Source organism: Pipistrellus kuhlii, unplaced genomic scaffold (genome assembly GCF_014108245.1).
Source record: "Pipistrellus kuhlii isolate mPipKuh1 unplaced genomic scaffold, mPipKuh1.p scaffold_m20_p_1, whole genome shotgun sequence".
Taxonomy (NCBI): domain Eukaryota; kingdom Metazoa; phylum Chordata; class Mammalia; order Chiroptera; family Vespertilionidae; genus Pipistrellus; species Pipistrellus kuhlii.
The window spans coordinates 143,045,833-143,117,921 of NW_023425404.1; positions in this window are offsets into that span (position 1 = coordinate 143,045,833).

The following is a 72,089-nucleotide window of genomic DNA, read 5'->3' on the forward strand; positions in this document are numbered from 1 at the left end:
AGGATTACACTAAATCTATTAAGTCAATATAAGTAAAATTGATTGTTTAACATTAATATATTAATGCCACCTTTTTATTCACGTAGTTAAATCTTCTTTATTTAATTCCATCAGCAATGTTTTATCAATTTTAGTGTATAGGATGTTCAGAATATTTGTCATATTCATCCTTAATTATTTTTAAATTATCACAGTATTTTAAAAAGTATTGTTTTCATTTTTAACTTTTGACTTTTTGTTAGCATATAGAAAATTGCTATAATTGTGTTTGTATATTAATAATGTATCTTGCAAACTTTCTAACTGCAATTATTATTTATAATATTTTTGTTAGAGTCCATATAATTCTCTATAAAGATGATTATGACATTTCCAAATAAAAAGAGTTTATTTCTTCTTTTCCAAAATTTATGGATAGTTCCTAGCTTTCCTTTATCGGGTTGAAGAAATGCCCATATATCTGATCATTTTTATTAGAATGATGCTTATGTTTTGTTAAATGAACTATCAATTAATATTTAAATGAGATATGTTCTACAAATAACCAAAATGCTTTGAATGTCACAAGTCATGCTCCCAGAATAAGCTAGTTGGGTACTGTATTGAATCACATGGACAATGTTTGTAGGACTTCGAATGAGATAATGTCTTGAGCATAAGCATTAACAATCTTCTCTTTATGTGCCTCAAGTATTACCAGAGCTTCATAGAAGAGAAAATGTCAACATAAATGGCAAAGAGAACTTTGAAAATAAGATGTGATCCTTTTTGGTAATATCTATCAAAATATATTACAAAGATAATAAAGATAAATACTATTATTTTTCTATTAAGTTTATAAATAATTTTACTTGCAATGCACATTCATGTTGATATTGTTATAGTTAATGAAGCAGTTTTAGAAACAGGAATAAAAATTAGTTTTCTTTTGGGGAATTGATCACCATAAAGTATTTAGCAAAAATCCAGGTGATTGTATTTTTGTGGAATAGGTTACTATAAAAACACCACAGAAAAAGTATAAGATATATGTGATTTAATTTATTGTCTAATGAATTATACAAATAATTTTCCTTCCTTTTCTATAACTATATGCTGTTGAAAGTTTTATACAACAGCCTTTGCAGAATGTGTTTCTCAGGAGCAGACAGTGAAGAGAGATTAGTGTGCAAGATATTTACTAAAGAATGTTCTAGAGGTTAATGCTTTTAAAGGAAGGAGAGCGCATACATGCTTGTACTTTCACCTTTAGTCATGAAAATGTACAACTACTGAAGCGTTACGGTTATAATTGGGATAAGAAGCTTTTAGTAAAAAGCCTAGTTTGACAGTTCTTGGTGTTACTTTGTTATTAAATCAACATGATATAACTGCTGTGTTCTAAATATTTTATTGGGAGCACACTGAAATACCTATTTCCATCCTGTCTCCAGTTCTGCAAGGTCAAGGAGGAACATATCTTGATAAATTGAAGCCAGTTTATTATTTTCCTAGAAGCTGATATTATTCCAATAATGGTCATGTGATGATCTGACTCAATAAACTTGAATGAAAGCATGCACAATTTATTTTGGAAAGCTCTTTTCTCTCCATAATTCCCATTAGGTATAAAAAGAAAAACAAAACTCTTTCACAAGCATTCATCTTGCTACCAAAGGGGTTACCAAAATTGTGATAACAGAGGGAACAGAACAGCAGAGCTAAGAAAGAAACAAAGGTTTTCAATGACATTATTGGCTAAGGCCTAGCTTTCCAGTTAGTTGAGATAAACATTTTTTTTTCTTTTTGTTAAGCCATTTGAAATAGTTTTAATATTTGAGATAATGTCATTGTTTACATTCAACTATGCAGACTTATAAATAATATGTATGCATTAAATTCATTTTTCTACCTTTTAGAAAATGTTATTGCCATTAAATATCTCAAGAAAAAAATATCAACATTTGTTTATTCTTCTTTCAGTGCTTATCTAATCAACATTGCATCTAAATTTATGAAAATATCACTTTCTTAATGCAACCATATTTATGGTAGGTTGACAAAACTTTGGAGAAATCAATGCATGGTAAATTAATATTAATATGTTCAATAATGCTTAAGAGTAATAAAATAAAATTGTACATGTTTTCTAAGTATTAATGTATTAAGGTATATTTTAATTTATTTTATTTATTTATTTTTAAATATATCTTATTGATTTTTCACAGAGTGGAAGAGAGAGGGATAGAGTGTTAGAAACATCGATGAGAGAGAATCATCCATCAGCTGCTTCCTGCACACCCCCCACGTGGGATGTGCCCGCAACCAAGGTACATGCCCTTGCCCAGAATCGAACCCGGGACCCTTCAGTCCGCAGGCTGATGCTCTATCGACTGAGCCAAACCGGTCCCGGTTTAAGGTATATTTAATTACACAAGAAGTCAATCATAGTAAAATTATCAATTGTTTAAATTATAAGATTCTCATTAATAAGAATTTAGGAACAATCTAATATTAGATACCTGTTTTATTCTCCTCTTTGGGGATTTCTTGTTGAATACTTATGTGCTTATTAATAAAAGGATAAAGGTATTTCACTATTAAAAATCCTTGGGAACATTACTAGGTTTTCCCCAAATTTTATATGCCATAGAGTCAATGAAAACCAGATAGGTACTTAATAACTTGATCACACTGTGAACATGGATGGCACCTACTTTGGTAAGAAAACAATAGTCCCTCAAACCAGGAAAAACATTTTGCTTGGTGAAAATAAAAATATCACCAATTAATTTAGTTGCATCCATTCAAATGATACCTTTATTATTTTCTAAAAAACATTTTGTTATTTTTTAAAAAAAATGATGCATAAGCAAAATACATAGATTTGGAAATTAGGATATCTATAATTAACTTAGACAAGGAGTTTCCTTAATAAGAGATGAATAAAACACTAATATTAGACAGTAATCTCTACTTTTAAGGAACTATTTTACTAAGATGTTCATTCTTTCAGTATACCATTATACTAATATTTACAGAACTTCCTGTGGGCTAGAGACAGGGACCCAGAAGCAAACAAAATAGTTTTGTTCTGTGCTATTAATTCCTGGAGTTTAGATTTTAGTCATTGGCTCTATTCTCAATATCACTGAGGTTGAAATGTTAGTAACTATATAGTGCAGTGGTACTTATTCATGTGAAACTATGAATGAAATAGTAATATCTTCAATAACATGCAAAGCAAATATTATGAGTTAGAAAAGAAAGTGAATCCAAAATTTATGTAGGGCCAGTGAGGAGACTGTAGAACTTTGCACTTTTATGTTAAGTTTGATGGAAAGCTATTGAAGGAGTGTAAGCTCAGGACTGAGAAGAGGTATTATGATTTTTTTTTTAATTCTCCTGTATGAGAAATGAATAGAAGAGGGTAAAACTGAACTAAAAAGATTATTTAAAAGGTTTTGGCAGTAGGCCTGAAGACGTTGGAGGCTTGGACTTAGGTTTTACCAGAGAAGGTGATGATTAGATCAAGTCTTTTTAGTCAGAAAACTACTTCACAGATTGATTTTCTATGTCATATTTACTAAGAAAAATGCATACATATTAAATTGCACACAGACACAGTCACATAGATATAGATGTATCTATAGATATAGATAATGCAAAACAGTTTATTCTTGTATTATTATTTCCTTATTTGATATTGTACAGGATAGGGCAAAAGTAACTTTATAGTTGTTTGTATTGAAAATAAAATAATAAACAATAATACAAGAATAAACTCTTTTTTTGCTTACTCACTATTGTACACTTACTTTTGCCTCATCCTGTATTATTCATTTGTATTATTATTACTACTATTTCTATTATTTGGTAGCTCCTAGGTAATGATGGCTGGTAATTTAACCTACTGTGCCTACCCCTGTATGTGTGTATTCACAAACATACATAAATAGACAAATTTGACACTAATAAATGAATTTCTGATTATTTGGTCAATAAATTATTTGAACTATGTGGAATATATAAAATAAATAGATGCACTATTCATTCACCCTAAAATCAAATTTGTTAAAAAAAAAAATAGAAACATGACTTACATTTACACAATTCTAAAACAAAATATTTTATTGCAGAACCTTAATAACAAGAATTTTGCTAACAACTAATATCTCTTTGGAGTCATACAAAATATCTGCAATTAAGTATTTCAAATTATTCTTAATTTATTGAGCAAAATTCATTAAAACTCCAAGTATAAAAATAGGTGACATACACTAACACAATCTTACTTGCAAGCAGTGGATTCATTATTAATACATTTATGAAATGTTTAATGGGAAAAATACTTACTTGCTGCATATAAAAATAAAACACCCTTTCAAGTGTTACTACATCTTCTTTGGAATGGGTGGAGCTGAAATCATTTTATAGAATTGTGAGAAATGAGTAGGAGGTTAAAACTGAAGTCAGATAACTGTATGGTTTCTTTTATCATCTACTGAGCAACCACACACACTGTTCCTCAGAGTCTGATGGGTTCGATGTCAGACAACTTGGTCTCAGCCCTCTCTGTAGCATCGAGCAAGCTAATTAACCTTATAAAACTGCCTCAGTTTATTCGTTTGCAAATGTGAAGAATAAGAATTACTTCTCACGATTTTTAAATAATTAAGTAAATAATGTATCTAAAATAAATATAATTAACTGGCCCCATGTACTCTGGATGCTTGTTGCAGACATGTTTAGCACAAACAGGGTTAGCAAAAGCAAATAGAAATGATGTGCTGACATTCAAGCAGTAGGAAGTCTGATATAAAAATTCTGATGACATATATTTTCAAACTAGCATGAAATCTGGCAATATCAGCATTCCTGCATGAACTGGAAAAATAACTCTACATTAGAAGAGACATTAGTTTTTTAAGTTACCAGATTCAACACTGGATCACTACTTTGTTAATATTTCCTTATACTTTTAACAAAATATTGAGACTCCTAGACAACAAGGTAGCAGAATTTTTTTTTTAATTTAAGATGCTGTCCATAGCATAAGGATTTATTTACTTTCACTCTCACTAAGCGCCACTTAATTAATAGCAAACAATTTTAAAAGAAATGGAACCTCACATTTTTTAAGAGAAAAAGAAGATTAAGGAAGCTGCAGATTTATATATATCAGGGAATGGTAACTGTTTTCAAAAAGGCAGAAAATAAGGACAGTAAAAGTATACATGGAAGGTCCTGGGAGGTAAGGCTCATTCCTGAGCCACCAAAGGGTCATGGGTTTGATGCCTGGTCAAGGGCATGTACCTGGGTTGCAGGTTCCATCCCAGGCCCTGTCAGAATGTATTCAGGAGGCAACCATTGCCGGTGACAGTTCTTAATACCATAAAGTTGAAGAATTTCTTAAAATGAAGTCTTTTAATTGTTTTCAGTGTGTTTAGTTATTACAAGTACAATCATTCTCTACAGCATGAAGAATTAAATATATATGTACGTGAAGACTATTATCAGACTAATAAATCACAAAACTTGATTTATTGAGAAAATGATTAAATTAGTAATATTTGTAAAGCTATGTGCAATGGGTTGTATTTCACCCTGCAGGTAAGTTCTCTGTGATGATTTTACTTCTAGTTGAAATAAATTTGGGATTATGATATTTTTTACTAAGGACCAAGCGATGTTAAAGATGTTAACTCTTGCTATTTGATTAGCTGAGTTTTGATAAGCTTCTTTAGATATAAGCTTATTTAGATTAGAAAAAATCTAAATAAGCTTTTGGTTGAAAAATATACAAGGAAATGAGGAGAAAGCAATTTTCCTTGTTATAAGTAGGCCTTGTGGGAATTCAGAAACAGTAGATAGACCAGGCCATACCAAGAGAATTTAGAACTGCAGTACAGTTGTGCCTCTTGTAACCTAGATGATAGGAACCAGGAGGTAATTTACGATACACTCTTGCTCTAGGAACCAGGACACCCTGTGATACTCTCCTGCTAAGCAATCTACAGTAAGAATTTCTTCTTCATTTTAGTCCCTCATCATTTGCGTGATTCACTTGCTCCCTCTACATTCCTGTTGCTATTCATTAGTAATTATGTGTTATTATTAGTAGTAGTGCTAGTAGTGCAGTATCTATTATCCCTCTTCTCCTGTGTCAGTTTTGGCAACTGCTAGTAAAAACTGGCTTTGCATTACATAACATTTTCAAATTTCTCACTGAAGAGTCTTACAGCTTTAATTTAATCACCTCTCCTCTGTCAGCTAAAACATTTATTGCTAAGAAATTCCTCCCCTTGAGACTACTACTCTCCCTTCTTCCAATTGGCTGGGGACACAGTGTCAAAGTCACGTGTTGGGAGCTTGGCCACCAATATATAAAGAAATGACTGGAGCCCTGAGGACAAAGAGACAGAACACCTTAGAGGGGCTTTAAAAATGGGAGACACGAAGAAGCTAGCCCTGTTCATTCTCTCTCTGCCAGGTAGATTATCTGGCTTGACATTTAATAGTTTTGAAAATACTAATGATTTTCCCCAAAAGCCTCAAATATTAAATTAGGCTTCCACAGAATTCTGACACATTGCAAATAAAATTGAAATAATTTTACACATGCTAGCAATTCCAAAATACATTTTTACCTGGCTGGTGTTGCTCTGTGGTGAAGTGTTAACCATGAACCATTCCCAGATAGGGGACATGGCTGGATTTCGAGCTCAATCCCCAGTAGGGGATGTGCAGGAGGCAGCCAATTGGTGTTTCTATCTCTCTATCCCTCTCTCTTCCTCTCTCTCTAAATATCAGTAAAAACATATATTTTAAAAAATACATTTTTGACAGATAAGATACCTTTGAAAATAATTTTAATTTTTCTTTTGCTTATTTTGTAAAGCCAGTCTTTGATAAATTCCTAGAGAAGACTTTTTTATTATTATTTTTGATGTTGTTGTATAGATATTACATATTTTTTATTGAGTTTATATAATACTGAATTTCAAAAATTCAATGTAAATGATTTAATAAAATATATTTAAACCATTTAATTGTGGGTATCATTTATACATTGAGTTGATATCATCATGATAAAAATCTAAAGCAACAAATCTGCATGTCTATCAAGTATATGAAAATATGTAATTACTATACAGTACTTTCTTGTGTTGGGACATTTTGGATTGATATCAGCAAAATATTTTGACTAATGATAAAAAGGCAGTATATAAAGTAATGTGAATATTTTAAAGAAAGTAGATGTAAATAAATTAAGTTTCCAAGACTTCACTAGTTGGAAAGAAATGAAAGGATGAGGACAAGTACAGAAATAAGTTCAAGTTATATTTCTATAAATTGGCTTTTTAAAAAAATATTATTAGGAGATACAGGATTTGACCAAAGTAATATTTTGAGACAATAAAGAGATGTTTTTAAACAAATTATTTATTTAATGCCAATCTGATAACATTTTGTTCCAAATACAGATATCCTATATAAATATAATAAAGAGCTACTATGCTTAGTTAGACTGAACAGTTGAATGACCTTCCAGATGTCCTTCTGGATGAAGCCAGGGCTGTGAAGGCTGAGCCTCTTGCATAAATGTTGTGCACCGGGCCTCTAGTTATAAATAATACTAGAGGCCCGGTGCACAAAATTTGTGTGTGGGTACAGTTTCTAGGCTTGGCCTGCGACCAGGGCCATCTTCCTTGCTGCCTGTAGGTGGCCTGCACCCTCACTGCAACCCACCACTGGTTCCCTGTTCTCTCTCAGGCCATTGGAGCCTGCTGGCTGGGGAAAGGACCAAGAGGTGGTCAGTGCACCTCACAGTGACTGGTTGAGCAGTCATTCTGGTCATTCCACCATTAGGGTTAATTTGCATATTACCCTTTTATTATGTAGGATAAGAGTTATAATTCCTTTTCAATTAAAGAAACTTCAAAATTATAATAGATCTGATTGTCATTTTCATTCCAGGAAACAGTGTAGCCCGATGTAAAACCAAAGGGGAGGAAGTAAAACAAAGATGTAGAGAAAAAAATAATAGCAAGAATTCTTTGGAGAACTTGACAATATATAGGGTAGGGCAAAAGGTTTACAGCTGTGAGTGTGCATAACACAGAGTTTATTCTTGTATCATTATTTATTTTAATTATTGTATAATTTGCCATATGAACAACTATAAACCTACTTTTGCCACATTCTATATTGTGGCTAGTGTTGCAATTTCATTCTATTCTTCATAAATAAACTAGCATAGTTGATTCTAAAAGTACATGATAATGTCAAAACTCTAGTAATTTTATTCAGTAAAAGAGAAAATAATGTTAGAATATTTTTCATGATTGTTAGCAGTGACATAAAAAAATGAACTTTGTAAAATCTGCTTATACTATAAAAAAAAAAAAGCCAAAACTGACTTTCTGGCTCTGAGTAGCTTAAATGCAATAGAAAACCAGGAGGTAAAAGCATCCTTTATTATAGAAGCAAAAGAACAAATGTTGGAAGGTGGGGTTTGGTCACATAAATGAGAGTTAAAATTGTAGATATTATTTATGGACCAAGAGGTGTACAAGTTGGGTCTAGTGAGTTCTTCATATTCAAGTGTACATACACGTCCTTTGATCAACCATGTAACTATGTAAAGGTCAGGCATTTATTTAGCCCTCTAAATATTGTTACACAGATGTTGTAAAGATAAAAAACTACCGAAAAATATCACTATTAAACTGACCACTTCAGCAAACCCCCTTTCTATTTTCCATACCACATTCCAGTTTTCAGCTATATACATACTTTTTGCACGATAGCTAGCAATCACTGGAGAGAAAAGTACTACCTTTTTAGATTTCTCTTTATCAAAAGCATTTTTCAAGGGGATGCCAAGAGTTTTATAACTATTAATTTTAGCGGCTGTATACAATTGTTCATTAAGTTGATGTAACATCATATAATTACTGTCCCCCACTGTTTCACATTTAATTTGCTTAACAGAGCGGTGAAATTCATGTTGCACATGCTTTTATATTTCTCTTGTATTATCTCCATAGGACACAAAACCTTCTGGAAAGGGAATCTGGCTTTGGTAGTGGGAACTCAGAGGAAGAAAAAAAATGGGGTAATGAATTTTTAAAAATCTGATCCTCTATTTTAAATCAAGCCCATTATTCACTCCATACTTTAATTAACATGGATGAGTTTTTAGCTGAACCATAAGTTCAAAGTAGAAAACACTTCAGATTAAATATTGCACAAATGATTAAAAGCTAAGTGTCTTAATTTGATTCTAAAATTATTTATCAAAAACTCAATCTGCACTTGTAAGTGCTGTGGGATTGGTGGTAAAATAAAAACATCAAAATATATGAGACATGGAGTTTACCAGTAAGAAGTCTTTGAAAGGGGAAAAACAAACAAAAAAACAAAACAAAACAAAACAAAACACCCACCTAAATAAAAAGCAGGCATATAATCCACAAAGGAACATACAGGCAGTAAAACCAAAATAGACCATTTATCTAAGCAGAAGCCTGATGTAAGGTGACATAGTGCTTATTAAGATCAGGTTGGAATGCCTGTTCACCCCCAGCCTCATTTGCCTAGATTTGTGGTTGGCAAACTGCGGCTCGCGAGCCACATGCGGCTCTTTGGCCCCTTGACTGTGGCTCTTCCACAAAATCCCACAGCCTGGGTGAGTCTATTCTGAAGAAGTGGCATTATAAGAAGTTTAAATTTAAAAAATTTGGCTCTCAAAAGAAATTTTGATTGTTGTACTGTTAATATTTGGCTCTGTTGACTAATGAGTTTGCCGACCACTGGTCTAGGTGATTCCTATTCATCTGTCCTTATCAGCCTCTTGACAGCTTCCTGCTTCCTCAGCTAACCCAGGTTCTCCACTATGTGTTGTTATTTTATGGTGTCCTTTTCCTTCTGAGCCCTTAGTTTGTAATAACACACTCGTTTGTGAGTGAAGTCTGACCCCCCAGCATTTGACACAGTGCCAGAGACCTAGTTGGTACTCATTAACTGTGTGTCAGCCAGCTATTGTAATTCCCTGATGAAAGGAAGGAGCAATCTATTTACCTGAAGTGACAGAAAAAGAGTTGTGAAAAGGTATAACATGGAATAGGCCTTAAGAAATTAATAAATTGAATAGAAGGAAAGGCTCTCAAGCAGGGAAATGACAATAATAAATTGACAAGGATGGTACTATGTGTTTGTGATAGCTGGGTCTGGAGTTTGTATCAAGCTATAATTTTATGATGCTAAGGAATGCTGAAAATTTTGGTGAATTGAAGGAACATATTATCAGTGTCAATTCTAAGGACTTAGTCTAAAAGCTGTAATGATTTTAGAAGATGAGATAGGAACTTTTAAAGGGAGAGAGGTTGGAACAAATTCAGTCTTAGAGGTGAGATATGCTTTGTGTTTCTAGGATTTTGATTATGGCCAGGAGGGAATGCCACATAAATATCAGTGGAGTAAAATGAGTTAGGAATCTTTGATGTTTAACTATTGACTAGGTGATTTAAATGATTGTTGTAGTGACCAATAGTGGCAGCAGGTAACGCAGTAAAAGAAATATATAACCTGAGACTGAAGTGATCTAGAAAGTAGAACAAATAGATTTCCTAGTCAATAGATTATGGCATTTGATTATATGGATATGGATACAAAATAAAATGGAAATGCTGGTCCTTTTTCATCCTTGCCATCCCACCCATCCCCAGGGTTTTCTGTTCTCAGCATAGCAAACAAAGTGGTGCTTCCAAATGTAATTCAGATCTTAAGCTGTTCTGCTCACAACCCTCCCATAATTCCACCTTTCCTCTTTGTGAAAGCAACGTAGGATATGACCTTCATGGCCACTGAGTTTATATAAGATCTGGCAACGGTTATGTCTCTAACCGCCCCTCCAACTACTCCACTCTATTCTAGATGCAATAGCTTCCTTGCTGCTTATTAAAAACCCTTGGCTTTTAGCCCTGGCTGGTGTGCTGGTGCTGCTAAGTGATTAGAGCTTCCAAGGGTCATGGGTTTGATTCCTGATCAAGGGCATGTACCTGGTTTGAAGGTTCATACCTGGCCCAGGTCAGGGTCCATGCAGGAGGCAACCAATCAGAGTGTCTCTCTCACGTTAATCTCTCTCTCTTTTCTCTATCTCTCCTTTCCACTCTCTAAAAATAAATGGAGAAAAAAATATCCTTGGATGAAGATTATAAATACTCACACACACATGCGCGCGCATGCACACACACACACCCCAAAACAAACACACACACACATACACACACACACACACACACACACACACACAACAAACAAAAAAACCTCTTAGCTTTTAAACTGGCTTCCTCTTTTACATAAAATATTTTCCACTTAAATATCCAGGAGATTAATGCCTTTATGTTCTTCAACCTCCCTTTGCTCAGTGAGCCCTGCTCTGATCATCCTATTTCAAACTGAGAACTCCTTCCCTGTCTATCTCAGTTTGGGCTGCTATAACAAAATACCACAGACTGAGTGATTCACAAACAACAGCTTTTTTTTGTTATTTATTTATTTATTTATTTATTTATTTATTTACATTCTGAATGCTTAAGTCAGATCAAGGTGTATGATGGGACTTCGTAAGAGACCTATTCTCAATTGTAGACTTCTTAATGCACCTGCTCAGGGCATAAAAAGGATGAGAGCTCTCTGGGGCCCCTTTTAGAAAGATAAATGAGAACAAGAATAAAAATGAGGTTGCTGATAGTAAAACATAGTCACAGGGCATTAAGAAAAAGGGAGAAAAAGGGTTTAGTATGGGGTAAAGGGGGTGGTTGATTAAGTGGATGTGAGTGTTCAGTAGGGGACTATATGTGTGCTAGATGTTGTAGTAGCCCACTCAAAAACACACTAAAGATAAGAAGATCTGAATTATTTATTTTCCCCAAATATATGATTTTGTGTCTTAAAAGAGTAAATTTTATTAAATAGTTGTTTATATTTGTAGCAGTGTCCTTACTGAGTTTCTACCAGGTACCAGATACATCACAAACCACTTTTCAGACTTCACCTCATCTAATCCTCAGGACAGCCCAACACAAATTTAAGGGATAATTCACTACATGTTCACAGCTGATTATCTTGATTTCTACTTTCACAAACTGAAATCCCACCATGTTCACTGAGTACACAAAATGCAATCTGGGTTTAGTCTCAAGTGTTCAGTGTTTGAAATTACTTGCTTGTATTATTGAACAATTTCTAAAGCCAATTAAAAGGGAAAGCAAGCAATTAAGAGAACATGTTTTTGCCACATATCAGTCTCATTATTGGGACAACACATTTCTTCCTAATTAAAGTGGTACCTAGAGGACTCTGTAAGTTGCCATTTATTTCTTAGCTAAACTCATATCTCTTCTTCTTTTCTTTGGAAATTTACATCTTAAAATATCTCTTGTTCAGATCTCATTTTTAATTATTATTTGCATAATTATAACACTATTGGCATCACTTCTCTGAAACATACATGAAGGCACTATGTGTTTTTACCTTGTTTGTAAAAGAATATGATTCATTCATATAAAATAAGTATAAAATATTCCCTAGGTAAAAAGTTCACTCTAAAATGAATAAACTAAAGGTCTTACAGTGTAAAATATTTGTCAAGACATTGTGTATTTTTTAAAATAAAGTAATTTGGTATCAAGCAGTGATAGCAACTGAAGGTCAAATTATTTCACATTTCAATAAAAGATACCTATGAAACTAAATCTCAGTAGATATCACCATAGAGTTAATAAATACATTTAAAGGTTTCAATATTTGACCTTCAGATGGTATATCAATAAAAACATAGGTAAATTATACTTGGCTGTTTTCACAAAATACAGAGGAAGAAATATGAATATTTTATAAAAATAAGTACTGACAAAGTAGTAACATTTTAAATATTAAAAAATCTTACATTTAAAATACAATATTTTAAACTTTATAATTGTCATAAAGAATGATTTGACTATTGTATTTCCTGATTTTGAATTATCATGAATTTAAGTCATTGATTGACTTTTCTGATCTCTAACCATTTTTTGTTGTTTCTTTTTGCTGAAAAAGCTTGAGGTTTTTTTGTTGTTGTTACTATGATTATCTATGATAAATTACTTTTCTAATGACATATAACAATCAAATACAATTATCTGTTAAAATAAATTGTTTTATTTAGGGAAGTAGCACAAAACTTCTCTGAAATTTTCTGTTTTAATATTTGTATCTGCCATTCTGTCCCTTTCCTTAGAGAGACAGAAACAGACATACAAAGAGGAACTAACATTTTGCAACTAGTTATCTTTTGTAATGAAGGCTGAATTCCCATTATTGACAATTTTATTTTATTTTTTTAAAAATATATTTTATTGATTTTTTACAGAGAGGAAAGGAGAGAGATAGAGAGTTAGAAACATCGATGAGAGTCATCGATCAGCTGCCTCTTGCACACCCCCTAATGGGGATATGTCCGCAACCAAGGTACATGCCCTTGACCGGAATCGAACCTGATACCTTTCAGTCCGCAGACCAATGCTCTATCCACTGAGCCAAACCGGTTTCGGTGCATTATTGACAATTTTAAACAGCAACTTATATAACATTAACTAAACCACATACATTTCCTCTTCATTCTCTAATTTTTCATTTTCTTAGTGCTTTTTATAAGAACTAGTATTTCTCTTCTTCTCAAAACCCATTAGTTTCTTGAAAACTGGAAACTGTATCATGTATCGATAGTATTAAGAATGTTCTCTTGGTATGACTATTGTAAAAAACAATATGAATGTTTAACTTTGGTCACACAGTGAAATATACAGATGTTGTAACAGAAACTCTCACCTAAAGCTTCTATGATCATATTAACCAATGTCACCCCAATAAGTTGAATTTAAAAAATGTAAGGAAAATTGAAAAAAGACATTAAAATTAAAAATAGAACTACCATATGATCTAGTAACTTCAGTTCTGGCTATTTATCTGAAGAAAATGAAACAACAATTCAAACTGATATATGTAACCCTATGTTCCAATGAAAAGACATATGGTGGCTCAGTGGAGAAGAAAACAAATCCCATACTTGTGCTGCCTACCAGAGTCCCATTTCAGACCTAAAGACACATAGACTGAAAATAAAGGGATGGAGAAAGATAGTTCATACAAAATGAAATTTTAAAAAATCTGAGGGAACAATACTTATGTCAGACAAAAATACTTAAATAAAAGATTATCAAGAGACAAAGAAGCCGAAACCGGTTTGGCTCAGTGGTAGAGCGTCCGTCTGTGGACTGAAAAGTCCCAGGTTCAATTCTGGTCAAGGGCATGTACCTGAGTTGCGGGCACATCCCAGTAGGGGGTGTGCAAGAGGCAGCTGGTCGATGTTTCTCTCTCATCGATGTTTCTAGATCTCTATATCTCTCCCTTCCTCGCTGTAAAAAATCAATAAAATATATTTTTTTTAAAAAAGAGAGACAAAGAAGGAGATATTATATACAATAACCAAGATATAGATGCAACCTAAGTGTCCATCAGTTGACAATTGGATAAAGAAGAGTGATGCATATATACAATGTAATGTTACTCAGCCATTAAAAATATGAAATCCTGACATGTTGTGACAACATGGATGGACCTAGAGTGTATTAAGCTAAATGAAATAAGTCAGAAAAATACAAATACCATGTTATTTTACTTATATGTGAAATCTAAAAACAAGACAATCAAACAAACAAAACAAAACAAAAACAGACTCAGATACAGAAAATAATCTGGTGGTTACCAGAGTGGGGAGGAGTTAGAGGAATAGAGAAGTAGGTAAAGGGGATTAACAAGTATAAACTTGTAGTTATGAAACAAATAAATCATGAGATTGTGAAGTACAGCATAAAAAAAAGAAAAGAAAAAAGAAGTACAGCATAAGGAATATAGCTAATAACACTGTCATAACTTTGTATGATGACATATGGTAACTAGAATATTGTGGTGATGATGTTATAATGTATATAAATATTGAATCATCTGGAACTAATAGGATATTGTATACTAATTATACTTAAGTAAAAATATTTTCTTAAAGATCAGAAGTAATAGCATATAGTATTAGGTTAAAAATAAGCATAAATGATCATCAGACATGCAATTCTTCTCCATAACCCCTTCTAACAACTCATCATCCAGCCCTGTACTCAAAACCTTCATTGAAACAGACCCCTTCCTTTTTATTTTGTTCTAAGTACTTAAAATATCTATCTACTCTAGAACCAAAATAAGTGTTCTTAGAATTTCCACATATTGTTTCTTGACCTGATCTTTCAGGTTTAAACTCAGGATTTATATCCCTTTCACATATCATTCATTTAACAAATATTTATTAAGTTATATTATGTACCACACAGAGTTAGGCACTGAGAATACAGATTTTTAAAAGTACACTTCCTCAATTGTGTACAACCCAGTGATTAATGCTATATATTAGATAATTACAATGTGCTTTGATAAGTGCTCTCATATAAATCAATGCAGGTAAGTCTGTTTTCACATAGTACATTACTTAATTCAGGCTGGGAAAGAAAGAAAACTGTTTCCATGTCTTTGCCTTTGCTTCTACTTGGATCTCCACTGTAGGTGGGCTATTTCCTGTAAAGGCCCATCGTCTCCAGTAGCAGTGAGTTGCGCTCTGTGACGGCCGTCTCCTTTCTAGACATGTTGCAACAGGGAGGATCAAATCACTATAGCAAGAGTAAACACATCTGTTATTACTTGACATTGAGACAGATTTTCTTCATTTTGGTAATATTTTTAGATCCCCTTTGTTTCTTGGATATTGCTACCTTACCAGTAGAGTTATTTACCCTGCATTTACATTTCTGCTTCAGATTCTTCCTTAATTAAGTTTTCCTCATTTGTAGCACTTTTTTCTTATAGTCATGTGTCAATTAATGACAGGGATAAGTTCTAAGTATGTGTCTCTGGTGATTTCACAATTGTGGGAGCATCATAGAGTGCACTTACACAAACCTTGATGGAATAGTCATTGGTCGGCAAACTCATTAGTCAACAGAGCTAAATATCAACAGTACAACGATTGAAATTTCTTTTGAGAGCCTAATTTTTTAAACTTAAACTTCTAACGCCACTTCTTCAAAATAGACTCGCCCAGGCAGTGGTATTTTGTGAAAGAGCCACACTCAAGGGGCCAAAGAGCCACATGTGGCTCGTGAGCTGCAGTTTGCCAACCATGGGAGCCTATTACACACCTAGGCTCTATGGTGTAGCCCAGTGTTTTTCAACCTTTTTTGTTTCATGAAAAAAATTACGAGGCACACCACCATTAGAAAATGTTAAAAAATTTAACTCTGTGCCTATATTGACTATATATAAAGTAATTCTCTTGAATAGGAATCAAATAAACACAAAGAAAGTATTTTATAATTACTTTATTATGAAATGTTAAGTAAACAAAATAGTGAAAAATTATAAAATTCTTGTCTTGTCTGCACCTACGGCACACCAGGCAACATCTCGCGGCACACTAGTGTGCCGCGGAACAGCGGTTGAAAAACGCTGGTGTAGCCTATTGTTCCTAGACCACAAACTTGTACAGCATGTGGCTGTACAGCATGCTATAGGCAATTGTTACCCAATAGTATTTGTGAATCTAAACTTATTTAGACATAGAAAAGGTACAATAGAAATATGTTGTAAATGATTTTTAAAATAATACATCTGTGTATGGCACCTACCATGAGAGGAGCTTGCAGGACTGAAAGCTGCTCTGGGTGAATCAATGGTGAGTGAATGCAGAGGCCTAAGACATTACTGTGCTCTACTGCAGATTTTGTAAGGACTGTCTTACAAGTCTCGCCCTGCTTCACTCTAACAGAATGAGAAATAGAGCATTGAATTTGTCAATGCTGCCCCATGAGCAGAGACGTGGGCTGGATTGATTAACAATATATCAAGCAGAAACTGGCTGGGTTGATCACAGTAATAGTGATAGGCAGGAGGAATGGTGGCCTGAGGATCATAGGAATAAAAAACCAGATGTAGTGAAAGGAACATAGGGGATTATAATAACAATGTGATCCTGGCTATTGCATGTTGGAGTCATGGTTAGATTGAGCAATTCTGTGGTATTTATTTAAAAAAAAAAAAAAAAGAGATGTAAACCCGGTTCAGTGGTTGAGTGTGAACTATGAACCAGGAGGTTACAGTTTGATTCCCAGCCAGAGCATATGCCAGGGTTGCAGGCTCGACCCCCAGTGTGGAGTGTACAGGAGGCAGCCAATCAATAATTCTTTCTCATCATTGATGTTTTTCTCTCTTTCTCCCTCACACTTCCTCACTGATATCAATAAAACTCCCTCTCTCTCTCTCTCTCTCTCTCTCTCTCTCTCTCTCTATATATATATATATATATATATATATATATTTTTTTTTTTTTTTTTTTTTTTTTTTAAAGAGGACATTTAACATGGAGAGGGCTCAATATTTTAACTTTAGAAATTGTTTTTTATTCCATTTATCTTATTTGGCACAAAGGGCTGTTTCTGGCATTGAATTGATAAAATAAATAAAACTTGTCTATGTTTTACATCATTATAACCTGAAAATATTTACAAATTACAGAGGCAGAACTGGCTTTTACTAAAGTGGCAGAGGCACTACAAACCTGAGGTAGTCCCTGTGGACCTATGGACAGGAAGGGTCTTAAAAAAGAATTTGCTGCAATGTATCCTGAAGCCCATCAACTATATCTGGGTGGGCTGAAGTGCCCTCTGAATATGTAGCCTTGGGGACAGGCTCCTGTGTGCTGGGAAAAAAAAAAAAAAAAAAAAAAAAAAAAAAAGTCACTGGCTGTCTGGGATGGAATCTGTGCAACCAAAATTGAGGTGCTATTCCAAGCCCCACAACATTACTCCCATCAGAGAAATACAACAATGTCTTTTGAACCACATACCCTTCTATTTCTTAAAACAAAATCAACTCAATTTGTAATCTTACTAGAGGCCCAGGGCACCAATCTGTGCATGGGTGGGGTCTGGCCAGCCCGCCCCAATTGGGGCTGATCAGGCCGGGCTGGCTGGGGGGAGGGGCTGCAGGCGGTTAGCTGGCCAGCCTTGTCTCTTGGTCAAACTCCCAGTAGAACTCTCTGTTAAGGGGACAATTTGCATTTTAGGCTTTTTTTTTTTTTAAATATATAATGGGACCACCATCATGTATGCAGTTCATTGCTGACTGAACTGTCATGCAGCCTATAACTCTATTTCATAGTGACACTTCACTCTTCTGATTTCCCTCTTACCTTTCAAACATATTCTTCTAAATCTTCTTTACTGTTTCTCCTTAGTGAAATCAAATTGCCCCAGGGCTATGTCTTATACATTCTTCTTTTTTCTCACCACAAATTATTTTTAGGTTATTCTATCTATTATTAAAGATTTCTTTAAAAAGTGAATTCTGAACTAGAACAGTTCTAATGCTTTACCTTCAGGCTAAGCTACCCTTGTGAATTTGCATACCCAATTACATAGCTAATATTCCACGTGGATTTCCCATAGGCATCTAAAATTCATAACTCCCAAATTTGAAATCTAAAACATTTTTCTCCCTCCCTTCTGTATCCAATCCTGGTGATTCTGAATTATTACAATAGCTTCCTTAATTGTTTCCTCACTTATCATTCTTTAAACAGCCAAAATTTATTTTAATATGACTAGTTGCTCTCTTTCTTAAAATCCTTCAATTATTTTGTATTATTTATTTATTTATTTTAATTTAAATCATTTTGTATTTTCTAATTACATTTGATATATAACATATAAGTTTTAGGTATACATCCAAGTGTAGACATTATATAATGTTCTCAGTTATCATCCCAATAAATCTTGTTTTCAACACCATACATGGTTATTAGGATATTATAGAGACTATATTCTATGTGATGTACTTTACATCCCAATACTATTTTGTAACAGGCAAATTGTATTAGTACTTCTTAATCCCTTCAGCTTTTCCATTAATTCCCCCTAAACCCCGCTCATCAACTGTCAAAATGTTCCTTGTATCTATGAGTCTGTTTTTGTTCTGCTTGTTCATTTTGTTTTTTTTAGATTTCATTATTGATAAGCATGTATTAGTTTCCATTTTATTATTCATATTTTTAAATTTTTATTTATTTATTTATTTATTTATTTATTTATAATATATTTTATTGATTTTTTTACAAAGAGGAAGGGGGAAGGATAGAGAGTTGGAAGCATCAATGAGAGAGAAATATCCATCAGCTGCTTCCTGCACATACCTGGGATGTGCTGGCAACCAAGATACATGCCCTTGACCGGAATCGAACCTGGGACCCTTTAGTCCATAGGCCGACAGTCTATGCACTGAGCCAAACTGGTTAGGGCTCATATTTTTTAATGTTTTTCTTCTTTTTCTTAAAGAAAACCCTTTAACATTTCATGAGATACTGGTTTGGTGTTAATGAACTCCTTTAGTTCTTATGTTTGTTTGTTTGTTTGTTTGTTTTTTGTTCTTTTGGTGTGTGTGTGTGTGTCTGTGTGTGTGAAGCTCTTTATTTCTCCTTTGATTCTGAATGATAGCTTTGCTGGATAGAATACTTTCACTTGTTGTTTATTGCTTTTCATCACTTTGAATATTTCTTGCTAATCACTTCTGGCCTGATAATTTCTGTTGAGAAATCAGCTGACAGTCTTATGAGAGTTCCCTTGAAAGTTCCCCTGTAGTTAACTAAACCACTTTTCTCTTGCTGCATGTATGATTCTCTCATTGTCTTTAACTTTTGGCAACTTAGTTATGAAGTACGTTGGTGTGGGCCTCTTTGGATTCATCTTATTTGGGACTATCTGTACTTCCTTGAATGGTACAAATAGGTTTTCAATCCCTTGCTCTTTCTTTTCTCCTTCTGATATACCTATTATATTAATGCTATTACACTTAATGTTGTGCCAGAGTTTCCTTAAACTATTCTTGCTTTTTATAATTTTATTATTTTATTGTTTTTTTTTTTTCTGTTTTGATTGGGTGTTTTCTAGTGCTTCATCTTCCAAATGGCTGATCTGATTCTGTTTCATGTAATGTGCTCTTGATTCCATCTAATGTATTCTCCATTTCAGTTACCATTTTCTTCATTTCCAACTGGTCCATTTTTAAAGTTTCTATCACTCTGTGTAAGATCCAACTGATTTCATATATTCTTGCCTTTGTGCATTGAGCATCCTTATAATCAATGTTTTGAACACTGCCTTTGTAGATTGCTTACTTCCAATATGTTTAATTCTTTTTCTTGAATTTTGTCATGTTCTTTCATTGTTTCCTTATTTTGGCTGCATCCCTGTAACAGTTATATATGTTGTGTCTCTCAGATTTGGCAGGGTGTCCTTGTTAATAGGTGTCCTGTGGGGGCCAGTGGTACAACAAGACTCCCTGGTCAACTGAGCCAGGTGTCCAGGGGTGTCACTTGTGTGGGTTGTGTGTGCCTCCTGTCGTAGTTGAACCTTGATTGTGGTTGGCATGTCAGTAGGCAGGATTGACCCTCAGGATGACAGGCTATGAGGACTGGCCATGACTATACTGGACCTACAATGGACGATCAGTTGTGCAGGGCTACCACCATAGTGTGGCACTTACTTTAGCAGGGCTCTGGAGCTCACCAAGGAAACACTTTGGGTGTGTCATTTGCAGGGTTAATGGGTGGTGCTCTGTTGTGGTCTGCAGCTGACCACCAGGTTTGTTGGTTCTGGAGGCTTTTGTGAGGAGATCCAATGCAGGCCCAGGTCAGCTGTTATCTGTAATCAGCACAAGCCACAATGTTTAAGCTACAAATTAATGGCTCAGTAGCTGCCTGTGATGGACTTCCCGGCACCTGGGAGTGGTTATGCTGCTAACTGAGGTTCGCTACCACTGGTGCCAGGCTCCGTGCTGCTTAGCAAGAAGTACCAGACACACCAAGTCCAGCTGCTGCCTGTTTGGAGTTACGGACTTTGAGAGATTTTAGAGAAGTTCACAGCAAGGGGTGAGGCTGCAGCATGTGAGAAACAGCCTCTGAAAGAGGTTTGGGATGGTGTGTCAATTGGGAAGGGTAGAATCTCAGGGAATCACCAGCGTGGGACAAGCAGTAGTAACCAGGTTGTGGAAAACTCTTATATTGAACTCAACTTCATCTCTCATCTCTCCACAAATGAATGACTGTGCCTGCCAGCAATTCAGTCCTGAGATAACTATCCCTCCACATTTGCACCGAAGTTAGACAATTCAGATCCAACCTACTATTGTATGTTCCTAGTGTTTATTGAACTGCTGTCCCAACACCGGAGCTCAGGAAGGTGAGTAAGTCTGTGTGCAGGCCCTTTTAGAGGACACCTGGGTCTCCACCAGCCCTCCCTCTCACCTGAATGGAATCCCCACTGATTTTCACAGCACCGTGTTGTGGGGATTCTCTTTCCAGGACTGGTGTTCCAGGCTGAGACCTCTTACTCCTCAGGGGCATCTCCAACAGCGGAGACATCCCTGCTGATTCTTTTTTTTTTTTTTTTTAAATAAATATATTTTATTGATTTTTTTTACAGAGAGAAAGGGAGAGAGAAAGAGAGCTAGAAACATCGATGAGAGAGAAACATCGACCAGCTACCTCTTGCACACCCCCTACCAGGGATGTGCCCACAACCAATGTACATGCTCTTGACCGGAATCTAACCTGGGACCTTTCAGTCTGCAGACCGATGCTCTACCACTGAGCCAAACCGGTTTTGGCATCCTGCTGATTCTTAACCACCACACATGAGTGTGGGACCAACTTATTTTCTGTCTCTGCCCCTCCTACCAGTTTCAGCATGACTTCTCTATATCCTTAATTATAGAAGTTCCATTTGTAGAGGGCCCTCTAGGAATGCACATGGATGACCTTTAATTATCATCAGCTGAACTCAAGGCATAGGCAGAGCCATGCCCTGGGAAAGTGTTTCCCTAAAATATGGGAGACTGTTATCAGTACAGATTTCTTATCTTTATCCACGTGCTTGGGATGAGGAACAAATAGAACCTTGACTTACCCAGGTCTTGATATGCTAAATCTCAGGAGTGAGGGAATGAATAGGACCTGGGCACACCTAAAACTTGTTTGACCTGAAACCCCCCTCTGGAAATAAATCAATGTGCTGTGCTATCTGTGGTAGACGGTTGACTGTCTCTCCATCAGAGTGATAGCACCCCACCTGGATCCCAGCTTGAATCTACTTCTGTGTCTTGGTTTCTTTTTTTCTTTAATTTCTTAATCCTCAGCTCCTCCACTCAGGAACCTGTGGTTTTTCGTGCGGGTCTTGGAAAACAGAGAAACAGCCACCCACATCCATTCAGAGTGACACCACCCACACCATTTCAGGTGGTTTTAGAGGGCACTTGTTCTATAATTTACTTGTAATTTTTATGTGGTCATGGGAGGGTGTGAGCATAGCATTTACCTACTCTACCACCTTGCCTGGAAGATAATTGCATATTTCAAATCTTCATTTCTGCTAAGGTAAATTTTACTATATATATATATATATATATATATATATATATATATATATATATATATATATATATTCTTACTAATTCTGTTTAATACTCCTGAAATTTCCAGCTAAAATAATAAAAACAAAAATAATTCAAACATAGATGTTAGCTGTTATTATTTTTTGTTTATTTATTTATTTTATTACCTCAGCTATTTCACTTCTGGAACAGAACCTATTCCAAAAGCATACTTCCTTTATTGTCATCTTAAATCAATTTATAGTGTTGTATACTTTTAACAGTAAGTGAGTAAAGAAAAACTATTTAAAATTATGAAGATAAATGTTTTTATTAGAGTATAACGTTAGTGGAGAATTAAGCAAAACATGTTATTTGTTCCTCTGCAGTTTTGAGTTCTTAGAACAAGAATATTTTCCTGGTAAGTTGGAGACATTCACTATATAAAATGATTGAGAATACAAGAGAATTCTACTTCTCAGAATTGTAAACTCTCTTATACTTCATCCAACATTTATGAACACGTAATTTATAAACAAAGTATTTTATAAAAACATGAATTTCATTTTATGTATTTTTACATTTTTAAATTCTCTACATTCATTTCTATTAATGTAAAATAGTAGTATATTGCTATTTTATTTTTTTTATCATTTTTAAAATGTTTTTATTGATTTCATAGAGAAAGGGAAAGGGAGAGGGAAATAGAAACATCAATAATGAAGGAGAATCACCAATTGGCTGCCTCCTGCCTACCTCATACTGGGGATCAAGCCCACAACCCAGGCATATTCCCATAACCGGAATCAAACCCAGAACCTTTCAGTCCGTAGGCTAACACTCTATCTGCTAAGCCAAATTGGTTCGGGCCCTTTACTTTTTTTAGACATGTTCTCCATCTCCCACCCCAATTCTGGAGTCCTTTTAAAAAAAAAAAATTTTTTTAATAAATCTTTATTGTTCAGATTATTACAATTGTTTCTCTTTTCCCTCCATAGCTCCCTTCCCCTCAGTTCCCACTCCACCCTTTGCCCTTACCTCCCCACCACTGACCTCATCCATAGGTATACAATTTTTTTCCAGTCCCTTCCTACACTCCCACAGCATTGTCAATCCACTACCTTTCTATGCCCCTGATTCTATTATATTCACCAGTTTATTCTGTTCATTAGATTTTTATATTCACTTGATTTTTAGATTCACTTGATAGATATCTATTTGTTGTTCATAATTTTTATCTTTACCTTTTTCTTCTTCCTCTTCTTAAAAAATACCTTTCAGCATTTCATATATCAATAATATAATACTGGTTTGGTGGTGATAAACTCCTTTAGCTTTTTCTTATCTGTGAAGTTCTTTATCTGATCTTCAATTTTGAATGATAGCATTACTGGGTAGAGTAATCTTGGTTGTAGGTTCTTGCTATTCATCACTTTGAATATTTCTTGCCACTCCCATCTGGCCTTGTAGTTTCTGTTGAGAAATAGTTTCAGCTGACAGTTCTATGGGTTCTCCCTTATAGGTAAGTAACTGTTTTTCTCTTCCTGATTTTAATATTCTCTCTTTGTCTTTTGTTGATGGCATTTTAATTATGATATGTCTTAGTGTGGTACTCTTTGGGGTTCTGTGCACTTCCTGGACATGTAAGTCTATTTTTTTCACCAGATGGGGAGAGTTTTCAGTCATTATTTCTTCAAATATGTTTTCAGTATCTTGCTCTCTCTCTTCAGGCACCCCCACAATTCTGATGTTGGTATGCTTGAAGTTGGTCCAAACGCTCCTTATCTTCAAATTTTTAAATTCTTTTTGCTTTTTGCTTGTCAGTTGAGTGTTTATTGCTTCTTTGGATTTCAAATTTTTTACTTGATTCTTGAGATCCTCTAGAATCTGTTAGATCTCTGTGCTGGAAACACCCTTATGAGACAAGACTTGTGGGAAGAGACTGAACATAAACTGTGCACCTATGGATGAGAACAATGGGGGGTGGGGAAAGGGCAGAGGATGGGGTGGGAACCTGGTGGAGGGGAGCAATGGAGGGAGGAAAAAAGAGGAACATTTGTAATAATATGTGGTTCTGGATGATGTCCATTTTGTCTTTTAATTTTAGTTTTGAAATTTCTGTGTGAGGAAGCAGTTTAGGTGTTTACCTATGCCCCCATTTTGGTTTCTTGTATATTTCCTTTCTTTTTTGAAACTTTTTACTTTAGTTACAAATCAAGGTAAGAGTCAGAGAAACATTATAACAACTATGTTATTTTCTTCTATCATAAATGAGATTATTTAAGCTATTTTGTGAAATTCTTCATTATTTACTTAATTAGATGAGTCTGTTATTGTACAATATATTAGTTAAAGCACTTAGTTATAAATCTAAATATAATGTATCCTAAAAATGTGTACACACTTTATTAGCTGATAGCTCAATTGATTTTTTTTCTTTCTTTTCAGATTTAATCCATTGGGACTCATAATTATTCCAGTGTGTATACATTTTTTGATGCCTTGAATGGCAGGATATGAAGAAATAACTTAAAAATTGTGAGCTTTAAGTTTTAATGTGTAAAAACAAAGATAGCATATTCTCTCTACCTTTGTTACAAATTTGATATTGAAATAGGAATTTTTTAGGAGTAAAATAGGCAGGTTTATGGAATTTTTAGATTTGGGAGTTCATGGAAAAAAAGCATAGGGCCACAAAATGGCAAAAGGGTACATTTCCATAAGACAAGGGAGTTAGAAGATACAATTCCTAAGGATAAGGGAAGGGCAAAAGTTACATTTCCATACACTAAGGAAACTGGGAGTAGCCAGAGGTCTATATTTACAAAATAAAGGAGAGCCTCAGATGTTCCATGTGAGGTTTGACCTTTGAGATCAGAGTTGCTGTAATGACCAAATTAAAGGGAATATTGACCAATCAGAGGAGATATCAGGACACAGGGACTTTCAGCCTTTATAAACCTTGGAAGGAGGAACTCGGTGGGACTTTTTCTCTCTCCCTATGTGAAAGTCTTTGTTGTGGAACACTTTCCCCTCCCCACTGAGAAGGCAGGGCAGGGCAAGGATGGGCTCCTGACTCCACTGTGGGGCAGGGCGGAGTTATCCTCCATTCTGTAATTGAACCCTAGCCCTCACCCAACCAATCAGGGCTAGCCGAGGCAGTGACATCACCACCGACTGGAGTAAAACCCCTGGACTGGACGAAATTTGCTCTCTCTTCCGCCATGCTGCCGGTGTGAGTGGGACAGAGCCCATGCTAGCATGGAAAAGGCTCTTATATATATATATATATTTTTTTTTTTTATTGATTTTTTTTTTTGCCTCCCTTCCTCCCTCCCATACATTCCCTTCCTCCCCAGAGTTTTATGTCCATTGGTTGTACTTATATGCATGTATACAAGTCCTTTGGTTGATCTAACATCATGCTGAGTGAAATAAGCCAATCAATGAAAGAGAAATACCACATGACCTCACTCATTTATGGATAATAAAGAACATTATAAACTGATGAACCAAAAGATAGATATAGAGACAGTAAAGCAACAAGCAGACTGTCAAATTACAGTGGGGAGGGAAGGGAGATCTGGGGGAGATAATGGAAAAGGCTCTTTTGTTTATTGCATCGGACTCGGCTCCCTGGTGGTCCTTGGGGATCATGAAGTCTGGGCATAACACCCATCTGGGAGTATAAGCTGTGAGATTCTTTCCCCTCCCCCTTGTCAGAGTCTGTACTTGTCCTTTAATAAATCTCCACCTTTGCTATACCTTCTTCTGTTCATGGATTCATTCTTTGAACTCCCATGGACAAAGAATCCCAGAAGCCGTATGCTCAGGAGAACATCAGGTGTTCCAGTCCAAAAAATCCTGTATCAGTATAAGGATACTTGTAATGGGTCCTGAGCAAGATGAACTAGTTAGAAAGGCCTACCCACAAAGTTTAATGAAACTTGAAAGATAGTGATGACCAGGATATAAATTGTGACATAAATTTGGCCAATTCAGTGATAATATCATCTAAATACGCCAGGAGGAAAAGGACCTATGCAATCTTTCTACCAAGCAATAATGATTACTATTTTAGTTTATAGAATGAGATATTTGAGAGGTAAAAGCATAGCTAATTACAATAACCAAATGTACAATAGTTTTTTTGACACTGTCAATATACCAAAAATCAACCAAATAAATTTGAAGATGTAATTGGCTTTATTAAGCAATTCATGACTCAAGGAAATTCCATTTAGCAAGTAAAAAAACACTCTAAGGTCTTGTAAACAATGGAAGGTTTTTATAAGAAAAAGGGTGGGGCAAGGGAACCATTAGCAAAAGAAAAGAAAGGATTACTTTTTAGGTGGGGGGCATCTTATTTTAGGGGGGAGAAAACCAGCCACATTTTTATCATGCAGATTCCCTCTTCTTCTTCTGGGTATACCAAGGGCCAAAGGGGCTGGTTACCTCATTAATGCTGACCAGAAATTCCAGACTGGTTGATCAAGACTGTATTTCTGGGAGAGGCTGAAACAGCAATTAAATCAGATACTAAATCTAGGCTTGACAACATGCACTTTTTGCTTGAATTGAGGATTTTATTTTATTTTATTTTTGTCTGTTGCTTTCTTTTTACCAAGTTTTCAACTTTTTATTTTTTTCATCCTCACTCAAGGATATGTTTATTGATTTTATTGAGAGAGGCAGGGAGAGAGAGAGAGAGAAACATTGCTATGAGAAACATCCATAGGTTGCCTCTGTTACAAGTCCCAACTGAAAATTGACCCCCAACATAGACAGGTATGTACCCTAGTGGGGATTCAAATCCACAACCTTTTTGGTATATGGGATGACACTCCAAAAAACAGCCACCCAGCCAGGGCTCAAGTTTTCAACTTTTATAATCATTCAAATGTTGTTGCGGCAGAATGCACATGAGAATGATCAGCTATCACTCTGAGGAAGGAAAGTTTAACCTTTATTTCCCAGATCTGCTATTCCAGGGAAATTTTGGATCCAAAGCCTGAACTGAAGTGGGAAGTGTCTGACCTGTACAGCTCCTCCTGTGGAGGGCCCCTGAAGGTCCCTGCAGCTCCACCCAAGTCAGTCTTGTCAGGGCCTTGGTGGCATGCCCCACAGCTCCACCCAAGTCAGCTGTGGTGGGGCCCTGGGGTTAGGCCCTGCAGCTCTGCCCAAGTCAGTCAGAGTGGAGAAGTAAGACTACAGTTTTAACCAGACACTGAACTAGGTTGCAAGCCTCCCCCAACCCCCATTTTCCTTGTCACAGAAAAAGACAAATATATACCAAAATAAAAATCAAAGAATAAAGAATGGTATTTTTAAGAGCTATGCAAAAGAAGACCTTGATTTTAGAGCTTTCTGAAGGGGCATATATTTTGAAAATTTAGCATGATTAATGACAATATGTAACAAAAGAATCTCTTAAGAGGTTCACAATATTAACAGTTCATTTTCTTTCTTTAGTCATATTATCACTTAACTGTGATAAGAATCTCCTATTACTGGTCAAATCAGATAGTTCACTATCTGTATACGTATCATTTCTGCAGGTGTCTAGCCAAGGAAAATTGGAATAAAAATATGAGGGTCTTGCTCTATTATATAAAATTATAGTAAAAGGAATTGATGTTGATCCCTCTATAGCACATGTGTCAAACACAAGTCCCGCGGGCCAAATCCATCCCGCCAGGCCTTGCAATGTGGCCCACACCGCGCTGTCATCACTGCACTCCGCTGCGTTTCCATCACAATGACAGTTTATGACTGTTCAGTAAACCATTCGGCCCGCGATTTAGGCTGGATTTTAGATTTTGGCCCCTTCTCTGATTGAGTTCGACACCCCTACTCTATAGCTAAGTGGACCATTGGACAGATTTCAGAGCTAAGAGAGAAATCTACACATTTATTAAGACAATGTATGACACAGTAAGCAGTAATAACTACAGTGATGGTAACAAAATGGTTACTCACATGGGCACAGAACAAAGAAGTTTGATTGTCTTCCGACACCACAACTAAAACAACTCTGGATTTAAATATGATATTAGGATAGGAAAGGACTATTCACAAGACCAGTGCTTTAAACCCTGAGCTGTAAGGCTGGGAAAGGACTTTTTAGATGAGGGGAAAAAAGAGGACAAATGATATTGAAAGCATATATCCAAGCAAGGATTTGTACATGAGTGCTTATAGCAGCTTTGCTTTTAATAGTAATAACAACCTAGAAACAACCTTTTGTTACTGAAACTTCAAAAGAACAAATGGAAGTGTCTGCATACATCAGAGTAGTGATCATTTTTTTCAGGTAATATTACTTGCTATTTTCTTCAAAAGTGGCTTTCAATTTCAGACTTGCTTTCATGGTATAATAACTTAGACAAAATACTATTTTGCTGTCACTGGTGGCATGCTTAATGGCAAGTGCACCTTATGGGCATGGATCAGAATAGGTTAAATTGTAATCTTTTATCTCTGCTTACTATGCAGACTTGGAAGAATGACTGAAGCAAGTCACTTATCTCTTTTGGCCTCAGTTTTTCTCCTTTATGAAATCAGAGAAAAACAGTGTAAAGCAGGTAGCAGATAGGATATCTGGAGGTTCTACCTGCTATCTTGGATTCATCTTTTATTCTCATTTGCTTAATTATCCTCTTTGGATTCAGAAAAGAAGTGGCTTGAAACTTTTTACTGATTAATGAGGGTTGTATTATTATTACCTTCTTATATTTACAGTTTGATTGCAGTATTATAGTACAATAAAAAGAAAATATTTAAATTTTACAATCTGATAAGTTTACATGTCTACATTTATCACAATCATAGTGAACATTCCCACTCTAAGTTCAAGCTCCTTTCTATTGTACTTTTATTCATGTACTCATATTTGGCTCACATCGATATGCATACAAAACACTTTTTCTCAGCCACTTGTGGTGAAGAATGCAATAAAAATAATATTTTAAAATGTATGAGGTATAAATGTTCTAATATCCACTTACAATACTCAGCTACATATTTATAAAAAATGTAATTTAAAAAATAAATATTTTGTCAAAAATATTTTGGTACAATTCAGTGATGAATAATAAATAATCACTAAGTGCACATTCGGTCTTGGAATTATTTGATACTTAAACAGGAATGATATGCAGTTTAAATTCAGAACCTATGTTATGATTTTCATGAGATTGTAGAAATCATTCACATTTTGGGTATGACTGGATATTAGTGGGGATGAAATTTCCAGCATAACAGAAGTGCTAAAAGATGTGTCCAATTTCCCTCCCTCTAATCATTTGGACTGGGCTATTTATAGATTAGAGAAAGCTTGACAAAAGTTCACCAGTATCAAGAAATTGAAATTCTCTTTAAATTCACACATGCTGCCCAGAATTTTTGGAGCTTCCTAGAAATTGTACTAATTCCAGATAGCAGAGCAATAATTTTCACTCACTGCAAATTCTGCTAACAACTCTTGTCAGCAAAAGGAGAAAATATGTTTGATCTATTTATTCACTTGGAAATTGTACTACCTGGAAAGCATTTCTGAGATACTTATAATTCCTCATAGAAAATCTAGTCATTCTGGTTAAAATATGAATTAAGGGGGAAAAAATAAACCATTTTCTGTCTGGTTCTGAATTTACAAAAGTTAATATTAAATAAAGAAGATCAAATATTTAATTGTGACCTTTCCTGGACATGGGCTAAAATGATCCTAGAGGTTAAAATTAAAATCGGCAGAACCAGGGTCTGTTAGATGATCAAATGCCCTTTATATGGACACTTTATAGATCTTTCCCTTCTACTAGGTGCTAAGCAGCCTTCATATTCATTTATTCTGTGAATATAGAGTGTGCTATATAAAGGGGTTGTTTTTCAAAACATTCAAGAGCCACTCACAAACAAAATACTTTAAAAACTCAGGGAACTTTAGGTCTGACAGGAACCATGGAAAACTATTGATAGTTCAGTACCTCCAGTTTTATAGATGATGAAACAACTCATTGCAGTGATTTCTTTGATTGACCTATTTTTTTTCTTTTTATCTGTTTTCACAGCCTAATCACATCTTACTTTATATGTATTACTATTAGTTTAAGAAAGATATTCATAGTCTCAATTCTGATCACTTATGCTTTGAATTTCAGCACTAGTGTTCATCATTCTGCTTTGAAACAACTAATTGGTTTGGTTTCTTAGTGTGTAACATTCCTCATCACAAATAATAAAATTTTAAATACTTTTTTATTTTCATAATCCATATATAGATGCCACTAAATATTTATTATATTCTAGATTAGATACCAATCTCAAGTTTATCAAAATGCAAGCTGCTATTTTCTCGGTTTGGGCACAATTTTAAATAGTGCTGTAAATAATTATTTTGATCACTACTCACATTGGTACGGTGAGTTCAGAACTCACACTATCTACTGAAATCAACCCCTCAAAATAAGAACCATCAATATTAATAGCGAACTATATGTAATTATCAAAATCCACAGTTGGTCCAGCATTATGGCAAAGAGAAAGTCATTATAATAGAAATTAGACAGGGCTATTCTATTTTCTTTCTATGACCTTAAAGCTTTATCCTTTCTCTTATTTATATTGCCATGTGGCTTGGAAGATGAGGCCCAGATTGAAAGATTCCCAAGATTTTCCTGGTTTAAGGCTTAAGAATTGCCATGCCAGGACCGGTTTGGCTCAATGGATAGAGCGTCGGCTTGGGGACTGAGGAGCCCCAGGTTCGATTCCGGTCAAGGGCATGTACCTTGGTTGCGGGCATATCCCCAGTAGGGGGTGTGCAAGAGGCAGCTGATCAATGACTCTCTCTCATTGATGTTTCTAACTCTCTATCTCTCTCCCTTCCTCTCTGTACAAAAATCAATAAAATATATTAAAAAAAAAAATTGCCATTACCCTGTAAGGTCAAATAAGAGTCAAGTTAGCAATCATGGAAAAGGAATCGTGAAGCAGGCAACTTATGTCTTTCTTCAGTCTAAAAGGAACATAAGGAAGCTTTAAGACACTCATTAGGTCTCTTTTATTTAGCTGGAAATAAAGTAATTTATAGTTGAAACAAAAATACACCAAAGTGCAATGAGAATTTTTCTGCCATATGTATCCTTATAATGTTGTGACTATGAAGGCAGGTGAATGTTAGAGTTAACGAGAGGCCTGGTGCACAAATTCATGCGTGGGATTGGTCTGGCCAACCACCCGAATAGGGGCTGATCAGGACCGGGCTAGCAGGGGCAGGGCGAGGGGATGCAGGAGGTTGGGAAAAAGGGGAAAAAAATAAACTTCCTGATCAAGGGGGGGGGGGACAATCAGGTCCCTGTTCGAGATGATTGGCCACCATAATGCACATCATAGCAACTGGTCATTTTAGTTGTTCTGGTCATTGCAGTCATTCCTTTGTTCTGGTTGCTTGGCTTATATATATATATATATTGATGGGATATGGAAATTGGTTATTTTATGACCAAATTTTAACATCACCTACAATATTATCATAATTTTGGAACTACATATGGAAATTTTGAGTTTCAGAAGCAAACCAATGGGAAGAGAAAGAAGTTAAATTTGGCAAGATTAAGATTAAAGGAAATATCTTAGAAGAACTGGCTCTATGTAGGTTTCTAGGCATTAAAAAATCCAATCTAAATGTATTTGATAAGTTCATTTGGACCTGGGCCAGCAAGATTATCTATTCAAGTCCTATGGGTGGGTAGGAATTAAAATAAATAATGGTACTTTTAGTACAGATATATGGAGTTTAGTGGTCAATCTCTTTGGAACAAAATAATTCCTAGCAGCAGCTGACATAGTTCTCCATTTATTCTCTGTTAGTATCTTGCATTGTCTTGGATAGAATATTTCTTAAAGTTATTTTACTAATAATACCATCTAATTGAAGAAGAAATAACAAAAAAGATATATCAATATATTTCTGTACTCTATTATGATTTGTTCTGCTCAATAAGACATGCCCACAAGAAAAGCATTTCAATCAAATTTTTCTCCCCACGCAACATAAATCAGGTAAGTGTAAAATTAAGGAACTGTCCATATTTAATGTGTGGTGTTTTGGAATAAATAAGCCAATACAAAGTAAAGTCTCATTTCTGATTTTAAAAAGGGGGGAAAGAATTAATTGTTGAGAAATAAACCACTATTTCTGATGAAGTAATAGAGAATTGATAGTATAAGAGAACTGGGAAACACAATACACCATAGGAATTATCAACATCATTAATAGCCTCACCATTACTATCTAATCAATGATCACCATCTCTAATTTTATTTGAACTATGATTAGACTTTGATGTGGTTCATCAACCTTCCTGCTTAAAACACTTTCTTCTTCTGATTTCCAGATGAGCACATTCTCCTCATTTTCCTTTTTTCAAACTAATGACCTCTTTTTTATCTTTTGCTCTTTCTGCCTCATCTCTGACATCTTAAAACATCTGATTTCTGATGCTCAGGTTAACTTCCTTGGTGTCCTGTGACTTTAAATATTATTGCGGACAACTCCCTAAATAACATTTCTAGCACAGACATCTCTCCTAGGACTTGGCATGGATTTAGACATCATATCACAAAACAATATTAATACAGCTAAATAATTTTCCTTTTAAAGTTAGTGTTTAATATTTGCTTGACTACTTTTTTCTTCTTTTCCTTGTGTTTTTTTTCTTTCTATTTGATATTTCTGTGTGAATAAAATTTATTCAAACTTTATGAGTGTCTTGTAAATAAATGGCAGCTAAAGTTTTCTTTTATCTGGATTATGTATATATGGCAATCATTGATATACTTGCATTTATAATTTTATAGTTCAAATTTTTATATTCTATAGCAGTCTATTTCTAAGCCCTGCCATCATTGCAATGACCTACTTTTGATGGTCAGAGTAGTTTTTTTTTCAATCTGTTGTTTTTTCTGCTACATATTATATTTATAATTCTTGCTGTTATTTTAGTTATGTTAGCATTAATTCTTAGGTCATTAAAGTCTAAATTTAGTCAATATGTTTACTACTCTTTCTGAATGCATGAACTTGAAAATAATTTAATGTCAAATTACCACTTGACAAATATATGCTAGTTTTATCATGTTTATTATTTCTTTCTTTATGAAAACCACAGAGGAGTTAATTATTGTGGTTTTTACAAATTTTCTTAAATTTGTGCACTTATTTATACCTATTTTGTTCTTTATTTGTTTTGCATCTTGGAATTTCCCTTCCATATTATTTTCTTTTGCATACACTGTCTACTTAAGAATGGGCTTTAGTAACATTTTATTTGTAACAAAACCTTTGATTACTATTGTTGTTGGCAATGTTTCTTTTTTTTTTTTTCCCCCCAAAAGATGTTTGTCAAGAAACAGCAAGTGAGTATGGAGTAAAATATCATTCCACTACTTTCTGATGTCCATTTTTTCTTAGAAAGTTAGTGACAGTATAAATTTTATTCAATTGAAAGTAATTTAATTGTTTCTAATAATCAACTTATGGTTACATGATTAGTTATATATTTTAAAATTATAGTCACCAGTACTCAGGGGTGTTGGTCTACCAAACTTTCAGAAATTTTAGTGTGTGTGTGTGTTTAATATTACTATGGCTAAGAAAAAGATTTTAAACTATGAGTGGCCTGTCCCTAACCAAAACTAAAATGTTCAGTTAACAAAATGAATTTAGCTAATTGCACATTTTACAAAAGGAAAAAAAAAATTCTATCACCTAATTTTCCATTGTAATTGCCATAACGCAATCCTCCAAAATAGCTTTAAAACTTCAAAAGCTTAGATTGTAATATATATATGTGTGTGTATGTATGTATGTATGAATGTATGTATGTATAATTGCAAAAAGTAAAATTTCATTTAGGTTCTCAGACTCAATTATTTATTTTATTTGTATTGATCAAAAACAATAAAATAAGTTATTTTCACTATATATAAAACAATTTAATTATTTCCCTTTACATATAAAGATCTCTGGTTTTAATGGTTCATTTCAGAGACTTCCCTATCAATTTTTATGAGAGATGGTTTTTATATCATAATTTCACAGCAATAAAACGTGCAGTAACCATTTCCTTTTCAATGGTAGCTTAAAGAATTTCTGAAACTGTTCGTAAGGAGGTGACAGCTGTATTTAAATGACCAATCTTAAACGGATATTATAAAGCCACCTTATTAAAGAATGGTGCCAGAGTTAGGACTGATCTTGTTTGGATGTGTCTTTTATTACCTACTAGAGGCCTGGTGCATGGATTCAAACACATTGAAAGGAAATGAATTAGAAGGTGGCCAGCAGGCAGGACTGGGTGAGACAGGCTGTACACACCCTGGAGCCAACCTTCTGAGGTCCCTTTCTGGCCAGCTGCACCTGGGGAAGTGCCGGGGTTCGAAGGCTGTCTGCAGTGAGTGGAGTTCTTCCAACAGGTGGGGTCCTTCTGCATGGCCTGTGGGGACTGGGTCAAAACCAGCAGTCCGACATCCCCCGAGGAGTCCTAGAGTGCGAGAGGACACTCTGCAAAGTTGTTGTTGCTTGGTAGCTCCTGCGTTGATCATCTGCCCCTTGGTGGTTTTTGAGCATCATACCTTCTGGCCAGTCTGCTGGTTGGAACTGGTTGCTTAGTCTTTTATATATATAGATGCTTAAAGTCAGATGATTAGAAAGGGAAAAAATAAAGGTTATTTTAGTGATGGACGTAATCAATTTTAACTTTTATTTAATGTATTTTAATCAACTTTATAGAATATTTTTTCTTCTATCTTCAAATAATTTGATATAATATGTTATTAGTGTTTGACATAATACCATTCCTTTGCTATTTTCCTGTCATAACAACAAACTGATAAGCTCACAGTTTCCCCTATGACTATGAACTAGAGCTACTATCTATACAGAGAGCTTAAACCTTTGACATAAAAGTCATGTTTAGTTCAATGGTTATTATTAAATAACTACAGGCCCGGTGCATGAAATTCGTGCACTCGGGCGTGGGGGGAGGTCCCTCAGCCTGGACTGCACCCTCTTGCAGTCTGGGAGCCATCAGTCAGACATCCCACTCCCCCTGTGAGAGCACTCTGCCCCCCAGGGGACAACTCCTGCATTGAGCATCTGCCCCCTGATGGTCAGTGCAACTGGTTGTTCTACTGTTCCGTTGATTTGCATATTACCCTTTTATTATATAGGATAATGCATTATTATGGGCAATGCCTCTAATTCTTTTTTTTTCTTTCTTTCTTTCTTTTTTTTTTTTTTTTTAGGTAGTTAAAGGGAGGGGCAGAATTTTCACTTGAGCCTGAAGCTAAAATTGCCCTTAGCTCAAAAATCTGCATACCACTGAGACACATCTTGGTGAGGCTCATTCTGAACTCCCATATTGTTCTGTTACATGTATCAGTATTAGGAACCATCTTATCTCTTCAGTGAAAGGAACCTTTTGTTATGTTACAATGACTAACTTTATCTCATAAGTTGTGTTTTGGCTTCAAGCCTGTATCCAGTATTCATGCAGCAACTTCAGCTCTTTCTGTTCAGTATTTACATGGCATATCTTTTCTTTTCTTTTCTTTAAATCTTTCTAGACCTTTTATGTGGTATATAGGAATAGCCCATGGACACAGACAACATTCTGGTAAAGGCCTGGAAGGGATAGGTACAGGGTAGAGGAGATCAATGGGGAAAAACAAAACAAAACTAAAACTAAGGAACATCTGTAATACTTTCAACAATAAAGATACATTTCAAATAAAAGAAAATATCTTAGGTGAAAATAGTTTTCTGTGAAATAATATAGGTAATTGCTCTACATGGTACTTTATATTCTCATCTCCTCTCAAAGAGATATTAATTGACCCTGTTAATGTTAATTGAACCTATGTTCACTGACTGCAGGACTGACTTCCGCCACATCGACCCAGCACTGACCGCCACGGGGGCTGTGATCAGACTCTGCTTTTCTTTCCTGGCCTCTGTCTGGGCCTGATAGCAGCCCCCTTGGCAGTCAGTGCTGGGCTGATGAGGCACTGGCAGCTTAGCAGTAATTTCTGGGTCATCAGGATTGACTTCTGCCATGGCGACCCAGCACTGACTGCAGAACTGACTTCCAGTGTTCAGTCAAGCCTTCGGTCATTTTGGACTTTATGGATCCTGGGTGTTACATATATATATATATATATATATATATATATATATATATATATATATATATATATGATGTTGTTTCAGAATCTTATACCTGTAACAAGGGAAGAAAAAATATCTAACAATTTTTTCTCAATCTGGAAAGGATGCTTTATAGTATAAAGCTTTAAATTGCTAATCTTTTCACTTAAATAAATATTAATACATTTTCAATATGCAGTGTCATTATATTTAAACACTCTGTTAGCACTTCAAGGAAGGAAGTATAAACTAATTCTTATCAACTCTTGAAATATTTAAATTCAGCTCACTGTCATAATGAAGGTACCGGATGCAAGGCAGTGTTGCACACTACATTCCACTCCCCAATTATCTGTGCTACTTTTATATAGTAGATAGTTCTGTCAATTGTAATTTCATCTTGGCTGAAACACAAAATGGCATGAAGGCTAAGCAGATGGTTGTCTCAAACAGAGGAACACAAATAAAATTTACGGGAAATTTTCCAGTCTAGTAGCAGAAAAGGGAATTAGTCACCAACTCATTTTATTGTTCATGAGTATTATGTGCCAAAATCATCCATATCACGTGTGGAAAATAATCCTATTTTGAACCCAAACATAAAACGTTAAACTGAATTTCTAGTATGACTGGTTATAAGAAACTAGTATTTGTCAGTGTACTATAATGATTTTCTTTTTACTGATTAATAAATTATATATATATATATATATATTTTATATATATATATATATATAATATATATATATATATATATATATATATATATAATGAAATAATAAATTATAAAATAAACAGTTTATGCTTATCTTTTGTATTATTTAGCCAGTCTTTGCCTTGAACTGAATTGTAGTCCCTTGAAATAAATTTTAGGAGGAAAGTGTATATTTTGGGGGTATGGTGGGAGGAGTGGGGGGAGCATTAGAGTGTTCCTGTCCTTTTTTTTCCTTCTTTTTTTTTTTTTTCCTCAGGATAAGTTTCCTAATGTGAAATGGATTGATCCTTGAATTGAAACTTCATATTAAAAAGAGGAGATGTGGCCGAAACCGGTTTGGCTCAATAGATAGAGCGTCGGCTTGGGGACTGAAAGGTCCCGGGTTCAATTCTGGTCAAGGGCATATACTTTGGTCGCAGGCATATCCCCAGTAGGGGGTGTGCAAGAGGCAGCTGATCGATGACTCTCTCTCATTGATGTTTCTAACTCTCTATCTCTCTCCCTTCCTCTCTGTACAAAATCAATAATATATATATATATATATATATATATATATATATATATATATATATATATATATATATAAAGAGGAGATGTGGGAGACATCCTACATTTTTCAAGTCTGAAAACAAATAAAAGAGGTCAATAGCTGGTTTTATATTTTATGAGTTCTAAGAAATATAATATGAAACTCAGCTGCAGAATTGAGGGCCACTTCAAAGAAAAATAGATCATTAGACTCACCTGGATGTTAACAAGGACATCCTGACTCCCATCTTCTCCTTGAAGTGAATATAAATGCAAAAAAAGCTGGAAAATAGTTTTATCTTATTTACTGTAAGGAGAATCATGGTTTGAGATAGTAATTCTTGAGATACAGGACTAAAAAGTAAATTCACCTGAAAAGGAGGAAACAACATTTGTTTATAAATTGTATAGCTGAATATTTTAGTTAAATCTTTTTTTAGAATATAGTACCATTAAATTTTTTTATGTTTTTATTGACTTTTAGAGAGAGAGGAAGTGAGAGGAATAGAGATATAGAAACATCTATGAGAGAAAGAGAAACATCATCAATTGACTGCCTCAACTAGTACATGTGTCTTAACTCAGAATTGAACTAGTGACCTCTTGGTTACTAGTTCAAAGCTCAGCCACTAAGCCACATGGCCAGGCTAGTATTTATCTTTTTTTAAAATATATATATATATTTTATTGATTTTTTTTTTTTACAGAGAGGAAGGGAGAGGGATAGAGAGTTAGAAACATCGATGAGAGAGAAACATCGATTAGCTGCCTCCTGCACACTCCGGGTATGTGCCTGCAACCAAGGTACATGCCCTTAACTGGAATTGAACCTGGGACTCTTGAGTCCACAGGCCGACACTCTATCCACTGAGCCAAAGCGGTTAAGGCAGTCAGGCTAGTATTTATCTTTTTGTTATGGAATTGAATTGATTACTTTTAATAAAGTATAGAAAAAATATATAGGTCATACTTAATATTTAATGCTTCCTCCCTAAATATGGAAAACCATATGTGCATATTTAGAGAGAAAGAGAGAGAGAGAGAGAGAGAGAGAGAGAGAGAGAGAGAGAGAGAGAGAGAGAGAGAGGCTGTCTTAGATTTATTTTGGAATATATCTTATTGGTTTAAGCATAAGGCAATGCTAACTTCCATTTTTGAGTAGAGTAGGGTAGTTTAGGGTACACAAATACCTCCATCATGAATAATTGAAAAAGTCTGGTGTACAAAAACAAAGATTGAATTTTTAAAATTTTATTGATTTTTGTTTAAAAAAGGATAGATCAATTTATTGTTCCACTTATTTATGGGTTCATTGATTGCTTCTTGTATGTGTCCTTATCAGCGGTGGTTGGGGTGGTCTCTGGCCAGAGGTAGCTTCTGGTCAGAGACAGTACTCTGAACTCCCAGTTTTTGTCTTGCTTATAGGAATGAAGTCAAACAAGAGACAGCAAATAACAGCAAAAGCAAGCAAGGACTTATTTGTAGGAAAGAAATACATTCTTTTGTGGAACCTGAGCAGGCAACTTAGCCAGCTGTACACCAATATTTGGGAGTTTAGAGGATTAATACCTCTAAGCTAGTCAAGAACCAAGTCATCTCCTCCGTCATATCTAATATATATATTGAAGCTATAAGCCTTCTGGGTGTTAGGCCACTGGTAAGACTCCATTCATAGTGCTCAGAATCCTTTCTCCTCACATAAAGTCCTGCCACCTCAGTGATCTATTTTCAATTTGTCACATCTCATACATACTCCCTCGAAGCCGAGGGTGCCTCTCCCAGCTCATCTCTCTTTAAAAAAAAAAAAAAAAAAAAAAAAAAAAAAAAAATTATTGATTTTTTTACAGAGAGGAAGGGAGAGAGATAGAGATAGAGAGCTAGAAACATCGATGAGAGAGAAACATCGATTAGTTGCCTCCTGCACACTCCGGGTATGTGCCTGCAACCAAGGTACATGCCCTTAACTGGAATTGAGCCTGGGACCTTTCAGTCAGCAGGCCGACGCTCTATCCACTGAGCCAAACCGGTTTCAGCTCATCTCTCTTTATATGCCTACTCTAACCCCCTTATTGGAGATGGAACTCACAAGCTTAGTATATGAGGATGGTGCTCCAATTAACTTTGCTACCTGAGCATGTCTAAATAAGGTTGGATTTTTTGCCCAGCCAGTGTGGTTCAGTAGTTGAGCACTGACCTATGAAACAGGATGTCACAGATTCCTGTTGGGGCACATGCCTGGATTGTGGTCTCGATCACATGCAGGAGGCAGCTGATCAATGATTTTGTCTCATCATTGATGTTTCTCTCTCTTCCTCTCTGAAATCAATAAAAATATATTTTTAAAGATTGGGTTTTTTTAAAAAATCACCTTTTTCAAGGCATCAGAGAGCTACTCATGCAGCCAGGATGAGTAAGAACAAAGGGAGGGCCAAATTCTGCATTTGGTTTTTCTCTCAGAGGCACTTGTCAATTCTGGGTTCAGAGCAAGAGACTGAGAACCCAGTCTTTTCCAGGCAGAGCTTCTGTTACAGGAGAAAGAAACCAGAATAACTTCTGGCAGAAAAACAGCTGAAAATATATAACTGGAAACATTAGGAGACCAAACCACATGGACATTCTTTCTCTTAAGATGAAACTTTTCAATGAATAAGAGATTATAGGACTCAAATGACATTTTAGTGGTCCTCTTGCACTCACCAAAAAGCTAGACTCTTTCTCAGATGGATTCTCTGAGCATTTCATAACACGTTGCTGACAATTTAATATCTGGTTCTGTATTAGTTTGCTGGGAGTGTCATATAAAATATCTAAAATACTGTGCCTTATCAATAATTCTGGAGGTTGGAAATTCAAGATCATGGTGTTGGTGGGGACAGTTTTTGAGTGAGAAACTGTTTCATACCTCTCTCTAGTTTCTAATGCTTTGGTGACAGTTCCTGGTTCCTGGTATGTAATTTGTAGATACATCATCTTGATCCTTGCTTTCATGTTCACATGACATTATCCCTGTGTGCAGAAATTTTGTGTTCAAATTTTCTCTTTTTATAAGGACACCAGTTATAATGGATTGCAGTTTACCAAAAGGTTCTCATTTTACCTTGAATTCATATATTGAAAGCCACATATATGTGTACATATTAATATCATCTATATATATAAAAGCCTAAGTGACCAAACAGCCAAACTATCAGCTGAACAGTTGCTGAATGATGCACACTGACCACAAGGGAGAAAACACTCAATGCAAGAGCTGCTCCTGATGGTCAGTGAGCTCCAGTAGCAGGAGTGCTGCTCAGCTGACCCACCTGACCCAGTGGTTCACCAGCCTGGCAGTAGCCACACACTTCCTCAGTAGTCCTGCAGGTACAATCTCTAGAGAACTAGTCAGGCACCAACGGACCAGGTGCTGATGGCATGATCCTGACAGCACCACCAGCTTCCTGAAAGTTGGCCTCGGGCACCATGGCTGCTTCCCCTCTTTAGATGCTCAGCAAGAAAAAAATGACACAAAAGTGTTTGCCAGGTGGCTCCTGACAACTGGTGTGAATGTCAGCAGGATGGATCCAGATCCCGGACTACCAAGGACATCCCACTGCACACCCTGAGGGCCAATCAGGTCCTGACCCACCCCTCACCCCCCTCAGGATGGGCACCAGATGCAGGGCTCATAGATGGCAAACCCCTCTGTGGTGGTGCAAGCCTCTCCCAATCATGACCCACTGGGTGCGAGCCAGTGGCAGATACAACCTGGCTGGGATGAGTGGGAGCTGCAAGCAGGAGTGGCAGGTGGCATTGGACTCAGGCCATGCCAAGGGACCCAGCTGTGCATGAATTCATGCACCGGGCCACTAGTATATACCATATTGTACAGGTCACATTCTGAGATACTGGTAAGTAGAGCCTTAACATATCAACATATGACATATGTTTTGGAAGATACAAAATTCAACCTGTAACTGGAAGTTTAGTTTTTTCTGGGGTGTCATAAGGCCCTCTGACATCTCTCCATTTCTTTCTACATAGATGACACTGTCAATATATTGCTGATGTAGGTGATTTGACACTACCCACTCTGATTTGGGTGCTGGTTATTTTCCCATTTAGTTTGGTTGCAGAGATTTATTATGCCTATATGCTCTATATGTTATTGTAGGAAAGATCTTGAGATTTAATGACTATACTAATGCCATTCTGTGTTTAGCCTCCTAAATTGCTTTGTAAGCTCAACACTCTGATTTTTTTTTTTTAAGTTTTAAGAATCATATTCTTCAGTTACAGAACAATTTTAGTTGTTTTCTTCTTTCTTTCCCCCCTCCCCACCTCCATTCTCTCTATTATTTCCTTTGAGAAATCTTTATAATCATCAGTATAGGGGTACTTGGATTATAATCTCCTTCCTATATTTTCTTTTTCATTTCTCCATTTTGCCTGCAGATAGATTTTATATTTTCTCTCTTAAGTCAACTTTTCCACTTCACTGAAATCCATCATTTATTTAACTTTCCAGTTAACACATTTTATTTATCAGGTGATCCTTTTAAAAACCTGCGTACTTCTTAATTCAAAACCTCTAATAGATGTCACTTCCACCTATAATTTCAGATTTTTTTTTTTTCTGCCAAAAGGTTTATTGTTTCATTTGGTCCCATGCTTGGAAGAGGGCTCCAGGGTGGTTAAGAGAATGGCTAGTAGTTTTGGAAAGAGGCTCAGGCAAAAGCCAGACACAAAGGGAAGGCAGAAGGGCCTCTCAAAGGCCTCTGGGCCACAACAGTTCCTAGTCAGGCTTGAGGGTAAGCATTTCAAAGAGATACTCATCCAACCCAGCCCAGCCTGGGGGCAGCCAGCCTGTGGAGGTGAGTCAAGTGGTCGTCCATCTTCTTGATGAATTTCACCTCCTCACCCGGAAGTGGTTCTCCAGGAAGTCACAGAGATGAGGGTCTACATGGGTAGAACACAGGGCATACAGCTCCAAAAATCATGGTTTAGTTTTTCTCCAGGACCAGTGCAGCTTCCATGGCATGCTGAGTTTCATCCCACTAACCTTGGGGAGGCTTAAGCAGGTTCTGGAAGAAAACGTGGCTACCGTTTTGCATCTGTACTCAACTTCTTCTCCGCCAACTCCCAGAAGTGGCTCACGACCTCCAGAGTCACATACTAGAGGTCGAGGTCAAAATGGAAGCCCAGCGGGAGGTCATTGTCTGAGGTCTGCAGATGCAGGTTGGCCGGGCAGTGAATCACAGCCTTCATTTGGTGAAAAAATTCTTATGAAATTAGGAGCTGATGGTTGTTCCTGCAATAAGGAATTAAAGTAAAACAAAACAAAACAAACAAAAAATAACGGCGTTTGGCTGATCTCAGAGGCTGAGGATGGCTGAGGTAGTCCTGAATCCAAAGGTGGTGACTAGAAAAGAGGTTGGAGAGTGTGGGGAGGATGGAAGAAGAGGAGTCCCTGGGTCTGTTCCATCCAACACTCTTGAAGCAAGAGACTGCTGATCTGGGAGACTCCAGTGTGAATTTTAATCAGACTTAATTTACATATTTTTCAGTGGCTGTATTCTATTTTCTTGAATTACTTGTTTCTTTTCTTTCTTCCTTTCTTCTTCTTCTTCTTTTTAATCTTGGGTTTCTATTTCATGGTATAGAACTTTTTAGTGAATTTTGTAATTTTTGTTTGGGATGCAAACTTGAGTGTTTTCTGTTCTTTGTTCAGTAGATTATCAATTACTTCGTTCAAAGTAATGATGAGTTTCCAAATTAAGTCTTTTATTAACAGTTATGGTTAGAGGCTGGCTCTGATACCAAAGTTTAATGTATGCCTTTGATTCTTCCTCTGGATATAAACAACCATTCATTTTCTGCTGAATCCTAGAAAAATTGGTGGAGACCTTTTCTATTTATAATTCAAAAGCATAGCCCCACTCTACACTTCAAACATGAAGCTCAGAATCATTTTTCTGACATTGACAGTTACATTTTTGACCCTACGACTCACTTACTCAGTGAAACTAGCCCTTGGAGCCTGTCTCTTAACCAAGTTTTTATAGGACCTTTCAACCTCAGTACTGACTTTGAAGCTCGGCAGCCTTTTAATATATGTTTATAGAAAATTTCATGTTGTTTTTACAAATCAACCCTTATTTTAATAGTTAAAAAATATTTTATCTCTCAGAAATTCAAAGTAGGTTGTGAAGTTTCAAAATGTATTAATGCTACCATCATGTGTCAAAAAAATAATATTTTGGGGATTATAAAGACACTTACTAGTCAGTAACCATGCAGAGAGATCTCCCACTAAATATTGGTCCAGTTATTTGCAGCTCTATTATTGATCCAATGAGACAGCCAACCAAGCCAGTTAGTCTTCTTATATATACCATAATTCTGGTCCTATGTCTGATTGTTTCCCTTATAAAAGTTCATGATATTGAACTGGTATTCTTTCAGTTCATCTAAAAATGAAGTAGTCCATTTCTTTCTCCTAGGAAGATATTGAGTTTGTGAAGAATGAGATAAAACATCTTACTTCCAATGTGGACACTGTGGAGACCAGCAAATTTCTTTTTCCTCTAGGTCACTTGCCAGATGGGTCACCACACGCCTCCTACATATTCTTCCTATGATTAATGAGTTACTTGGCACAACCAAATCTGTCTTACTCATAGTTTCAGGAATGAAACACATAAGAGTCTGTTTTTATGTTTGAGTGACGAAAAGGTCACAGTTCAGAAATCTGACTCCACATGAATTTCACTAAAAATGTCATAAATTTGATAACATTACTAAGTTTATGAGAGTATTAATTTGTCTTAAGACCCTGAATTATAACTCCTAAAGTAGTTTCATAATTTTAAATAGTATGGTTTTGAAAAACATAAAGAAGCATATTATTAGCTAGTAGGTATGTCATCATACAAATACATGGTTTCATGTAATAATACAATAATTTAAATTTTGAAACTAAACTTTACATTAAAAACAAAGTAGTCTAAAATCATTTATTCTAAAATTGCATCATGGCAAGTCAGTGGGAGTATCTGCCAAGGTAATCAGAAATGTCAGGTTTAATTTTAACATGCTCGAAGCATTTATTTAACCATCTGCCTACCTCTCGTAGCAGTATAGTGAAAAAAATATCATGTGGATATAACTGAAACACACAAGGTAAGAACATATATTCAACAAAATATGATTTTATTGCTGCAAAAGTACACTCTAGGCTAACCTCACTCTAAATCATGGATGTACAGAGCTGTAGCAACTCATAAGCAACAAACATACCAATATTGAACCAAAGCCCATTGAAAATATATCACAATCATTGGCTAGAAAGTTTATATTTTAGCCTTATAAAACTGCTGTAGCTAATCACTTACTCCTGGAAAGGTATCCTGAAAATTCACATCAGTCATAAAGCAAACCCAATTTCTCCAGTTAATATAAATATAGTCATTGTGGCAAATCTGACTGCTATTCTTACACCATTGTTCCTCAAATATATTTAGTGAAAAACTGTTTTTGCAGCATATTGGTACGTATTATTGAAGTTCCCATTATCTCATCAAACTTAGTAGCAGGAAAGTCTAATTTAACTAAATATGCTTAGACAGGGAATTTAATTGCATAGTAAATAATTTTAATATTTTATTTGCTCCTGTATCTTACAAAAAAAATTTAAAAAATGAAAATCAGGTAGGAGCATTATCTATTTAATAAAATTTTGGTTAGTATTAAAATGAACTAATCTGCCAAAACTGGTTTGGCTCAGTGGATAGAGTGTCAGCCTGCAGACTGAAAGGTTCCAAGTTTGATTTCGGTCAAGGGCACGTACCTTGGTTGGGGGCACATCCCCAGTGCAGCTGGTCAATGTTTCTCTCTCATCGACATTTCTAACTCTCTATCCTTCTCAATTCCTCTCTGTGTAGAATCAATAAAATATATTAAAAAAATAAAATGAACTAATCTTTCCTGATAATAGAGAAACATGTAAATTGACTGTACCTCTGCTACACCCACAGCCAATGAGAGTGAGTATGCAAATTAACCCAATAAAGGTGGCAGTTAATTTGCATACATTCCTGGGCCCTGGGAACCTCCTTGGCACCCAAATCACTCACAGCTGGCCATCCCATGGAGGCTTTAGGCTTGGGGGACAGGGCTACCTGCTCCCCAAGCCTAAAGCCTGGGGCAGAGGCTTGTAGGCTTGGAAAGAGACTGAGCCTGGGACAGAAGGGGCAGGGGGCGAGTACCTGCTTGCCAAGCCTACAGCCTGGGGTGGAGGCTTTATGCTTGAGAAGAGGCCGAGCCTGCAATCAGAGGGAAGGAGGAAAAGTCAATGGAATAATACCCTCAGGTGAGGATAAAAAGATGAAGAAAGAAATAAATGTCATATCCAATGAAAGACACATCTTGAAAATGCCTAAAGAAAGTTGTCATTTTTTCATGGTGAAGGAACTGGAGTCCATGTTGATGAAAATACCTTGGTGGCTGCGGTGACTGGCAGTGGCTGCAGTAGCAAGGTGATGGGGCTGGCGCCTTCCCCTGATTAGCCCGGTCACCTTCCACAAAGGGTGGCCAGACTGCTCCAACAGGAAGTGGGCCTAAGCCATCAATAGGACATCCCCTGAATGCTCCCATTATGTTAGAGGGGGAAGGCTGGGCTGAAGGACCCCTCCCCAGTGCATGAATTTCATGAACTGGGCCCCTAGTTTTTAAAATAAATGGTAACATTTAATTTTTTTCATAAGTTTCTTACTAAATCCACCAAGTAGTATGAGATCACATCCTGAACGTCACATTTGCTTTTATACAAACCTGTGAAGGGGATAATTTTTGCAGAAATATCTGAAAACTAAATCAGCTTTCTTATACGCTCCTTAATTTTTTGATATTCAATCATCATTGCATCATTTTCATTTTGTTTGCAAGGTTTGCACTGTATTTGTTTTGTTTAACTGTACAACACAATCAGTCAGCCATAGATTGTGCCACTACTGTGTCTGTCAACCTCAAACTGCTGGGCGGGGAGTCTCAAATTATACTTCCCAGCCTGGATTGCTGAGGGCTTCCTCTAGGCACCTCCAATAGGAAATAGGGGTAGGAAATCACAAGGCAGAAAAAGGAGAGAACAGTCTGTCTTCTCTCTTTGTAGGTGTTTGCTAGAGGTTGCCCTGTGGCAGCAGCAGGTTGGGTAAGTTTAGATTCCTGCAGCCTGAGTGGAGGTAGCACACTCTCTGGCTGTATTTGAGGGAGGTTTGGGAGGGGCTGGGGATGGGGTGGACCCAAAACCAACTATAACATAATCTAAAAAATGTAGCAGCACTTGCAGGTTTGTGGGTTGCAGAACAGGAGTGTGGCAGCTTCTCACTGATACCTTTCTTTCACGGGCTCCTTCTCTGACCTCTGACTTGACTTTGCTCTGGTAGTCCTTTCAACAGTTTGGAAGTACTTCTCTGGTTTGAATTCCACCTGTTTGAAATGAGCGGTGTGATTTCTGTTTTCCCCACTGTGCTAGGGGACTGACAGGTTGATCAGGATGGGCAGGCATACATTCTCCTATTAAGTAAGGCGTACTATTGGAGTAGACGGAGATTTTTAAGTGACTGGTTTATTAGAAAATATTGTAGGGTAAGGATTACTTTTGTTTTTCCCAAACAAAAGATACTTTGGGAACCAATTTGATGTATTCTTAGACACCAGAAATGCCCTTTCAACTGTGTACAGGTTACCGTAGTCAAATCATGTTGGGAAAAGTGGGTATTATGGACTGAATTGTGGCCCCCTGAGGAGATAAGGACCTTGACAAGGGTAATTGAGAATAAATGAGGTCATGAGGGTAGGCTCTAATCCAATAAGCCCTAGAAGAAAAGGAGATTAGGCCTCACTGAAAGAGACGCCAGGGAATGAGAGCCTACAGAGAAAAGGCCGCACCAGTGCACAGTGAGAAGGCAGTCATCTGCAGACCAATGAGAGAGGCATCAGTCAGCAACCGAGCCTGCCAACACCTTGATCTTGGACTTTTAGACTCTAAGTTAGTGGAAAATATGACAATTTACCTAAAAACTTTGTGTTTATTGTCTTGCAGCCTTTTTAAGCTAAGAATTTGGAAGCAGCTTAGCTGGTAATTGGGGCTCAGATTTTCTCATGAGGTTTTGGTCCAGATGTTGGCCACAGCTGTAGTCACCTGAAGGTTTGTTGAAGACTGGAGGATTTGTTTCCTAGTTCAATCACCTGGTTATTTGTAGGATGCCTTAGTTTCCGACTAGCTCCAGACACCAGTTTCTCACCGGGGTGAACTTCTTACTGCACAACAATTCATTTTCCCCAAATAGGGATTCATGAAAGAGGAAAAGCCACAATCCCTTCAATGACATCCTCTCAAAAGCGGCATGATATCACTCCTAGCATCTTATATTGGTAACAGAAACCAGTCCTGAGATATTTGTTGGAGGGAACTGCCTGTAGAAGAGTATGGATATGAGGAGGTCAGAATAATTGGAGCTATCTGTGCTAGGCTGGCTAGACAGAGAAATGTAATATATATTGTCAAATTAACTTTTGGCATTAATAACTAGTGTCTTCCTTAGATTTCTAATGTAATGTAATGTAACGTGATTTCAATAATCTGTTTTGCAGGATTTGTAACTCAGTGAATCTTGATGTTTTGAAGTTTTATAAGCTGTTCCAATAATTTTACATTAATTACAACACAACAAATTAAAAAAAAGTTTTGCTCAGACTTGAAAAGCAGAGTGAGAAATAGGTGTGAGGCAGGTGTGAATTTTTCATGCTTCCTTCAGATCTCACATTTTTATTTGATATTAGATGTCTCATGTTTCAAAAGAAAGTATTTCATAATAGGCTAGAAAATGAACAATAAGTTAATCTATCAGATAATATATAGTAGACTACTTGTGATGATCTAAATAGCGGAAAGCTGACCCCAAAAAGAAAATATTTTTCATAAAACTAACCTTGGAATTTTTCATTTTCAGATAACATCAGTGTATCAACTTTAACTATTATAAAACTTGATAGCATTTTTCTCAGTGTTGTTGAATGCCTCATCACAAGTGCCATAGCTTCCGCCTGGAATCTGAGCTATTTTTTTTATTTCTGACTTTGTCTCATCCACATCCAATTTATGAACAAATTCTTCTAATTCAATCTCCAAATTATATGAAAAATTCATACCCTCTGCTTTTCTTCCCGGGTGTATTCAACAACCTCTTGTCTCCTTTTTTTCTTACTGTTTTTCTTCAATCGACTTTAGTCTTCACTCAGGAACCAGAGTCATCACTTCATATGGAAACACAAAGGTGAACATTGTCATGGCTTCCCATTGCCTTTAGATTAATATCCAAACTACTTATAATAACCTTCAAGGTTCTACATTATACTTGCCCTTTCACCTAGTCTTTCCAGGCCCACTATTCTTTTATTTCCTAAAAGCAACACTTTTTCATGACTTAAACTCTTTACACATACACTGTTTTCTTTTAAAAAGCTTTTTAAAAGCTTTTCCCCCTACTGTTTCTATAACTAACTCTTCTCATACTTCAAGTTTCAACTTAAATACCAGTCATCACCTCACAGAGTATTTACCTGAACAACTCTAGAAAGAGGTGATTTCTCTTCCTATAGAATTTTTCCAACTAGTAATCCCTCAACCTTTTTCTTCATTATAGCAAAACACACCTCATTGCTTTCTTTCTTTATGTGTCCCTTTTCCCACTGCCACCTAGCATATAGAAGTTCTTCATTCTCTCTGAATTAGAAATGCTTACCACATAGCCTTGCACATTTTTGAATAAATAACTGGCCAAAGATTCACTACAAATTATTACCCAAATTCAATAATGAGAGCACTTCCTGTTCAGTAGCTCAATTCAGAGTTTGGCCATTTGACCTGTTAATCTGCCCCATCGCCTCTCTGCCCTCCACTGTGGAGAGCATTAGCAAGCAGAGAGATTTTCCCATCTCAGAAAGATTCTTCCCAATGTTTACCATCACAACAGAGTCAATTTTTCTACATATGTAAAGTATCTTTGATATCTTCAAAGGATCTCAAATAATCTCACTGTTTTATTATAAGTCAAATATTTTACTATATGTCAAAAAAAAACTAATGTTAACTGGCTGGCTAGAAAAAATCAATGATTACCTTAACTTATAAGAGAAATGTTAGAAGCCTGGCTGGTGTGGCTCAGTTGGCGGGGTGTCTTCTCTTACTCTGAAGGGTTGTGGGCTCCATTCCTGGTCTGGCACATGCCTGGATAGAGGGTTCTATCCCCAGTTTGGGGGCTATGAAGGAAGTAGCCAAAAGATGTTTAACTCTCACATTAAAGTTTCTCATTCCCATCCCTTTCGTCTCTCTCTAAAAATCAATAGAAATGTATTTTAAAAGGAAAAAAAAAATCAGTTAGATATGAAACCATTTCTCTATTGTCTGAAAGTCAGTCAATCACCTTAAAAGGTTTTTAGCTTCTGTTACTAATATGACATTTGAGCCACTAAAAGCATTTGCAGGTCTCAGGGAATCTAACAAATGGAAACTAATAAAAGGTCTTACCACAATCGGCCATTTATAAACTCTCTAAAAAATCTTTGGTTCATGAATGCTTCCTTGCAGGCCAAAAACCGTTGATGTTTCAGCATCAGACACAACAGGATAAAGAAGCATGTGCTTCATTGGTACTTTCAGTCATGGTGTTGGATGACCTTTCCCAGACAAACGTTACCATATTTCAACAAAGTGCCTATGTCACTACTAACAGATAAGAAGTGATGTAGGCCAACAAAAATTTAAGACAGAGACATTCCAAATCAGAAAACACTTTGCTCATTCAACTACTTAAGACAGCTTTATAAATTTTGAACATCATAAATATCACACAAAAATAATGAATTTATATACCAATGCAACCAATTTTCACTTTTTCTTGTTCTAAAAATCACAGTAAAATTTTTACATTATCTATTTATTATTTGACATTCTAGTCAAATATTTTATTTTAATTTTTTTAAAATAGTAATTCAGGTAAGTATTCTTTATACCTCTTATCCCTCAGAAGTAATTTTATTCCTAATGATGTCCAGTACGTCCTTCCTTAGCACATTCCACTTTTGTTGAATGTGGGAATATGACTATTATATATTATTTTAGTTTATTCAGTTGAAAGATGACCTGATTCTCAATCAATTCCTAATATTAAGTGTATATTTATTATATGCCTTGCAGTCTGTTAAAGCCTTCTGTGTGAGATTAAATTCGGTTTAAGTCCCTTTCTCTGACTCCTGCAGATAAATATTGCAAGGGATTAATCTAAGTACGTCCAACCTCATATTCCTTGCCATTCTGGCCCCTGAAAAATCACTAGTTTCCCGGGAAGTAATGCTGCCTCTTGAGTTTGTTTCAGATATATCTTGGGTCAATGCATAGACTCTATCTCCATTGTTTGAAAATTTTTTAGAGCTGCCACAGAAGGGCCCATGATGTTCATGCTGCCTGCAACAGGCATTTTTCTCCTTCTTCTTTTTCTTCTTTTTCTTCTTCTCCTTCTTTTTCTTCTTCTTCTTTCTTCTTCTTCTTCTTCTTCTTCTTCTTCTTCTTCTTCTTCTTCTTCTTCTTCTTCTTCTTCTTCTTCTTATTCAACCTGATACTAGAAAAATTACAGCTATAAAAGTGTGGTATCAAATTGCTTTGTTATGATCATTCTCCTTGAAATTATTATTCACATTATATTAAGATCTGATTAGCCTGCTATTAAAAAAGACACTGACAGCATGTACATCGATTTAAAAGATGCAATTTATATTACTTTAGATATCCTTCTTCACCCTGCTAACATTCATAGAAATGATCTCTCTATTATTACATTTTTCCACCACCACTATTTCTACCATATTAGCTCTGAGGTTTTGGTTAGATACTTTTTTTTTCCTTCAGGTTAATGAAGCATCTAAATGTCAGAAAGAAGATACTACTGCTCTATTGATAATAATTACATCATTCAAATCTGTAAAAAAAATAAGAATTTATTAGAGTTTACTTAAACCAAACAGAGGACAAGATCTCAAATGACTGAGCAAAAGCTTACCAGAATGAGAGTTTGCAGTTTCTCTTAGGAATTTGGAATAAAGAAGGAAATGTAAAGAAGATTAAATAAATGTGGGAGAAAGTAAGGTGTGGGGTGGTGTAGGGGTGCTGGGGGAGAGCCTGGTTGGATAATTAACATTATGTGGCTCCTTTGAGGGTAGTTACCCTCTCCTACGGGTCTGAAAAGGAGAATCGCTCTGAAAATTCAAAGATGTGTTTATCTATCATAGATTTACAAGAAGAATGGACAGGGTTTGCTTAAGGCACAGATAAAATCTCTTACTAGAGAAGTTAAATGTCAGGGGCATGACTACCATGACCTGCCCAGTTAGGAATTTATGAACAGATCCCTCTGTGAGATTATTTTCACTTAGATTTATCTTTTTTTCACACCCCTTTTCTTTCCCATTTTGGTCATAAATCAATCTGAAGGATGTATTGATGACTAAGCTTTTGGTTGGATAGTGTAGTCTCACAGTGCTAGAAAGACTCATTCCTAGGAAGTCTCAGTATTTATGTCTTGTTGAAATGGTAGCAAATTGGGAATAGAGCAATACTATAACCATGATATGTGAGTTAAAGTTAAATTTTTCCAAAAAGGGAAGGGCAGGTAAATGAAAGCCAGTTTTCATTATGAAAAACATGCTGGCTCATTTCTATCCTGTGAACAATAATGTTTTGAGCTTTGCCTTCTATGTCATTTTTTTTTCTATATTTTGCATCTAGTATATTTACAGAAACCATAAAAAGAGTGTTAAAAGTTATCTTTGAATAAGGATCCAAGATGGTGGTTTAGGTAAATATACCTAAACTGCTGCTGTGCACAACAACTTCAAAACTACAACTGAAAACAAAACATTGGTCACCCAGAACCATGGGAAAACTGGCTGAAAGGAAGCTCTACAACTAGACTGAAAGAGAAAGGAGCATTCAGGGCACAAGTGCTGAAAAACTGAGGTACAGGGGTGCGCGATATGGGCAGGCAGTGGGTCTCGGCTGACGGAGAGCATTGCTTTCCTCAACCAGAAGAGAAACAAGCTCTCAATATCTCTGAAATCCAGTTTCTGGGAAGTAGCTAGACTGTCTGCCATTGGGTCAGAAAATTAGGGTGGCTTGCTTGCAGAGCTGCGTGCAAGAATAATTGTTTGCTGTGCTGGGGTGCGAGACGCGGGGACATAGAGAGGCAGAGAAGGCTGACTGGCAGCCATACCTGTTTGCTATGCCCTAGCCTAGAGACACCCTGAGATTCCACCCTGAGACTCTGCCCCACACAATCCACAAACACAACCAAGCTCCAAGCAGCAGCTTTTGCATATGAATGGCTTTCTCTACTGCAGTTTAACCTAGCAAACTTGCAACCTGGTGCAGATATCTCCAAAGCTTCCAAGCTCCAAGCAGGGAGGAGAGGACTGTGGTTCTCACTGTAGCTCCTACAGGGTGGCCTCAGACAGTAGCTGAACTGCACCCCATTGGAGATCCGGAAACTAGTGTATCTAGTGGTCGGTGTGAGATGACATCAGATTTCAACTACTCTTAAAAGGGACACATTCAAGAGACAGACTCAGTGAGCACCTAAACCTTAGGGGAACCAGTCCTCCCCAATAAACGTGTCTCCAGCGCAGCAATTTTTCCATTATAGACACAGCGGGTCCTCACAGCCAATTGGCTTGGAGGTCAATTTCTCCTAGGTCAATCACACCTATTATTAATAACTAGAGGCCCAGTGCACAAAATTCATAAGAGGGGCTTGGCCCTCACAGCTGTGGCAGCTTGCCTTGGCCCTCACAGCCACAACCTCAGTGGATTGCCTCAGTCCTAGCATCCCCGGCTTCGTCTGGAAGGTTGTTCTAAAGGGCATGTGGCTCTCCAGTCTAATTAGCATATTACATTATTATTATTAAAGATAACTAGCTAATTATGATGGTATCAAATGTCATATATCCACACTGTCTCCATTAAACTCTGAAATTCCCACAAAGACTTACACCATTAAAAAAATAAGTAAAACTATCCAGACTTTGCTATCACATCTCATAGAGACTTATTAAAGTAATAACACTAAGTGTTTGTTTACAGCTGAATTGCTAGAAACATAATCCAATTCACTCCCCTGGATACAATCTGTCGGGAAACATCTTGCATAACAAATCTCTTTGGAAAGATCTGACACTGTTGTGGGCCCCTTGATTTCTCTGATGCTCACAAACAGAGCATTGTTTGTGTTTTGGAGGTATTCCCTAATTATATGAGAATGATGATTTTAGTTTTCTGACTCAAGTTTTTCCTCATTATTGCTTCCATACTGGTATCTTCCTTATGTGTATCAGCTTCAAACCCATGAGCTATTGACTTACTTGAATAATCTTTAGAAGTTAGTCTCTTCGAAAAACAAATAACCTGAGAATTAGTTTTTAAAACCTGACAACTGAATCTAACGATGAATATTTCTTAAGTTTAAAAGCAAAATTCATAGAAATTATCTATTATATTGGTGGATATTATACATAATTTCTATTTCAAAAATTGTTTTTCTCCCTAAATGAAAGTGGTATACAGAACTCTAAAAATGCCTCCCCCCCCAACAAAAAAAATTACCCACCTAATACCTGAAACTGAATCTGATGATATTTCATGGCTATAAATATGTAACATCCTGTGGAAAAAAAGAATTTGCATATATAATTAAGATGACTGACCCATTTACTTTAAAATAGATTCCTTTGGATTATCAGGTGGGCCTAATATAAACATTTCAGCCCTTTAAAAGCAACTTTTCTTCAGCTAGTTGAAAAAATGGAGGTCTGAGCTATTGAAAGCTCTGACTGGCATGCTATTGTTGGCTTAAAGACAGAGGGCATCATATGTGAGGGATAGAGAGTGGTCTGCAGGGGCTAAGAGTGGCCCTTGGTTGACAATCAGTAAGCCAAGGGGGATGCTTCAAATAATAGGACAAAATTCAGCGTAGCAATATAAATGAACCCGAAAGAAGATTCTCCTGCAGAGCCTGCAGAGAAGAGCTCATTCCTATGAGCACCTTGATTTCAGCATTGTGAGACCAGGAGAGGTAGACCATTGAGTGTACCATGACTTCTGTCCTACAGTGTTTTGAGGTAAAAATGAGTGTTGTCTCAAGCCATGGAACTGTTAAACAGCAAAAAAATAACTAACACAACAATATTTTGAATTGAACATTTGATTTATTCCGAAATCATTTTAAGATTTCATGTATTTACCCCAAATATAAAAAATTACATTTATTTCCTTTGGAGTAAATTTAATACAGATTTTCTCTATTCTTTTCAATTAGATATCTTTCACTTAGGATATTTAGGATACTTATAGATATTTAGTAATTATGTTAAGGTATGTAAGTCAAACATAAAAGTAACAAAAATACTATATGAATGGTAGGTATAAAACATTTGTTAATGAAAATTAAAAATGAAACACTTTTGTAAGTTTGAACATTTGAGTTTTGCTACTCCTGGCCTGAATATTATATCTAAGCTCTATGAGAACAGGTCCTTATAAAATTTAATTATCTGTGTCATTTTTAATTCCATAACAGAATTTTACATAAAAAAAATATCTGCAGTTTATTGTATATGTTTACTGGAACCTTTCTTAACAAATCACTTTCAGAGTCATGTATGTCAAGTAGCACTGTTTATATTATCTCTGTATTTTTATTAAACTCTTTTGAAAATCAGTTCAAATTATAAATTAAGTGTAGTGAAAAGAATTTTCTCTGAAAGATATTATCAATTTCATCACAAGAGGATTAATCTATTTCCTATCCTTTTATTTTTTTCCCTGAAAGTTCCCTTATTCTTAGTTTTTCAGATTCAAGTCCCTTTAATATAAAGAGAATTAATGAAATAATGGCTCAGTGAGATATGTATCACATTTTTAATTATTGTTATAAATTTATGGGTCCATAGACACCATTTGAGGCTTTGTATCCAATTGGATTAGTATCATCTAAAGTGGTTTGAATCATTCAATCAAATAATTAATTCCATGTTTTCTAATTAGTATATAAATTGTTTCCTTTTCAACTACTATAAGATTTATGGGTAAACTGAGAAAGTACCTACCTGTGAAGCAATTTGAAGGCTATCTTATTACCCCTAAATATTTCCCTCCACACTCTCCATTCAGATTATAGTTAATAAAATTAAAGCAGTAATTAAACAACTTCCAACAAATAAAAGCCCTAGATCGGATGGCTTCACAGGTAAATTTTACCAAAATACAAAGAACTAACAGGCCCTTCTCAAACACTCCAAAAAATGCAGGAGGTAGGAAGATGTAAGCTCATTATTTGAGGCCAGCGTTACATATCTCCCAAACCAGATAAAGACATCATAAAGAGAAAATTATAGGGTTTATCCCTGATGAACATAGATATAAAAATTCTCTACAAAATATTAGCAAAACAAAATTAGCAATACATCAAGAGTATACATACCATAATTAAGTGGGATTTATTTTTGGGATGTAAGGTTGGTACAATATCTGCAAAACAATTAACATGATCTATATTAATAAAAGCATAATACGCTAATTAGACCGGACAGCCAAACGACATTCCAGATGTCATTCCGGATGTCCTTCCAGATGAAGCAGCAGAGGCTGTGGGAGCCGAGGCAGAAGTGGTTAATGGCTATCAGGTAGGCACACAAGCAGTTAGGGGTGATCAGGCAGTCAGACAAGTATTTAAGGACAATCAGGCAGACAGGCAGGAGAGCGATTAGGAGCCAGCGATACCAGATTGCAAAAGAGATATCTGACTGACTGTTGGTTTAGGCCCAATCCCTCCCATCCCCTGAGGGTCCCAGATTGTGAGAGGGTACAGGATGGGTTTAGGAACCCCCCTATCCCCCATGCATGAATTTCATGCCCCAGGCTTCTAGCATACTACATAAATAAAATGACAAAAATCCAGCACCCATTTATGATAAAAACTCTCAGCAAAGTGGGAATAGAGGGATTATAACTCAACACAGTAAAGGCCATATAAGACAAATTCACAATTAGCATTATATTCAATGTAGGAAAAGTAAAAGCATTTTTCTTAAGATCAGGAACAGGACAGGGATATCCACTTTTATTACTCTTATTCAACACTAGAGGCCAGGTGCACAAAATTGTGCATGGGTGGGGTCCACTGGCCTGCCTTGATGGGGATCATTGGGCCAGGCTGGCAGAGGGTAGGGGATGTGGGGGATCAGCCAACGCCACCCCAGATTGGGGTGGGGGGTGATCATGGGTGGGGCTGGCCAGAGGGAGGGGCCAAGGGCAGTTGGTGTACATCCCACCTGGTCCCCCAAGACCAGGAACTGTGCAGGTGCTCCCAGAGCACCAGCATGTCTTTTGGGCACTCTCCAGTCTCCTCTGGGAGCTTCAGGTCTGCAGGAGGTGCGGTGCTTCCGGGAGTTGTAGTGTGCTTCCTCCACAAAGGGCCCTCTGTAGACTGGGCTCTGGGTTTCTAAGAACTATGTCTCCCCCAACACACTCCTTGTGAGGACACCAGGCATTTACCCAGGTTGGCTTTATCCTTCAGCCTGGAGTGGAGGACCTGAGAAGCCGGCTGCAGCAGTAGGAGGGAATGTGCTTGCACACTGAGCCCGCCTATCCCGTTTGTCCCAATCATTGTAAACAGATGGAGGCAGGGCAAAGCGAGAATGGGGCGCCTGAGACAGGCCAGGTGCGCAGCACAGGAGGAGGCTTTGGTGGCTGTGGCAGCAGCATGAGTGCAAGGAGGTGGTGGCTGTGGTGCAGGTGGGCAGTCATGTGGCAGCAGACATAGGTTAGTGCCCCCTCTCACATGCCTGAGGAGCCCTCTCTGCACCTGTCTTGCATCTGTCAGGCAGCCTGCAGGGTTGGGCTTCCAGTTGGTGGGAGTGGTGTGGATGCCCTTAGTGTGGGTCCTTCAAGGAAGGCTTTTCCTCAGTTCTTACCCTCTTATCCAGGCATTCCTCCCACTGCCCAGCCGGGCCTCCCTTGTGGCAGCTGTATTTGTAATTTGGTGTTCTTGAGGTCTGCAGGAGTACAGCCAGGAACTGAGCCCCTCTCCCCTGGGGCTCCAGGCCTAAGGGAAGCTCTTGGGCATCTCAGAATGGGAAAGAACAGTGGGGTGGGGGGGAAGGGGGAGGTGATTGAAGGCGGGGCCAGATAAGGGGGGGGCCATGGGAGTTTGTGGGGACTGTTTGAGACCTGATTGGGCCAGTAGGCCACTGTGGTGTGAATCATAGCAAGTGGTCACTCAGGTCGTTCTGGTTGTTCCATCGGTTGGTCACTGGGCATTATCATCATATATAGAGATGATACTAGAAGTCCTAGCCAAAGTGATCAGACAAGAAGAAATAAAAGACATCCAAATTGGAAAGGAAGTAGTAAAACTTTCATTACTTGCAGATGATATATTACTGTATATAGAGAATCCTAAAGATTTCACCAATAATTTGTGAAACTGGTAAATAACTTATTGAAACTGGTAAATAAATTCAGTAAAGTAGCAGAATACAAAATAAGTCTCCCGAAATTGATAACTTTTCTATACACTAACTAGAGGCCGATGCACAAAATTCATGCAAGAGTAGGCTTTCCTTCCCCCAGCTGCTGGCACTGTCTTCCCTCCGGCAACCGGAACTCAGGCTTTCTTCAGGCTGCTGGCAGGCACTCAAGACCAGGGCTTCCCTCGTAGCCCAGGGTTTGTCTGGAAGGTAGTATGGAAGGATATCTGGTCTAATTAGTATACTATGCTTTTATTATTATAAAGAATGAACTATCAGAAAGGGAGACTAAGAAAATAATTCTACTTACAATTGCATTGAAAATAAACTCATAGGACTAAATGATCCAAGGAGGAAAAAGACCTATACTCAAAAGAAAGAAGTTGAGGACCATACAAATAAATGGAAGCATATACTATAATCATGGATAGGAAGAATTAACATTGTTAAAATATTCATATTGCCCAAAGCAGTCTATAGATTCAATGCAATTCCTATTAGGATACCAATGGCGTATTTTAAAGAAGTAGAACAAATTTTCCAAAATGTTATATGGAAAAGTAAAAGACTCCATAGTCTTAAAAGTTATCAAAATGAATTTCTCATGATGTAGAAAATTTTTGGTAGTTATAATAAATATATTGTAACAAGCAGAAAAATTAATTTTAATACTTTCTTAAAATATTTGTTAATGTATGTAATAACTAATTTATTTATTTCGTGTGTGCCAGTAATGGCAGAGTAGTTTGCATCAAAATAAATTTTCCATAAATTGCAAATATAGAATGTTTATATATATATACACACACACACACACACACACACACACACATATATGTGTGTGTATGTGTGTGTATATTTGTGTGTGTGTGTATGTATATATATATATATATATATATATATATATATATATATATTTGTGTGTATATAATTAAAGCACTGGAAGGGCAATAAACAGGCAGAACTAAAGGAGAGCTAAATCTAAGAAGAAACTATTTGTGCATTGTGTGATTTTCATTTATGTAACTTTTTGCTGAACAAGGGACACTTAAGTTCCTCAGTATGCTGAAACTCAAGGGAAAAGCCTGATGATTGATTTGGTGAGTCAGCAGATTGAGATTGGGATTATCTAGATTGCTGAAATGTCAAGGAGAATATATTACAAAGGACAGAGGGACAGAAAAGATGGCCTCACATATCTGGGTATACATTACATGCAAATATTTGGCTGACTAATGCATGAGGTATTCCATATAAAATATTTTACTGAAGGTTTCTTTTTTTAAACATTAGCTGAAAGGTTGAAAATATTCAGTAGAGATTTCGTCAAATGGACTTAGTTTAAATTGTGAGCCCAGTGAAGTTAATTGCATTTTTTTATAACATAAATGAATACTTTATAGGGGTAGATAAGAAAATCCACAGTCTCTGTAATACCTTCACACTGTCCAGTGTACAATACAGAGAAAATATGCTATTACTAAAAACTGATCTTTATAAGTATTGAGTATGAAGGAGAGAATATTTAAATTGTATCAAGAGGTATAGGTGTTAATTCAGCTAATATCAATATGTTCAAGAACTTACACCAGATAACCTTATCTAACCAAATGTGTTACCAAATGATATTTATCATATACTAGAGGCCCGGTGCATGAAACTCATGCATGATGGGGTGTTGCCTCAATCCAGCCTGCACCCTCTCCAATCGGGGACCCCTTAGAGGATGTCCAACTGCTGGTTTAGGCCCCATCCCTTTGCAGTAGAACATCTCTCTCACAATCTGGGACTGCTGGCTCCTAACCACTCACCTTTCTTCCTGCCCTATTGCCCCTAATCCCTCTGCTTGCCTGCTTGATCACCCCCAACTACCCCTCCCCCTTTCCACTATCCTGGCTGCCCCTCACTGCTCTCCCCTGCTGGCCTGGTTGCCCTCAAAGGCCCTCCCCTGCCAGCCTGATCTTGCCCCCAACTGCCCTTCCCTGCTGGCCTGGTCACCCTCAACTGCCCTCCCTTGTCGGCCTGATAGCCCCTAACTACCTCTGCCTCAGCTTCTACCACCATGGTTTTGTCTAGAAGGAAGTCAGATGTCCAGAAGTTGGCCAGTCGACCCAGTCTAATTAGCATATTACCATTTTATTAGTATAGATGTCCATATAACCCAAATGCATTTTAATTATGTAAATGAAATTGCTCATGTATCTCATTTCTTTTTTGCTTCTTTGGTTGAACAGAATGATTTAAAGATTAACACATGGAGCTATGTATACTCCTATTCAAGATAGTATTTCTCCATCCCCTGCATTTTACTTCATATCTCTTTCAGGGATGGCTGCATTGATTGATTGTATTCCCATCACAATGATAAAATGAACATCCTGGCTTGTGCCATATATAGTCCCGTGTAATTACTTCTTGAGTACATACCCAAGAGTATAATTCTTGAGTTATAAGGTGTGTTAATATTTAATTTATGTGTTTGAATAACTTTACATAGCTCTCCACAATGATTGTACCAATCTACTCTCCTGCTAAAGCACATAGAATATCTATATCCCCATATCTTCACCAAAACTTGTCATTATCCAGTTCTCTAATTTGTATCCACCTAATACACACAAAGTAAAATCTCCATATAGATTTAGTTTGCCAATAAGTTTGATCATCTCTTCAAATGTGAGTATTAGACTTCAGGATTTCCATTTATCTATATTAACTATTCATAGTATTTACTTATTTTTGACACACTTTAATTTTTCTAATTGATTAAGAAAAGCAATCCATTGGTTAATAATTGTACATGTTCATTCATTATCAGTTTTGGGCATTGAAGATTTCATCCCCCAGTTGATCATCTGCCCAATAAATGTATTCAATGTATATTATGTTGAATATAAAACCTTAATTTTTATTTTATTTTATTTTATTTTTTTTTTTTCACTGAATTATTCATGTTTTTTTATTTATTTATTTTTTTTACATATTTTAATGATTTTTTTTGCCCCCCTCCCTCCCTCCCCCATATCCCCTCCCTCCCCATAGTTTTATGTCCATTGGTTGTACTTATATGCATGTATACAAGTCCTTCGGTTGATCTATTATCTCCCCCAGATCCTCCTCCCCTCCCCGCTGTAATTTGACAATCTGCTTGTTGCTTTACTGTCTCTATATCTATCTTTTGGTTCATCAGTTTATAATGCTCTTTATTATCCACAAATGAGTGAGGTCATGTGGTGTTTCTCTTTCATTGATTGGCTTATTTCACTCAGCATGATGTTCTCCAATTCCATCCAGGTTGCTGCAAATGATGAGAATTCCTTCTTCTTTATGGCAGCATAGTATTCCATTGTGTAGATGTACCATAGCTTTTGGATCCAATCATCTGCTGACGGGCACCTAGGCTGTTTCCAAATTCTGGCTATTGTAGATTGTGCTGCTATGAACATAGGGGTGCATATATCCTTTCTGATTGGTGTTTCTAGTTTCTTGGGATATATTCCTAGGAGTGGGATTACTGGGTCAAATGGGAGTTCCATTTTCAGTAAAACCTTAATTTTTATGTAAACTTATGTTTATATTGCCTTATAATTTGTTTCTGAAATTTAATTTTTTTAAGTTCTACTCCACCCTAATCACAAAGATATTCTTCTACATTTTCTTCTAATAGTCTTTTCCTTTCACTTTTTTCTTTCATCTATCAGAAGTCCATGTTTATGTGCCTGTTTCTCTCTGAATAAAAACTACAGAATACTGAAGACAATTTGTTCTATCCTAGGTTTAATTACCAATATGTATTGCTAGTCATGAATGTACACTCTGCTATCCAAGAGCCTGTATCAGTTATCTTTCCTTCTAAAGTTTTCAGAGTGATTGCCCAATGTAAATCAATTGTCTACAACCTTGTGTTCTGTTGGATAAGTTATATCTACAGAAAGGTATTTCTATGCAGATAGAAAGTAACATGTTAGGTTTTTTGATTACCTGCTGGTTTCTGACTGCAAGCAGGATATCTAATGGTAAACATTTCATGATAAGACATATAGACACTAAAAACAAACAAGCAAACAAATAAACAAACAAAATCCCAAACCTTTTTATAAGGGATCATGGAACAATGATCTATCTCACTTTAACTTTTCTTCCCTGTCTCAAACTAGTCTTCTGTATAAACATAATTTATTATATATGTGCTAACTAACTAGAAAGAACATTTATATATATAGCAGTTTTAAGGGTTTCCAATTAAAAAGTATTCAACCAGAGCCTGAAATTTATGATTTTTATTGTATTCAAAATATATTTATCTTATGGTAGTTATAATACTTTAAAATTTTATATTTAATCTTATATATTTTGTTCCATCATAATATGCAAACAATACTTTCTTTTTTAATGTATGATTATATATTTTATACAAATATTACACTTAGAATTTTGCCTTAGATAAAGATTGAAAAAGTAAATGTAACAGTTTAAACAGAAAATGTTCAGTGACAATGCTTTTCTCATTCAATCTTCTGTATGCTCTTCCTTAAAGATTTGTAAATACAAAAGAATCAGAAATAGTTGCACATGTACATTAGCTGCCCTTGTAATTTCCTTTGTCATTTTCATTTTCCATATTAATGTAACTTTGCCTGAAATGCTTGATTTAATATTACATTGTTCTGTTTTATGTTTCTCTTATGCCTCACCCTCCTCTTTTCTCATTTTCTCTGAGTTTAAAGTGAATTTTAATAGATAAAGTTTAAAGAAAGAAATATGGATGCATTATAATGTTATTACGATAGTCCTCTGAATCATCTTACAGGAAAATATTTTAAAATTAATAGCAAGTCTATATTGCACTTGTAATTTCAATTTGCAAGAACAGCATAAAATGGCAAAACGTAATTGTAACTCTTCCTCGAATATGCAAATATAGCAAACGAGAAGGGTCAATGGCTAAATAACTAAAACTAAAGATTCAATTTGTGATAACACATGATTTAGTAAGGACACTAATTCATCCAGGTTTCTAAACTTTATGTAGAAAGAAAAATGGGAGGGCAAAGGGCCTTCTGTATTTTGAGAGTGTTCAGGATTTATCCTCAGTCACTCTGGAAATATGAAGAGATTTTCATTGCTATGTACACACACATAGGCACACACATTCACACACACCAAAGATACATCAGAACATTATTCCTTCAAAACACATTTAAAATACATCAACGTGAGAATGATAGAACTGCATCTCTTAATGAAGCTTAAGCCATTTTATCCCGATGCCATTGAGTTTCAGTGGCAATTATTATCTATGTGAGAAAATATAGCTGTTGAAATTATCACTGTTTCATCTTAGACTAATAATAATAAAAATGATAATAAATGATTTAGACTGAATGACAGATAAAAGGGTGGTGATAAAATTATGAAGTTAATGCATTGTACAGAACAGAACTTTTGGAGTTATGTGTAGAAAAGCAGATTAATAAAAAATAAGGATAACGCTTTTGGATTTAGACTTTTATAAATCATTTTTCCCCTGAAGAACAGTAGGAATTTACAGGGGATACATTTAAACTGTAGACAGTGTTCTAAAAATAATCAGGGCTTAGAAATATGATTATAGAACAGTGTTCAAATTTCTATGTTGAGATGAATTTCCAGGATAGGATTTAATATATTCAAATGGATATGGACATATCAAAAAAGCAAAACTACACACTAAAAAATCTTACATCTTCTAACCATAAAGCTGCCTTTTAATATATGTAATATCTATAACTACTGTTGACCATCAGTTTTAAATTCTCACTGAATGAGCATGGCAATCCTGCCTTGAACTGAATCAGTAGAATTTCTTTTATTAAAATCAATCTTTTGTTTTGTTAAAAAAAAAAAAAAGAAAAGAAAAGGAAAACAAATGAAAATTTGTGCTTTTCCTGGGTGGTGGTGGATAAGATCCTTTCCAATCTCCTTAAAGTTGGGATGCTGTAAGTAACCCTTCTACCAATTTGGAACTCAGCTACGTTGAGAACAGAAGGGTGCAAGATAGTTATTTTACTGGGTTTGATCATAATAGTGATTCATGGTTAATCCTCACCTGAGGATATTTTTCCATTGACTTTTAGAGAGAGTGAAAGGAAGGTGGAGAGACAGAGAGAGGGAGAAACATTGATGTGAGAGAGACACATTGATTGGTTGCTTCTTGCACAGGCCTGACCAGAGCCTGCAACCAAGGTATATGTGCCCTGAACTGCAATTGAACCTGGTACCCTTCAGTCTGAGGACTGATGCTCTATCCACTGAACCAACCTGACTAGGGCTAGAACCATACTTTTTTAAAACATTAATAACATTGAATTTATTATCATGTATTGACATAACATGGTATGTTTTCCTTTAAACTATCAATGTTGTAAACTACATTAATTTTTCAAATGCTACTAAAAACAAACAAAAACTATAAAACAAAAAATTTGCATTTTTAGTTTATCATAAAGCATTATTATTTTTATATATTTCTAGATTTGATTATTTTCTGATATTTTGCATAAAAGTTTCGTCTGCATTCTAGAGTAATTGTCTGTAATTTTATTTTCTTGCAATGTCCTTGTCAGGTATCAGGGTCATTCTGTGCTGATAAAACAAGTTTGGAAAATTTCTCCTTTCTATTGTCTGATACTTTTGTAAGGTGCATCCTTTCATCCTTTATATTTGATAAAATTCACCAGAGCAGTCATCTGAATGTAAAATTTTTTTTATAAGGAAGTGTTTAATAACATTTAATTGCTTAGATATAGATCCAATTACATTTTCTTTTCTTTTTTCAGTTTAGGAGTGTGCATTTCAAGAAATTTATATACTTCATTTAAATTGATGGATTTATTGTTAAGATATTATTATTAACATTTATTATTATCTATAGGATTTTAATGATATCATTCACTACATCACACAGATATACACACACATACACATGCACACCCAGCAATAGCTATTCAGCTATTGTGGAACTCAAGCCAAAACTCAGAAGTAACAAAGGCATCTGATACTGAACATCCCTCAAGCCTTTCAGACATTATAATATCTGTTAATTTTTAAGGGGAAAAATGTAGTATATAGAAAAATATATACCCCCCCCCCCCAATTAGAGTAATAATCTTAGAGTTTGTGTGAGAATTTAAAATTAAGAACCCTTAGTATTTTTTTTCATAGAAATGTCAAATTAAAACTTCAAATTTCAGATTGAAACTTCCTTTGTAAGGTAGGTTTGAATACTATTTATTAAAGATGTATACTTGAGTATAAATTCTTATCATTTCCTTTAAATAAACTATGGGAGTTCTCATAGTTTAATACCACAAGTAAGTTACCTCCAATAATTTTTTGACAAATGAAAGAAACAAATGACCTCTCTAGTGATGACTTATTATTTTCAAAGATAACACATTATAGGCTTTTTCTCCTCTCTCTCTTCTAGCTCTTAGTAATTCTTATGCCTATAGTGAAAGAAAATAACATTTTAAAGGAAATTAATTATAATAATAACCAGAGGAATGTGACCTTTTTGCCTCATCAAGAAACTAGCTTGTATCTGATATTGTAGAATTTAAAATATATAATATTTGCTTTCTATTAAACATCTAGCACTGATTGAAGAAGACATTTAATGAGGAATTAATGATCCTGGATTCCTTAATAGGACTAAATTTGACAAATGCTTTTCAGAATAGTTTAGTTAGAATAAAACATTTCTCCTCTGTAGAAGAGGGGTCACTGAAGACAATGAAGAGCTGAAAATAGAGGTACTGACTTTATTTTAAACCACATTCCACTTCCAACTGTTTATTTGATGAAGGGCAACCAAAATAGATCTGATCAATTTTTCCAGAAATATATTCTACAGGGTAAGTTATTTGACAACAATGAAAATAGCGTTTAATTGTCAAATAGTTCATAAAAATCTTCTCACTGACATTTTTTATTGCATAGGTGAGATGGGTCACTGTTTTCATGGATTTCATATCCATACAGGGAAAACATACTTTAAACAGATAAATCACAGTGTAGTGAGTGCTAAGGAGAAATATAGGGAACCATTATCATAACCTATATTTTGTCCTCTCTAGTCTCAGCACTACCCCATATCTGATCACTCTAATGGGCTGTTTCTCCCCCTTCACGTGGCTACTCAATTTTCTATTATCAGATTAATAATTGTATTATTTAAGACAACTGTCTATGGTTTCTATTTTTTTTAAAAGGGAACTTCAAAGTCTTGATTAGAAGCCTCCTTTTGGGGCTTTTTAGTACTCATACATTCCATTTCAGAGCAATTCATATAGTAAAGTATTATTGCCTTTTTGCAAGTTGTAACTCCTGCCAGATCTTATTTCATTGTTTTCACCTCAACTGTAGTATATTCCTCACAAAATTTATGTTTGATTGCTACAATCACTCACATTATGTAGATGAACAAATCGAGATACAGAAGGTTTATGTAATTTGGCAAAATCATAAATGTAGTAAGTAGTATGGTCAGAAGCAAACCCAAATAAATAAAGACTCAGCATGTGAGTAAACACAAAAAAGTCATCCCCAACAAATTCATGGCTGGCTATTTTGAAGAGACAGCCATCCAGCAATTAAATATTCCAGAAGTAGTAACTTAGAAACCATTATTTCCTCTTTTTTTTTCAAGATATCTAACATTTTTCAATTAATGAATCACAAAGTTTCCTTTTGCATATTCTTTTATGCCAGATTTAAGATAATTATTTTTATATTAGTTTAGAGCCAGAAGATACAAGAAAGTGCTTTGTTAAATCAAAGACTCAGGCTTTCAAGAGTCTTATACTATCCCCAACATACATTTCATAGAACTTATAGATTTCCCTTGTGGTTTATTTTAATCAAAAGATTTAATTTTAGTACTCCATTAGGAATCACTACATAATATTACAATTTCAAGAGATAGAAGTTACCCTTATTATTTCTCTTATTTAACTACTTATCATGATGGTTGAAAGGAATTTGGCTGTAGAATATGAATGATAAAACATACAATATGTTGTCTTCGTATTTAAAACAAGGAATATTTTCAAATAATATTTCTTTATAAAATATCTCATTATACCAAAAGGTGACTCATTCTTTTTACTCTCCTCTCCCTCTATTTTGTCTCTGTCAAGGTCATGAGTAGTGCCTTTTATACCCATGCCTTTAATACTGGTAACAGTCAGACTTTATGTATAAAACAACTGATTGCATCCTTCTATCCTTTATATGAGGTGAAACTATATAATACTAAAAGTAAACTATGGAGAGAGACAAAATGGCGGAAAAATAGATGGGTGGATTCTGAGCCCTGTCCCGAAGCAGAAAGAGAGAGCAGCTGACTGTCTTGTGCTATGAGTGTTTATTAGCAAGCTTAGAGACAGCGAACACCAGAAGAAATTGCTGGGGGGCCGCTGACAGGGGTACCCCTCACAGGGAAGCACCCACGTGTTATGCCCAGATTTCGTGATCCCCAAGGACCACCAGGGAGCCGAGTCCGATGCAATAAGCAAATAACCTTTTCCATGCTAGCATGGGTTCTGTCCCACTCACACCAGCAGCATGGCAGAAGAGAGAGCAAATTTCACCCAGTCCAGGGGTTTTACTCTGGTCGGTGGTGATTTCACTGCCTCGGCTAACCCTGATTGGGCTGGGTCCAGTTACAAAATGGAGGATAACTCTGCCCTGCCCCATAGTGGAGTCAGGAGCTCATCCTAGCCCAGCCCTGCCCTCTCACCACACAGGGCTATGTCCCTTCCTGGAGCTACCTACAGGCTTGGATGGGGAAATCTCGCCATCTTGAGAGGAAGATTGGATCGTGTCAGAGGCCTGAATATCCACAATCTTTATCTATCTTTCCTTCTCCAGCGCTTTATTCTATCTCAACCCTACCTTTATGCCTTCACTCTCTTTCTAACCTTTTCCTTTGGTGCCCTGTTTATCTTAACACTTTCCTGCTCTAAATTTTCCCCATTCTTTCTGATTACCCCCTCCTAAAATTTCACTCTACTTGTATATATCTAATTCCCTACCCCCTGCTCCAAGCCCATTCACACCTCCCTCGCTGCTGTCCTAAAAACAAAACAAAACAAAACAAAACGAAAAAACAGTCTTTCTCTCTATCTCTTTGAAGTTGTATGTTGAATGTTAACTATACTGAAGATGTATGCTTTTTTTTATAAGATTGATTTGCCTATTCTTTTTGTTTGATTGTATGTTTTTGTTAGCTGGGTTCTAGTCACCTTTATTGGTGGTTATTAACATCGCAAACACAATTGTATTCAGTGCCTTGTGTGTTGTACCTGGTTGTGTTGTATTTTGTGCCTTTAAATTAAAGCAGGAGAGAACTACACAATCAGACATCTTAAAAAGAGAGATCATGGGGAGATAAAGAAACAGCCCACATATGAAAGAAAAGCAGGCATCACCAGAAAAGGAAGTAAATAGGACAGAGGCAAGCAACCTACCAGAGCAGGAATTCAGAGTAATGATCATAAGATGGCTAAAAAGAATAGAAGACAAATTTGACAATATGAGTAAGAACCAAGAGTAAATGAAAAATGACATCGCTACTGTAAAGAACTCAATAGAAAGCATCAAGAATAGACTAGAAGAAGCAGAGGACTGCATCAGTGAGTTAGAAGACAAGATGGAAAAAAATATCCAATTAGAGCAGCTTCTGGGAAAAAAAATTAAAAAGCAAGAGGAAGGTCTAAGGGAACTTTGGGACAATACAAAACAAAATAATATTAGAATAATAGGGGTTCCAGAAGGAAAGGAAACTGAGGTAGACATGGAAAACGTATTTCAAGAAATAATGACAGAAAACTTTCCTGATATAGAGAAGAAAAAGCCCACACAAATCCAAGATGCTCACAGAGTCCCAAGCAAAATGAACCCCAGAAGACCGACCCCAAGGCACATTATAATTAAACTGGCAAACACCAATGATAAAAAAAAGAATTTTAAAAGCAGCCAGAGAGAGACAGAAAGTTACATATAAAGGAACCCACATCAGACTAACAACTGATTTCTCCACAGAAACTTATTAGACCAGAAGGGAATGGGATGAAATACAAAGTCATGCAAAGGAAGGGTCTGAATCCAGGAATACTGTACCCAGCAAGGCTATCAATCAAAACTGAAGGTGAAATCAGGAGCTTCACAGACAAAAACAGACTAAAGGAATTTATCTCCACCAAACCAGCAATGCAAGAAATGCTAAAGGGTCTACTGTAAAATTAAAGAAATAGAAAGCAAAGAAGGAACACAGGGATATAAAATAAAAATGGCATCAAATAAGTACCTATCAATAATAACTTTAAATGTAAATGGAATAAATGCTCCAGTCAAAAGACATAGGGTAATGGATTGGATAAGAAAACAAGACCCATATATCTGTTGTCTACAAGAAACCCACTTCAGAAAAAAAGATGCACACAGACTGAGGGTGAAGGGATGGAAAATGGTTTTCAGGTGAATGGAAATGAAAAAAAAGCTGGGGTAGCAATACTTATATCTGACAAATTAGATCTCAGAGTGAAGGACATAACAAGAGATAATGAAGACCACTTCATAATACCAAAGGGAGCAATCCAATGAAAGAAATAACCCTGGTAAATATATATGCACCCAATATGGGAGCACCCAAATACATAAAACAAAACAAAACAAAACAAAACAAAACAAAAACTGCTGGAGGACATTAAGGGAGAGATTAATAGCAATACAATCATAGTAGGAGATTTTAATAACCCACTGTCACCCTTTGAAAAAACATCTAAACAAAAAATCAGCAAAGAAATATCAATCCTAAATGACTCACTAGACCAGATGGAATTAATTGACATCTTCAGAACATTCCACCCCAAAGCCACAGAATATACATTCTTCTCAAGTGCACATGGGACATTCTCAAAGATAGACCACATTTTGGGAAATTGGCAAAGTCTCTTCAAATTCAAGAAGATAGAAATCATATCAAGCATCTTCTCAGATCATAGTGGCATAAAACTGGAAATTAACTACAATAAAAATAACCCAAAGAAATCAAACACATGGAGCCTAAATAGCATGCTATTAAACAAAGACTGGGTTATCAGAGAAATCAAGGAAGAAATTAAAAACATCCTGGAAACAAATGACAATGAAAACACAACTATCCAAATTCTATGGGACACAGCAAAAGCAGTTTTGAGAGGGAAGTTCATATCCCTACATGCCTATTGCAAAAAACAAGAAAAAATGGTAACAAATTATCTAACTGTACAACTCAAAGAGTTAGAAAAAGAGCAACAAGAAAAGCCCAGTGTAAGCAGAAGGAAGGAAATAACAAAAATCAGAGCACAGATAAACGACATAGAGACCAAAGAAACAATACATAAGATGAACAAAACCAAGAGCTGGTTCTTTGAAAGAATACATAAGATAGATGAACCTCTAGCCAGGCTAACCAAGAAACAAAGAGAGAGGACCCAAATAAACAAAATCAGAAATGAAAGAGGTGAAATAACAACAGACCTCGCCGAAATATAAAGGATTGTTACAAAATACTACGAACAACTCTATTCCAACAAACTGAACAACCTGGAGAAAATGGACATATTCCTAAAAAATACAACCTTCCAAAACTATATTCGGAAGAATCTAAAAATCTCAGTAGAGCAGTGACTTGGGAAGAAATTGAAACAGTCATCAAAAAGCTTCCAGCAAACAAAAGCCCAAGACCAGATGGCTTCACAGGAGAGTTTTACTAAACATTCAAGGAAGAACTAAAACCTATCCTCCTCAGACTATTCCAAAAAATTCAAGAGGAAGGAACACTTCCAAACACCTACTATGAAGCCAGCATCACCCTAATACCAAAACCAGATAAAGACAACTCAATGAAAGAGAATTACAGGTCAATATCCCTCATGAACATAGATGCTAAAATCCTCAACAAAATTTTAGCAAGTCGGCTCCAGCAGAGCATCACAAAGATCATACACCATGACCAAGTAGGATTTATTCCAGGAATGCAAGGTTGGTACAATATCTGCAAATCAATAAACGTGATACATCACATAAACAAATTGAAAGATAAAAATCATATAAATTGATGCAGAAAAAGCATTTGATAAAATCCAACACCCTTTCCTGATAAAAACTCTCAACAAGGTAGAAGTACAAGGATCATACCTCAACATAATAAAAGCTATATATGATAAACCCACAGCCAACATCATACTCAATGGACAAAAACTAAAACCATTCCCTCTAAGAACAGGAACAAGACAGGGATGCCCACTATCGCCACTCCTGTTTGACATAGTACTGGAAGTACTAGCCATTGCAATTAGACAAGAGGAGGAAATAAAAGGCATCCAAATTGGAAAAGAAAAAGTAAAGTTATCCTTATTTGCAGAGGACATGATATTGTATATAAAAAAC